Source organism: Nannobrachium achirus, assembly GCF_963921795.1.
Source record: "Nannobrachium achirus genome assembly, chromosome: 22".
Taxonomy (NCBI): domain Eukaryota; kingdom Metazoa; phylum Chordata; class Actinopteri; order Myctophiformes; family Myctophidae; genus Nannobrachium; species Nannobrachium achirus.
Window position 1 is genome coordinate 35,556,467 of NC_137829.1, and position 72,089 is coordinate 35,628,555.

Below are 72,089 nucleotides of genomic sequence, written 5' to 3' on the forward strand. Positions count from 1 at the left end.
GTACACAGAGTTACAAATGGATAAATGAACACTGAGGATTTTACTGTGTAAAACCATGACTTTTAAACAATGTCTGAATGTTGAATATTCTTCCACTGTCCAGGTGCCAACGGAACTATCACATATAATAAATATAAAAATAAACAAACAAATAAATAGATAGATATACATTAAATCAAATAGATATAAACTATCTATTTGATTTATTGCATAATCCATGGCTGCTCCACTGTTGTTCAATTACTGCTACATTATCATTTGAACACAATAATTAGTGTTGTCTTACTATGCTTTCAGCTCCCCATTTGTCTATGCTGTGTGTATAGGCCTACATACCGTACTTTTTATTTGTTGTGTAAGTCAGTTGTTGAGGTCTGCATTGTTGAAAGCATACAAGTATTCCATTCCACTACCTACTGCAATGGTTGCATTTGACAAATAGACTTGAACTTGGAACATAAAAATGTAGGCTACAGTCATGTATGCTGCTGAGCATGCATGCTGCTAGAGAATATAAATAGAGAGGAACCAAAAACATCTTCTTTTCTCTCAAATCCATTTACAAAAGGAAAAGGGAGTCATTTTGATAGACAATAAAGCCCACTGGACTGGATCTGGATTAAATCAAGGTCTGAATAGCCTGCCAGGAATATTGAGCAACAATGTAGCACTGCATCATCATGTAAACAACAAAGAACTGCGAAGCAGGGCTAAGATTTGGTGCCTCTTTACTCACAAGAATTCTAAACCCCATACCATCAATCTCAACATCGTAAGCCTCTTCTAAGCTATGTAGGTTACCTGTATATGCCATCATAATGTGAAGATTGAAGAGAAATATATCAGTGACCCAATGTTTGTTGTTACTTCTCACGGATGTAAGCCAAAGGACGCTCATGCACATAACTTGTAATTAGGGCTGATGAGTGATGATTCCCGTCTGTTGACATAGATGGACAAATGCAAGTCATCGGCATGTGTGCTTGTAAAATCTTTGTTCACTTCAAAGCCGGATTGTATGTGGGTGTGTACACAGCACACAGAGCCACACCTTTTGTTGGTGAATCCATGGTCAAGGACAGCTCATATTTATTGCTGAAAATAAATTGTTCACGTTTCATTTTGATGGCTGCTTTGTTGCTACTGTATGTCATCATGTCAGTTACAGTTTGGTTAATAATCAACTTTTAGCGAGCGCCATATATTTTTACAACATTGTTTATGTAGGCTATAGACCTACTTCTCAGAAACCTATAGTCAAAGGATGGAAAACAATGCCACAAATTAATACAACTACAACTACATAACTACATAAGATCACATAAATCTCCTCGCCACAACCACAGCAAGATAAACATCACTAACACTTGAATTGAACCGCTCCCATGTAGCAAAAGTCTATAATTTCAACGCCTTAAGTAAACACACATCTACAGGTAAATACAGCATTAGAGCAGAATATAAACTAGTAAGACGCCTCTGGGCGATTTAGGGCGAGGTCTGGCCAATTCTTGGCCATCTGGCCAGTGATGTATATCGGACCAGTTATCCATATATGGAGAGCCATGTACTGTATATAGTACAAACCATTTATGTCCATACATGTAGATTCCTGTCTGAACCAGCCGCACAGATATGGGCTGTCTTCCTTCATATATGAGTATTCACATGAAGTCCTGTTAGATAAGGGCTTAATATTGATGACATCAGGGATCTCCATATATGGGCATAAAAGGGATTCTGTTAGAGTGGTTCCCATGACATCACAACATACAATATATTTTATGGAGATCCCTATCTGAACCAGCCACACAGATATGGCCATCTGGCCAGTGATATATATCGATGACATCAGGGATCTTCATATACTGTATAGGCATAAAAGGGATTCTGGGGGAATACCCATAAATGGACATTTACATAGTGATGTCACCTGTGATATCACCTGTGATGTCAGTGATGGGTCAAGGGAACCAACCCGTAGACTGTAGAAATGTGTACACACACAGAGACAAGCTGTGACATTTCTCATGGTAAACTGGCAATAATGGATGCATAAGGGGAATCACATATCTTGTTGGGCCTAATGTTCCATCATTGTTATCATTATTCTATTTGACAAGCACGCTCATGTACAGTAATGTAAACACATGGGTTTGATAGCAGGCTTAGCGGCACTCTTCACAGCATAATCTAGTAGAGCCAACCTCCAAAGGAGAGATGACATGGGCCATTTCTCACAACCAAGAATGCAAAGAATGGACCTGTGAAGATTATTCTCATCGATTTAACTGTTCTCTCAAGTTCATGAGACCAGAGACTGCATCTTTCTTTTCTGAGACTAGTCTCGTGTTGCCAGACGATCAGAGATTTCCGCCACCGATACATATGTGGACTTCCAAAGAATCCTAGAACAGAGAAGGTCCGCTAAACTAGTGTTTCTCAAACTTTCAAATGTCAAGGTCTTCCCCTTAACTCTGACAGTGTACAAATGGAACCAAATGGACCCGAACGGGTCCATTTGGTTCCATTTGTACACTGTCAGAGTTACAGACTTGATATGGGTCAATTTAAACCCCCATAAAGGAACCCACAGAGTCCCTAGAATCCACTTTGAGAACCATTGCGCTAAACAAACCTACCCCCAGTGCGTTGGAAACCAGCGACATCACTGCCTCAGTATATGAAGGACCACCCTTAAGACTTTGGATTGGTTCTGCAATGCAGTTATCTTTTTTTTTTTAACTCTCCAATTGTTTCCTCACAGTTTTAGCAACAAAGGCAGGTAGATTGTCAGTGGTCTCTAGTTGAGCAAAGACTCAAAGATTCTAGTTTGCTGCTCTAAATCAGCCGTTTCAATCAAATTGTCAGCTTACGGTATAAATCAATTCATGAAATTAATGATAAACTGTCACTACTACTCCATCGGTCATGTCATTCCAGTTCTTTAGTTAACAGAAAATACATTCTCAGGATAACAATTCATCCAATCAGGAGAGAGTACTCATACAGGATGCAGGATAAACAAGATACATTGGAAGTGATTAAATAAAACAAAAACAGGCAGTATTGGAACGGGAATGCTATAAAATGTAAACTGATCTTGATTGGATGAAATTGGTATCCCATCTGAAAATGTATAGTATATAGCTTTTCTTTTGAGTTTTAATAAAAAAATTGCACTTTCGTAGTATTGGCTCATATTATAGTATATTAGAGTATATGACAGAAGTCTAGGCAAACATGTAAATAAATGTTTTAGTAACAAATCAAATGAAAACCAATGCAATCCAGCTGGTGGCCTTGATAGCCATGATGAATGCTCGTGAATGAATGGATGCAAGTGAATTGGGTCCTGTGTGTGTGTGTGTGTGTGTGTGTGTGTGTGTGTGTGTGTGTGTGTGTGTGTGTGTGTGTGTGTCAATGTTATATATCATTGATATAAACCCTCATTCTTTCCACATTAAGATGGTCAACGGCAAGAACCAGGCCTCCTATGGTGCACCCTAGCCCTAGAATCATTATTATTATTATTATTACCTTGGCCCTGACCCTCCAGGGAAAGAACCAGGCTCTCTACATAATGGTGCACTGCTCACAGGTGCACCCTGGTCCCACGAATCGCGGTGTAACATCAGCTACCAACGTGATTTCCCCTATGGTTCCCCCCGATGCGCACAGCGCACAAGCACACCCATAATGTCTGTAAACACAGAACCTGTCTATTAACTAAGTGTCTGAAAACAGTTGAATTATTGTCACTTTGAGGCTAAGATCCTCCCCTCCTTCCTTTACAAATAGATCCCATCCCATCCTTTCAGTCTATCAGTCTATGGTCCCATATACTGATTACTGATCCTCATTTTGATTGATTGATTGATTGATTGATTGATTGATTGATTGATTGATTGAATACTTTATTAGAAGTTTGAATAGGAAAAAGTACTGGACTGTACAGTTGATGATTCAAGGTCAACTGAAATTATTTAAACCACAAGAAAGCTTTTAGGCTTGTTTAAATTGAGGCAATTCTTTTCCTCAATTCATACAACATTAAAACACAGTACCTTTATGCAAAAAATATCATCATAAGACAGTCGGAATAAATAAATACAAATAAAATAGCTAAATGGTATCATCCCATCCATTCAGTCTGCTTGCACAGCCATCAGGGGTTCTTGCAGTGGTGGAAAGTAACTAAGTACATTTACTTAAGTACTTACAGTTCTGAGGTATTGGTACTTTACTTGAGTATTTCCGGTTTTCAGTACTTTTACTTCTACTCCACTACATCTCAGATCCAAATATTGTACTTTTACTGCACTACAATTTTTTTTTACTTTTAGTACTTTAAACAATTTCATGCCAATACCTTTGTACTTTTACAAGAGTACATTTTGAATTCTGGACTTCTACTTCTACAATGCAGTATTGATACTTTTACTTGAGTAGAAAATGTGAGTACTTTTTCCACCACTGGTTTCTTTCTTGTTTACAAACAGTGCACAGTGGGTGCGCGTGCGCAGCAAGGGGCGGGGCCTCCTCTGCTCCATGGTTATAACATGGGAGCTGGGTAAACAGACAGCATTGCAGCAGCGGTCCATCTGAGGAGGATAGGTTTCCCTTTTTATCGCCTATTTCTAGCCTTTTGGACACAAAAAAACAACATTTCTTTCCAACTTCAGCTACAGTGATAGCTAAGTTTGGAGGGGAGGAATAGGGTAGATCAGTCGTTGCCTAGCTTTGTAGATCATTAATCGCATCCATTAAGCATTAATAATAGCCTTCATAAAAGGAGGAGAGAAAAAAACAACAAGCCCAGTATTGACCTATATATTTCCGATTAAATTGCAATGGATAACGCGGGACCTAAGAAGAGTTGTTGTGGTAGGTCGTCGCCTTTCATTCATGGAATGTCACGTTTTTTAGATCGTGTTTTTTTTTTGCACTTGGTTTATTTGTGTGTCCTGCAAAAACATGGGATATTATGGCGCTGATGATCTACTATATCGACTGTCTGGGATAGTGTTTGATTTCCTCCTGCGTTTCCTTTACAGAGTCCACCAGAGACTTCTTCACATCAGCAAAGTTCCTTATTTACATGGGACATGCACTATCGACATGGGTAAGTGAAATAATAGAATTAGACCTATCACAGTATCAATCGCATCCTATTGAGTTATTACAGAAAACAGAAAATTGTAATCATTGTCCATAATGCAACATGTCTTTTTTTGCTACTAGGTGTGTAAAATAATAGGCTTACATACAGAACATAATAATGTAATAACAGGCTACATTGTCATGACAGTGTAATGCCCTATGCCATATTTAACATGTTTTCCAAAAGGTAATTAATGTCCATTTCCACAAATAGGTTGCAAATAGCTCTCCACAACAATGTTAGGCTACCCTAGACAGAATGGGAAACTATATCAGTTTTTCCCTTGCCTTGTGTAACAACAATCCTTGAAAGCAGATATATGGCCTTTATAATTTATTATACAGCAGTAATGCCCGTTATCTAAAACGTGTCCAGTCCACGCACAATGTGTGCTGAGGCAGATAAACATATCAAACTGGACTAATTGAAAACCATATCATAACAATATATATTGTATTGTGTATTTCCAGGGCGACAGAATGTGGAACTTTGCCGTAGCTGTGTTTCTTGTGGAACTTTATGGCAACAGTCTTTTACTCACGGCTGTGTACGGCCTGGTGGTGGCCGGTTCCGTGCTGCTGCTGGGGGCCATCATTGGGGATTGGGTGGACAAAAACGCCAGGCTCAAAGGTAAGGCTTCATTTATTGTAAAATACTAGTGAACAAAAGGGACACCCATTCACTTTGTCTACACATACAATGGCCAAAGTTATGCCATAAGCCTCATAGCTTTTTAAAGACAGTCTCTTGTGGAATGCTTATCCAGAGGAATTTGCCATGGGTAGTATTAGATTAAGGGAGCAGAAAAGTGGGTCCAGCCATGCTGTTGGAAAGGCTCTAATGCAGTGGTTCTCAACCTGTGGCGAGGGACCCCCAGGGGGGGTCCCCAAATTATTTTGGGGGGGTCCCCAGATGATTTGATTAATTTCAAACACTGTTTTCTCACTCAATAGTAAAAGAAAAAGAACATGCCGTATAAGTGTATAGAGGCTATCTGCACATTTATAAAGTGACAATTAAAGGACTTTTAAATAATACCTTTGTAACATGTAACATTGTCCAAATTGTCAAATAGGCCTCGCATTACAAGGCGTTGTGAGTATGTAGATCTGCTATTTTCACAATAGAACCGTGTTATACAAATGTAATGCCTCTCTTCTCTTGGTGCTCATCAGGGTAGGGGGTCCCCAGTTAAAATATGATTATTTTGGGGGTCGCGGCCTGAAAAGGTTGAGAAACACTGCTCTAATGAACTCCCATAACCACACAGATATCTATTGTTTTTGGCCGATATTCCCTAATTCCTCCTGTCCCCCTGTTTTCACAGTGGCCCGGACATCACTGATTGTACAGAACTCCTGTGTCATTTTATGCGGAATCCTTCTCATGGTCGTTTTCCAGTACAAAGAGCAGCTTGACGCCATGTACAATGGATGGCTTCTGGTAAGATCCCTTCAGCACACGCCGCTGTTCTGTAATACGGTGGAAATTTGCTGTGAAAGGCGTTTAACTACTTTCCAACACTATATGTGCAACCCCCTTGACCCCAGGATGAATCGTTATATTAACCACTGCTGATATGATAAGTCCCACGTGAACGACCTTTATGACTGTGGAAACAGTCATTAAAGTTCAATTACTTTAATGATCCCAACACTCCTTGTATTGTTACAAATTATTTACCACAAGTAATATTCAAAAATATATTACTTGCACATGTACATGTATTCATATTCAACAAAAAATGGATTGGTTGAGTTATTGATCACTTATATTGATATATTTGATTTGATTTGAGCAAACATGACATTTAGTGGGGTTATTATGCATTTTTCCATCATGTCACAGAGCAAAGCCATCATATTTAAAATATATATATATATATATATTTTGGGGTATTTTCTGCCTTTATTATATAGAGTATTAGTGAAGATGGACAAGAAACAGGGAGAGAGAGATGGAGAGAGAGATGCTGTCAAGATCGCCAGGGACTCGAACCTATGATGAACTGTCAGGCTACACTATAGCCTATAGGTGCCCGGACCGCAAGGCCAGTGTAGAATACATGTGTCTACCCTTTATCAGGGAATACAAAGTGTTACAGAGTTCTGTCCTTGGTATCTAAGGGCCCTTCATGCTTGTTAAACCATGCAGACTCTCAAATCAAGAATCAAGAAAGGACTTAATTGTCACTTACTCATACAGGTACAAGCAGCAACATGTTGGTGGGATATATGTTCCACAGAGACGTTGCTAACACAAATGTACCGGATATAAAAAATACAACAACATAACACTATGAGTTAACAAAACAACTAGATTAATGTTGTTTTGAGACAGCTGCTTTCCAAAGCGATACCTTGCGGGGTTATCTGTAACAGAGAAACAAACTGTGAGTTGTTGAACTTCAGCATGACCCAACTCTTCACTTGTTCTCAGCGTGGAGTGAAAGGGGGTTCTTTGGCTATGTGAGCGACGGGGAGAGGAGGCTGGTATTTGAGTGTTTGTGGAGGTGGTGGTGGTGGTGGTGGTGGTGGGGGGGGGGGGGGGGTGAAACAGGAGATTGAGTGTCTCTTCCGTGGCGGTGCAGTCAGCAGGTCCTTCTAGGCTGAGAGAGAGAGAGAGAGAGAGAGAGAGAGAGAGAGAGAGAGAAATGACCTGGCCTGTTGATCCAGTTCCATTTGCTCTCCTGGCCAAAGCAGCTGTTCCATAATGTACACACAGAACAACAAACACGACAAGTGAGCCAGTTTGTTAAAACAGTCATGTTGGCCCTGTGGTTGTACAACATTGTTGTGTTGGTTGTTTCTAGACAAAATATGCTAAGCTTTCTGGCCGTGCACTAGTAGGTCTTTATCACTGAGGTCACATGTTGTGTGTTACACGAAGCGGTCATGGTGGACCACATTATCAACAACTGTTTTTTTTTTCTTTTCTTTTTTTTTCTTGAGAATGACATTGATTTATTTTTTTCATGGAATATCATTGCTTTCTTTTGACGTAGAAGGACAGTGATATATTTCATGTTTCTTAATGTATATCTACTACTGTGTCTTTTATATTTTGCACGAGCAAATATCTTTGCAATATCTTTGTTGGTTTTGATAGCTTCAAATCTCTCTGGCAGCATCTCAACCCGGGCACACTCATCAAATTAAAATGGAAATGCTTCCTGTGTTTTTTTTTTTTCAGACGACCTGCTATGTTATGGTCATCACCATAGCCAACATCGCTAACTTGGCGAGCACGGCTATGTCCATCACCATCCAGAGGGACTGGGTGGTGGTGGTTGCGGGACAGGATAGTAGCAAGTTGGCAGGTCAGTCACACACACACACACACACACACACTTTAATCGCTCATAATCGATTTAGGCCTCATGTGATTACTAGTCGTTAGTTCTGCTCAGTGGAACAAAGTCTGATGGAAGTTGAATTCCTCTGTTTTTTATTATGTATAACCCTGAGCTAAGGTTTTACTCTAACTGTTTAAAACCAGACACAAGATGTCTCTTGACAGGGGTTGAAATGACATGACTTTTCTTCATTAAACCTGTACAAACTGCTGGGTGACAAAACGCTCAATATACAAATTATACACTTTGAATTTCCAATGACTTCTGATCCATTGCATGACCCTTTTCTGAAGAAGACCCTCCACCTCATTCCATCGTCAAACAGACAGCTGTAACCAAATTCAAAGTGTATTTTGTCACTGCTGTGCTATACAGAAGCCTAGTACTGTATCTCCCTTGTCCAAAGGGGGATTCTCCCTTTGGAGCAGCATTAGATGTTTGGTTTCCCATATATATGGGACAGAGACCAGGGTTTGAATGGAGGTGGTTACCTCTGCGTTGCCTTATTTTGACCGCTTGCCCTCCCTTCCTTTGCACCTTTCCCCTCAAAACAGACATGAACGCCACGGTCCGGATCATCGACCAGCTGACCAACATCCTGGCGCCCATGCTGGTGGGCCAGATCATGTCCTTCGGCTCCCACTTTGTGGGCTGTGGCTTCATCGCCGGGTGGAACCTAGCGTCCATGTGCCTGGAGTATGCACTGCTGTGGAACGTCTACCAGAAGACCCCAGCGCTGGCTGTCAAGGCCGGTCAGAAGGAGCACAGCCAGGAGCTCAAACAGCTCAGCGCACAGAAAGGTAAGCAGGAGAACTATATAGGTCAGGGGTCTTCAACATTGGGGTCCGGGACCCCTAGGGGGTCCTCAGAGTTACTACAGGGGGTCCTCCAAATCTTTGTGTGACAGAATCCTTTTTTCTCCTTTGTTATATTAACCACTTTGGTTTGGTGTAGAGGGGAAAAAGAGAAGATTAATTACAGAGTGAAAGGTCAAGTTGATCGACTATTGACAGTTCAAGTGGTTAAATATCTGGAAACACAAATTGACATGAATCCAACATACACTGATAATTGTGCTGTCAAACGATGAAACTATATGGAATGGAACCTATGGTTGTGGGGGGTTCCCTGCTTCATCTCTAACTCAACTAAGTGGTCCTTGGCATGAAAACATTGAAGACCCCTGATATACGACACTGGTTCCCAAACGGTGGGTCGGGACCCATTTGTGGGTTGCAGACACATTTTTATGGGTCCCTTTGTTTTTGGTTTCCTACATTTTGTTTTTAAATTATCATTAATGTCTATGAAATTCCATAAATTAGAGCAGGCAGGTCCCAGGCAAACGTCTAATCTCTTTTGGGCCACAAGCTAAAAAGTGTGGGAACCACTGGTATACGATACCACCTCGCTTTATTACTGGTTTTGTTGCAGGATACATCTTTCAGCATTTTCCTTGAGCGAACTGGGGAAAAGTTTTTTTTAAAATCTATTATTCATTGGAGTGACAGTAGACTTTACACTGACACTGTGGAACAACATTTTTGGACCATGTTTTGTTGGCAGGCAAGAATGGTGAAGGTCAAGTTTGAAAAGGAGACTATGTTTTCAGAATAACAATCACGTCAGGAATCCTGCCACATATTATAAGGGCCTGCGGGATTATAAAACTCGCTCTACCTGAAAAGGACAGTGCAAACAGTAATACTAAGTAAACAACAATTGTGTCTTAATTCAGAGTTTTTGTTTGATTGATTGAATACTTTATTAGTCAGAAATGTTAAACGTCACGTGGTACAGTCAAGGCTAAAGGGATAGCAGACAAAAGTCCTGGGGACTTGTTTCTATTGTGGTCCCTCTCTAAACAGCTAAAACACCGATGCTAGATCAAATATCAACTGAGAACTGAGAATTCACGGCCTGGAAATACGAATCTATGATTAGCTGATGATAGAAGTTCACATGATGACAACAAGCCAACTCTTATCTGAGTTCACTGAGCGATTGACATTGGACTGCTGCCTTGTACGACGGACCAGAAACAAAACCTCACTGACCCCATCTCTCTCTCTCCCCCCCCCTCCCTTTTTTTCCCGCCCACCCTTTTGTAGAGTTGGAGAACGGCCAGAGTCCCGAGGAGTCGTTCCAGCCTCTGATGAATGAGAGCTCTGCGGTGGCCAAGGCCGAGTCTCCCAAGGAGATGAGCTGCTGCTACCAGGTGTCTGAGCCTCTGCGGACTCTAAAGTCCGGCTGGGTGGCCTACTACAACCAGTCCATCTTCTTCGCCGGCATGTCCCTGGCCTTCCTCTACATGACGGTGCTGGGCTTCGACTGCATCACCACCGGCTACGCGTACACGCAGGGCCTCAACGGCTCCATGCTCAGCCTGCTCATGGGCGCCTCCGCCATCACGGGCATCTGCGGCACCGTGGCGTTCACCTGGGTGCGCAAGAGGTGCGGGCTGATTCGCACGGGCTTCATCTCCGGCGTCGCCCAGCTGGTCTGCCTCATGCTGTGCGTGGTGTCCGTCTTCTCCCCCGGGAGCCCCTTCGACCTCAGCGTCTTTGACTTCTCGCACCTGATCTCCAAGCCCCTGCCCGACGCCGAGCACATCCTGAATGTGATGACCAGCACCAACGCCACTGTCACGGAGGTGGACCCCACACCGATGCCACTACTGCAGTCCTACATGTCTGTCATTCTGCTGTTTGCTGGGGTCATTGCTGCTAGAGTTGGTGAGTAATGTTACCGCTTACGGACGGCAAAGGCGAGCGCCTATAGAAACTGTCACAAGGTTAGGTTCCACATTAACCCACAGAAATGTGGTGAGTTGCAAAGTAAAGCAAAACATGTAATCCCGATGATCAAGAATGATTACCATAACACATTTCAACAGCAATAATACAGTATAATGAAATACAAGTCATGTTGTAGTTTGGCATAGAAAATTCGAAACTATTTTGTGCAGTTGGCAGATGACAAGACAATGCCTCCTTTATTGGTGTACCGCAGCCTCTATCATAAGCTTGTAAAAGGTACATTTTCTGACGATGACTTCCTAAAAGTGACCCAAACTAGAAAAGGTAGTCCATAGGTTGAAGTTTTCCTCTAGTCAGCGGCGTTAACAGGAAGGTCTCTCCGGATCTGAATGTCAAAGCAATATTGGCAACCTTTGACGCCAATAACATTGGCTGATAATTATCGACTGATTGCTGTGATGCTCCGGTTACAGTTGTTTTTATGTGGCAGTAAAAATACCATTAAAACAGTTGACTGTTGAACCCTCTTAACAAACGTCGACGTCGCTCTCACTTTCCGCTCTCCAGGTCTGTGGTCCTTTGACCTGACTGTGACCCAGCTCATCCAAGAGAATGTGATCGAATCGGAGCGTGGGGTGATCAACGGCGTCCAGAACTCCATGAACTACCTCCTGGACCTCCTGCACTTCATCATGGTGATTCTGGCCCCCAAACCGGAGACCTTCGGCCTCCTGGTGATCATCTCTGTCTCCTTCGTGGCCATGGGCCACCTCATGTACTTTAGGTTTGCGTTCAAGACCCTGGGCAACCGCCTCTTCCTCTGCTGCTCGTCGGAGCAGAAGGAGGAGGCGGTGGACAGCCCCTCACTTCCCACTGCCGCTGTGTAGCCGCCATTAAAGAGACTGTCCCACGGTACATATATATATCTCAGAAGCCTTCCCTCACACTTGCTCCTGCTCTGTCCATCTCACTAACATGCTTGCTTGCTATCCAGTCAGAAAACTAACGCCGATAATGTAAGCCACGTCTAATGGTGGAAACCTGCGTGAGCTGTTGTTGTAAGCTGTTGATGCAGGAGTAACCATTAGCAGAGCGAGGTGAGTAGGTTGCTTACTCGCCGTCAGAGAAAACTAACCCATTCTAGAATAGGTCGCAGCTTGGATAAGCTCTCGCTCTCTTACCCTGGTGCACAGGATAAGAGAGTTCAAAACTCAGCACCCTTCCGCCGTAGGCCTGCAGGCTACGGCCGATTGGTGGACCTCAGCCACGGTTTAAGAAACCTGGGGAAAAGGCACTGTAAAATAGATAATCTCCCCGAGGCCTTGATCTGGCTGTATGGTCTTTACATGGTGCTTCAGTTTAAGAAAGGGCAAAATGGGGAGAAATAGCACAGATATTTTAAGCATGCTTTGTGGCTCGAGTACAGAGGAACTGCGGATCTCATAAAGCAGATCATTCCTCTGTTTAGTGTTTTGACATCTAACTCGTATCTGGTTCTCAGTCATTATGTTGGTGCTGTAGCCTTTCCTTCTAGTCGCCATTTCTCCTCTTATAGTCAAGTGTTGCTTTTGACAGCTTAAGCAAATGATTGTAGCGTTGGTGGCTTCCTTCAGGGGGGTTTAATGCTCTTGCTCATTTAACCAAACGCAAAGCTGGGATCAAGGCTCTTTAATACATGGTTAAAAGGGTTATGCAAACTATTTATTCAGGAAATGGTGGGCTGTTGTTGTTGTTGTCGTTGTTTTTTTCTTTTCTTTTTTTTTATAAATGTATCATCAGTATTGTCTCGGTTGTGCCATAACAGACAGAAATGGAAAATCCTATGCATCCACATCATCCATAACGCTCTCAGCTCTCTTAAGTACCAAAGTGGAAGTCCTTATATGGCATGAAAGGAAGTGAGGGAAGACCAATTTATCTATATAAAGCATTCCAAATACACTTTTTTTATGTCGACGACTTGTGTGAGTTCTCTAAAGCCTAAAACAGCGACACTTTGTGCAGTTAGGCTTACCACTTTCGTAAACCCCATAGTGCACCTAAATATTTTCAACATACTGTTGATATTGTACATTGTTTCTTTTTACTAGTAGTTTACAATGTGACTGTTGTGTCGCCAATAGAGTTGTGTGTGTTTGAGTTCTAATCATGATTGTTGTTACACAGGCACTTTAAGAGATTGACATCTATCCATGAACCCACTAGATCAGATCATCAGGTATATTGTTAACGTTTTCCCCCCCTTGTTTTGCACACGGCTGAAATCCTGACCTCCGCTCTTGCACAATCGTCTCCCCTCCCAGTTTTAGGTTACCTTGCAGTCTATTCCAGACAGTTTAAAAACAAGGCACATGGCAAAAATGTTGGACTCCATGCTCTCACATGGGGGAAAAACTACCTTTTCCTGTGGATAACCTTGAATAGCCCCCGCCTCGCTCCCTGTGGCGGCCTCAAATACCCCATCTCCAGTTATACCGCCCAGTCAGCAATCCTTAAGCTGTCTCAGTTTACCACTTCTGCCTGCCAACAAACCCTAGACCGGTGCTTTTTTGCTCATCTAGTATTATTGGTGTTTATGCTGTACGTATCTTCCAACTTCTGTTGAAAGTACACGTGAAGTAAGAAATTGGAATAATGCCTAATTTTCTCTCCGTAGAGCGACGAGCTAAACGTCGACAAGAGGCACCGTTGTGCGAGTGTCTTATACAGATTAAGTGTTCTATTTTGAGCAAAACAGTATCCCACAAAGGCATGCGAGCAATCAAGAGCTTTGGCAGAAATGTTCATATTTGTCAAGTAAATGTTTCAGTATGGCTCCTGCAATTAAATCCTTTATCGCCGAGTTGTGTGTATATAGGCTGTAAAGTCTTTATAAGGTGTTATTATAACAGCCGGACATCGGCGTGCAGACTTCCTTCGTGTCTGTAAATAACTAAATCAACGTGAAGTAAATGGAGGCGAATCCTAAATATTTACAAAAGTAGCAGCACAAACTGACCTATAAACACCATTGCAGTGGTTTCTTAAGCCTTATACTCCAAACTTGCCTTGACAGCTGTTTTGTATGCGCACACACACACACACACACACACACACACACACACACACACACACACACACACGCACAGAGGTTCAGGTTAGGCTCCAAGGTCTAGGTTATTAGTCCACCACCGCACTCTTGAAAGCCCTTAGCCAGTCTGACTTTGATGGCGGGGAGCAAAAATATTAGGGTTGGAAACAGAGGCAGCCCAGAACAGATGTGGAGCACAGTAGGACCATTCATCTTTGCCCAGGTTTTCTGTTCAGCCTGCTGGGAGGTGGTGGTTGAGTCAGAGGTGTGGTGGAGGTGTCCTGCACAATTATGGTGTTCCACGGCACAATCTAGACTCGGCTCTCGTCCTAGGGCAGTGTTTCTCAAACTTTCACGTTTCAAGGTCTCCCCTTAACTATGGCAGTGTACAACGGGTTCATTTGGTTCCATTTGTACACTGCCAGAGTTACAGACTTGTATGGGTCAATTTAGACCCCCCTAAAGGAACCCACAGAGTCCCTGGAATCCACTTTGAGAACCACTGTTCTAGGGCTATGGCCTGGACAAAGCCACACATCTGTCATTTGTCAGAATGCCGATTCAGGAATATATTTCTATGTACATGGCCATATACTGTATGTAATATTAGCTATTCTTCCACCATTCAAACAAACTGCCAGTCAGTATAAACAGTGAAATACAGGTTTTGAAAATAATAACAAATATATACACACATAAACAGTATACCGGTATATACATCTTTTGTGTGCTGTTGTCGGATTATACTTTTCTTGTCTGGAACAATGTTTTCTTTTCTTTTTTACATTTGTTTTTATATACCTAGTGTTAACATTTTGTTTTTAATTGAGGTTTTCTTATCGATTTCTTTGTGAAATTGTTTTCTCTGCCTCCTGTATACAAAGCAATCCTCTTTCAATAGGCTTGTAATTTTGAGCGCAAAGATGCATATGTATCATGCTTATATAGATATCGCCAGTGTTATTGTATAATTAATTAGTTAAGTAGACAAAAACATAAAATCAGCGAATAATCAAAGCTTGTAGTACTGAAAGTAAATTAATTTTGTAACAATCGCACTCCATTGAAGATGAGGATGTTTATTATGGCTTGTATTGCATGAGGTCAATTCAATAAAGAAAACCATATCAACAGTCTGCTTCCCAAGATGTCTGATTGTAAATACATATTTTTGTCTATAAAGTGCAATAGACTAAATGATCCATTGTTTGTTTAATACAGTGTTTCTCAATATTTTTGGGGCAAGTGCCCCCTATCCAATAGCCAGGTCCCTTATCACCCCAACACCCAATTAAAAGCTTAATTGGTTAGTCAGTATCATGCCAGTGTCATGCCCCCCTTTAATAAACACTGCTTCCAGTTCCCTCCAAACTTCCCTGTACGCCCCCCTGGGGAGTCTGTAGCCCCATTTCCACTGTAGGGCCAACCCAGAACTAGAACCAGAACTTTCCAGAACCATGAACCTTCAAGAACCAGTGAAGTTCCGGGACCAAGTTCTGCTTACGTTTCCATATAACCAGAACTAACTGGGAAGGTCCCAAGAAAAAACTATGGGATCTCCCATAGGTTCCCAGAACTAAAGTTTAGTTCTACCTCAGGAGCAGGACCTACAAACGGTTCCAGGAACCTTGTCTGGAACCGGGCCGTACGCAATGGAAACAAAACCAGAACCAAAAACATAGGTTCAGGTTCCTGAAAGTTCTGGTTCCACCTTGCAGTGGAAAAGGGGCTTGTGTCGCCCCCGTTCAGAAACAGTAGTTTAATTTGTAGTGCTCAGCAATGTCTGGATTGTTAATTTAACACTGAAAGTGAAAACCTTTATCTGTAAGGGGCAGTTTTTATACTTACAGAGTTAAAATGAACACTGGATTTCTGTCTCAACAAAATGACAGGTGAGTGAACGGTCCCCCTCATTTGGAAGAAGGAATGTAAAGTCTGCAGAGAGGCACTCTTTGGGAAAAGCCTGATCTGAGGGTTGTGTCGCCAGCGCCCGAGGCCTAGCCCAGGGGCGTCAATTGGGTATGGCAAGGGTATGCAGCTGCCATACCCTCGGTCGAGGGGGGAAAATAAAAGTTACTTTTAAATATAAATCTGTGAATGTCTCTTTGTCTATCTGCGCTGGTTGTCTTGGTTATTGTTGTTAAATTACAATAAAATAACTACAAATGCAAAATTTAACAAAATGGTCACTTTAACAAGGTATTATAATTATATTCTCCACACTTGTATTCTCCCCAGCTTGACAAAATGGTATATTCCCAGCTTCCCAGGTTCCGCAGGTCAGCTGCACAGGTGCAATGCATTATTGTTAATTGTGGCACGTTTACTAACATGCCAAGTTTAGCTGCACTTGAAAACCAATCCAGGCTGCCATATCCAGCAGTTTCTTTTTTTTTTCAGACATTGTGAAAATAGCAGATCTACATGCTCACAATGCCTCGCAGCGCAAGGCATTGTGAGCAGATCTGCTATTTTCACAATAGAACCGTGTTATCCAAAATGTAATGCCTATTTTCCATGAGGACTCCCATCTTTAGTCATACCCTAGCTTTTGCTGAACTGACGCCACTGGCCTAGCCGCCTGCAAAGGGTCACATTCCACCCAGAGGGTTAGCTGGTAATTTTCCCCGGAATCCCTTTTTTCAACCAGCCATGAGTTAAACAGACTGACTCTAAGCTGAGCTGGGTGACCTGAACTTAGCTTGGTGAAAAGCCAAGGGTTTCTCTTGACTCAGGTGACAGAGGATTGTTGTAGTGATCCACAGAACTTGGCTCAGCCTTGTGGCTGTGAGGCACCACCTGACCTTCCAGGGAGACTCCTGACTAGATTTAGGTTCTGCATGAGCAAGGGGGGGGGGGAGAAGTGGGACTGAGTACTAGGGCCCAAGGTGGAGGGTCCTTCATTGTTTTATACTTTAGCTATTGAAAAATAGCACTGCTATTTTTGAAAAGTCGTGAAAATGTGTGCACATCTTTAAACATATGTATTTTTTACATTTGTCACTCAAATTCTGCTTCTGGGTGGTCCCTGGAACATCATATTTTGAGATGGGGGTCCGTGGCCAAATACATATAATTGTGGGGGTCCTTCACATGAAAAGGTTTGAGCACCACTGACATAGAGGGGTGATAGTGCATGCACAAATCCACTCTAGCCCAGGTGCTGGACAAACGGCAATACAAGAGAAGGATAGAGTCCGCAACACTGGTAATACTCAGCTCTGCTTTATTGCTTCAACGTTTCGATCCGTTTGGATCTTCTTCACCACTGACATAGAAACATAGGTTTTTCAAAAAACCTAAAGGGATTTGAAATATTCAAAGACTTGAAATTTACGTGACTTTTCAAAAATAGCAGATCTACAAGCTCGCAGCGTGGCACTCGGTGCCACGCTGTGAGCTTGTATATCTGCTATTTTTCAATAGTTAAAGCACAAAATAATACGTTTCCAGTTTAAATGGGTTAAACCCCCTCCCCCTATGAAGAACATTCATGGGGGAATCCTTGTACCCAAGGCCCAAAATTTGGTGCGACACCCCTGTGCATAAGCTTGGTGCTACTGTGCTCCTTCCTAACTTGTGAAAGGATTTAAACATTGACGATGCAGGGAGTGTCAGTGCAGTTCCCGTTGTGTGTCTACTCTGTACTCCTCAAAGATGGGACAGGATGGTCTGTAGAAGGTTTTCTGCAGAAGGTTTACCTCGTCAAGTGATGTACTGTATAACAATACACTCTGGGAATCAAAGATCAAGTTATTTTTTGTCGCTCACTCAGGTACAAGTTGCTAAATGTTTGTGTGGTATGTTCTGCAAGACTGTGTTAACAGCAATACAATATAACTACAAGATAATAATACTGGACTGTAATGAAATGCAACCTGGGAATAAGTTCACAGCCGTTACACAAGCCTCTCATACATGTACAGTAAAAAAAAAAGAAGAAAAGAAAGGACCCTTAGTCAGAGGAGTCCAATGTCTACATAAAGGAACTAGGACTCAAGATAAGTGTGCACACTGGAGATAAGATCCTATTCATGCACATGATTTCAAACACTTTTGAAACACTGAACGCTCATTTGGAAATGGACTTTTCTCTAAAGCTGAATTCAGCACGCTTTATAGCAGTTACTGTGCTGAGTCTTTAAGGCCTTTACAATCAATAAAATGATAATCGATTCGTAGAAGCTGCACTTTCCAGGAACACTTGGCTTCATTATTGAACGATCGGTCTTACTGTTTGCATACTGTATGATCAATATTAAAGAGATAGTTCACCCAAAAAATAACTTTTTTTCTATTGATTACTGACCCCATAATCGTGGATATTTTTTGTTTTTGTACTCCTAAGCCAATAATTTGATGACCGACAGCGGTTCCCTGTGGAGACACAAAGGAGGCTTTTTGTGTCTCTATAGGAAACCAGAGCTGGTCATTAAATTATATTTTTTGTATTATTTTCATATATGTTTTTGGGGGATTCTTTGCATTTACTGACAGATTACAGGAGACTGACAGGAAACGGGGAGAGAGAGAAGGGTCAGTGACACACAGCAAAGGTCTGCGGGAGCGGGAGTCGATGGGTGCCCGGACCGTTACCCTGGCCGAATTGGCTTATGAAAATGTCAAAAACAAAACAATATCCATGAATTCTCCATGGGGTGACTGATCGATAGGAAAAAAAAAACATTTTGGGGGTGAACTATCCCTTTAACCACTGCTCCATACAGCTGCTATGGGCCAAATATGAATCCTGAACACAGAAATAGAGAACATTTTAAACATTTTGCACCAATAACTGCATTATTACGCATGGTTCTACCAGAGGATAGCCATCAGAGAGGGTCAGTCTCAAATTATAATTTTTTTATTATTTGGGGCTATTTTGCCTTTATTTGGTATTATTTGGGGCTTTTTTTGCCTTTGTGTGTGCGCCCGGAGCTACTTTCACAAACTGCTGGACCAATCAACACCAGATAAGTTGAGCGCATTACCAGTAGGTCAAAGAAGTATCTCCACTGATTTGTCTGTAATAATTTTTGAATTGCAATGAAAGTCAGTGGGTTTGGATCAGGTTGAAACCTTGCCCTTTGACATATAGTCATGTCTGAGAACGACATATTATTTGCTCTTATGTTGGCCGAGACCCTCTCCATTAAATGCTTGACTGCCTTGCAAAGACCAAATTGCAGGATGTTTAATTGCCAAAGGATTGTTCTATATGTGTTCCATCCACCAAGGATTTATGGTGTGCGACACACCAATATAGACAAGAAAATAAAATAAACTGTTGACGCGATCAGTTACTTTTGAGTGAGACGCAGTATACATTCCACTGTCAGTTTTTTAAGGTCACAGATTTGGTACCTTCATTTTTGTCACATGACAGTTTGACTACAGTGCTGCCAGCCCACTGCATTAGATCTCAATCAGTGAGCACTTGACACAAACAGGAAGTGAAAAATGCTGAAAGGTTATAACTTGTTCAAAAGGGAAGCCTAGTATAGATTTCAAAGTTCCAACGGCTGTATACGTACAGTATATTATTTCTCCCACCATATGCTCTTTTCTCCAATCTGTTTCAAGCAGAAATTCATCATCAGGTCATTTGAGACAATTTACATGGGTCATCACAGTTCACAATCTCATTTGATAGTTCTCATTACAGCGGCAGGCAACAGTTGCACAAGTCATAGTTAACTGGTTTATACGCCCCCAAGACATGTCTATTATTATACAGGCATACCATTTTAACTTGCATTTCTGTAGGCCTACTTGTGCTTTTATACTCGTTCCCCAATATGAAATATATGATCGCTACAGTTAAGAGGCTTTTTCCTGCCATTACGACCAGATCATTCAATAAAGATGCACAAACATCAAATAATGGTATAGTGTCTAGACTCTAGACCAGGATTCATTTGAAATGAGAGCTCTCCGTTTATAGGAGAAAAATAATTATCAGACAGCTTTAATCAAAACAGATCCATTTATTACAACATAACTTCTAGAAAAGCATATGGGATTGTACATAATTATGTGTGTAGTATACTGTATGTCTATGTCATAGGGCTGCACAATTATGGCGAGAATTATAATCCTGATTTTGCTCTCAACATTGCAATTAATAGCGATTATTCTTATAGATTTCTGAGAAAATATGATTATTATTTTCTCAATGCCTTTGTTGTTCACTAGAACCATATCCATGGTCAAATAGTATGTAATGGCCTCTGATTTTATTGCGTCTCTGTGTGCCTGACAGATGGGGAGAGGGGTTGTACAATGTTCTGGTTATTAAACCTTGTGTAACCATGGCGAGGGCAAGGTGCTACGGCAGACAAAATAAGATTAATCGCTAAGCTTCACGACTACGTCATTGTGAAACACAAAATCGGATAAGATGAATGAAACTAATGGGTACACATTATTGTGTATCATTATTTTATGCTTTAAGTATTGAAAAATAGCAGATATACAAGCTCACAGCGCGGCACCGAGTGCCGCGCTGCGAGCTTGTAGATCTGCTATTTTAGAAAAATTGTGAAAATTAGAATTTTGACCCGATTCTATAAGTGTCTTTTGATTCCTTCTAAGACTTTTTGAAAAACCTATGTTTCTATGTCAGCAATCTGGCTAGCCATCGTCAAAGAAAGGGTCCTTTTCACATAACTGGAGCTCAGTTAGTCTGTCCTTGAGAGAGACTACTATGTCAGTGGTTCTCAAACCTTTTCATGTGAAGGACCCCCAAACTGATATGTATTTGGCCACGGACCCCCCATCTCAAAATATCTAGTTCCAGGGACCCCCCAGAGGCAAAATCTAAGTTACAAACGTTCGCTAAGATTTGCACACATTTTCACAACTTTTTCAAAAATAGCAGATCTACAAGCTCGCAGCCCGGCACTCGGTGCAGCGCTGTGAGCTTGTATGTCAGCTATTTTTCAATAGCTAAAGCATTCAATAATTCTAGGCCTAAATGGGTTAATCCCCCCGCAAATCATTGTGCAGCCCTACTATAAATGTCTGTGGTTGTGCACGGCCGTGCACGTTACGAGTCCAGGATGTTGCTGAACCAGCTGTGATCCAGCTTCTTGACTTTCCTCAGTTCCTTCTCCTGGGCTCTGGTGAGGGCGGGGGGCCCAAGCGACGTGGTCACCTGCTCCGGCCTTTTGGCGGTCGGCTCCATTTCCCCCTCGGAGTCCTCTTCCTCTTTCTCGCTCTCCATTTCCTCATCTCTGGGTTCATTTTCCTCTCTGAGACCAAGCGAAGAAAAAGAAAACAGCACGAGTCACAGGGAGTTTGGCATGATTCAGCACATTTTCCAAAAGATAAACAGGAAACTACTGATTGTTCCCACATTCGAAGCCTCCTTTTTTTTGTAACCCTTCCAGATTTGCTGAATCACCTTGACATTTAGTTGCATTGTGTCTGCTCATGATACCAAAGGCCTCGTCGGGGTTGTCACACTTTGAGAGAACTTTCCAGGACATACGACCCACAACTATACTGATAGTCATTATCATATATTCATATTCGATAATATGGTATTAATAAGATAAGCTAATCTTTATTGTCCACAATATAGAAATGTGCCTCTGCCTTCACAGGTTAACAACTTATTTAGGGTGCACAACCAGTAACTTTGTGAGGCACCACAATACAATTTCCCATTGTAAATGCATATACCTCGCCTGAAAAGTCCTACTTTGTGAAAACCACTACAACATATTTTTCAGGAACACAGGATTATTATTATTATTTGGTCACTTTTCATATCTTTTCCATGACCTTCGTCGTCTTGCGCTACTCTCCCTCTCCTAACCTGGGAAGAGCAACGGACTGAGCTCGTGCTTCCTTCAATGCACGAGGAGTCCAATCTGCTTCTTTTCACCTGACGGGGAAGTTTTCCCAGTAGGACGTAGCGCATGGAAGGAACACGTTATTCCAACCAGTTCCTTTCCCCTCATCAGAAGTTCCCTATGTGATCGAAGCATTGCTCAATATATAATAAGACCATATAAAGTGGCCTTAATTTCTCACACACACACACACACACACACACACACACACACACACACACACACACACACACACACACACACACACACACACACACACACACACACACACACACACACACACACACACACACACACACACACACACACACACGGTACTTGTTGTTTGTCATATCTTGTTTGAATTCCATGTTTAAAAGTTATACCATGTAACTTTTTTTTATAAAACAAATCTTAAAATTGTCCTAACTGTTAAATCGCTAAAGTTTTAGAACACCCACTCCGTTATTTTCAGCTTCTAAAGCCTTCTCTTTATATGTTTTCTATGAGCCGTGAGGGGGGGAGAATTTCGCGGCAAAATTACGTCATCTGCATCATCTGTATACGTTGTGTATACGTTGGCCAATCACATCGCGGATCATACATACATGATACACTACTGGCCAATCACAGCGTATCTGCCGTCTCTTCAGGAAGTAGCCTCCCTCAGCTAGTGTTTACCATGGTGAAGGATTCTTAACCTCTTAATCCCCAAATCCTGGCCAGAAAATAACGTTCTACCCCTCCACGGATTCGTATCGGTCGCGGTGGTTTGCGGCGCCGCTCCGCTGGTCCGCGACGACTCCGGGCGAAAAACGGACGAAAAAAGCAATACCGCTACTGACCACTAGTTTAGCAACTTACAAGTATAAGCCCTATATGGGTTTCCTTTCTCCGCTGCACTTATTTCAATGCGTTTTACATGTGCCAGCAGAGTGCGCAAGTACTGCGTTTGGCGATACAATACATGGACAATATTGGTTCATTCATGGCGATACGATACGATTCAATCATTTAAAATCGATATAGCCGTAGTAACTATTTAGCAAAGAAATTAAATGTGTGAAACGTGTCAATAGTACAGGTTTTTAAGGGAAAAGCTATTATTATGGATGAAAATAAGTAAATACCGGTACTGTGATTCTCTAGCAAATACATGGACATTATATTTCGACACATATGGACAAACCTGCACCTTGACATGAACACAGAGATTACACAAAGTTATCGATAGAACAAGAGTAGCTATATGGAATTGAACATTTTATTTTCCCTCTTAAAATTGCTAAATACAAGGCAAAATACTTAAGTTTCCATTTAATCGATTATCTGCTGGTGCATACTTGTGCAAGGAGCAAGTTGGCACCTCGACAGAGTGCAGTTCTAGTTTAATAATGTTAACCTTGTACTGTTTATTGTGTAAACAAATAAATCAAAAATCAATAAAGCAGAGAACATTGTGTGCAGGCGTACGGATGTTTGTGTGAATATTTCATCTAAGGGGATTTACCGGCACCACAAACCTTTATCGAGAGTGTGCATGTGATCTCTCCTTGCACACCAGACAAAGGACAAGGACCTTCAAGCTGGAGACTGGTTTGTAGTGACAATTCTTTTCACATCATTGTTCAACACACACTGCCAGGTTTCATAGCCCTTGATTATTGAATGCTTTAACTATTGAAAAATAGCAGATATACAAGCTCACAGCGCGGCACTCGGTGCCGCGCTGCGAGCTTGTATATCTGCTATTTTTGAAAAATCGTGAACATTAGAATTTTGACCCGATTCTATAAGTGTCTTTTGAATCCTTCTAAGATTTTTTGGAAAAACCCTATGTTTCTATGTCAGCAATCTGGCCAGCCATTGTCAAAGAAAAGGTCCTTTTCACTTAACTGGAGCTCAGTTAGTCTGTTCTTGAGAGACTACCATGTCAGTGGTTCTCAATCATGTGAAGGACCCCCAAGATGATATGTATTTGGCCACGGACCCCCATCTCAAAATATTTAGTTCCAGGGACCCCCCAGAAGCAAAATTTGAGTTACAAATGTTCGCTTTGAAAATCCATATATTCAAAGATTTGCACACATTTTCACGACTTTTTCAAAAATAGCAGATCTACAAGCTCGCAGCGCGGCACTCGGTGCCGCGCTGTGAGCTTGTATATCTGCTATTTTTCACTGGTTAAAGCATTCAATAATTCTAGGCCTAAACGGGTTAAGGCTTCCTGTACACTGAAAGCTCTGTAATAATAAAGACTTCTTCTCTCAAATGATTGCAGTCGGGCAGAAACTTTGTATCCCCATTAAAAGTTTCATTTATCAATGAAAAGTATTAACAAGAGCTCGTGACAAAACATTAACTACATTGGATCCATTTGAACCGATTCTTTCTTCCATTTATTAAAAATGTATGGTTTCGGAAACTCAAGGTTTCAGCCTGACACCGACAATAATGCTTTCATTGACTTACCTGGCGTCTGTGGCTGACATGAGGAGAGAACGAGTGAACATGGAACAGAGGACGGATGTGGAGGGGAGCACATGGGCCGGACTGTGGAGGAACTGCCACAAAAAAAAAAAAAAAGGATGACAAAGATACAGTATATCACTGACACTGAAGCCAGAACGTGTCTGTTCTGAGGTAGTCCAAAATGTTTGTTTAAATCAGGGGTCTTCAACGTTTTCAGGCCAAGGACCCCGTAGCTGAGAGAGAGAGAGATGAAGCAGGGACCCCCAGATTCCATATAGTTTCATCGTTTGACAGCACAATCATCAGTGTATTTTGGATTCATGTCAAGTGGTGTTATCAGATATTTAACCACTTGAACCGTCAATACTTAATAAACTTTACCTTTCACTCTGTACTTAGTGTGCACCAAACCTCTTTGCCGAAAATAGCCGACTCTGAGGACCCCTCGGGGTCCCGGACCCCCTGTTGAAGACCCCTGGTTTAAATAGAATCTTCAATGCTTATTTTGATCTTTTTAGTCAGTAGACAAAACATAAATGAGACGGCAGACATGATTGTGGAGGACACGGGTTGTGTTGTAGGAACCCAGAACATTGTGATTATGTGACTATGCACAAACACTGTTGTTACTTGTGCACTCAAATGCTTATTTCCTTCACAAAAACATATTTTCATTTTAAATCCGGGGATTAACGATTGTAACATTTTAAATAAAACAATTCACAGGAGGAGTGATCACCCCATGTGCACAGTGCGCGCGCGCACACACAACACACACACACAACACACACACACACACACACACACACACACACACACACACACACACACACACACACACACACACACACACTTTTTTCCAAGTCAAGGAGACCTGAGTTCAATAATATCTTTTTTCCTCTTTTTTTTGGTCACATTCCAAAGACAATAATTTGATTACAATAGATTCCGAATGGAATGCATTTGGGTCCCCATCCGGAATCAATGGGCGTAAATTTTACTAGAATCAACTTTTTGTCTTAGGAATGCAACAATTACAAAAAAAGGATTATTGAATTCAAGTCTCCATGGCGTGAATAATCAACAGAAAAAGTAATTTTGGGGGTGAACTACTGACTCCTTTAACCACTTTCAGCGTGTCACATCATGACGCGTTGATCTACCGCTTTTTGCTATTTTTAAAAACAGGGCAGTGAGTGACAGAGAGGTTGTAATGTAATGTATTTCTGTAGCACTGTAATGCTCACCTCCTTGACAGCCGCGGAGGCCTGTGGGAGCTGCGTTCTCTCCGCAGACAAACTGCTCAGTGGCTCTGGTTTGTCCTGCTGTTGCTGGTGGTTGTGTTTGCCCAGCAACAGGTAGAACGGCGTCGCCGCAACGCTGTCCTCAATCACCAGCTTGAAACAGGGGAGGAAAACCCACCAGCCATGTCAGAATGGACGAGCACTGCAACCAAAGCAGTCAAAGAGCCTGCCTGGACCCCGGAACTGGTCACTGACCAACATTTACGTTTTATAATATGCTCGCAGGGGTGTCACACCAAATTCTGGGCCCTGGGTGCAAGGATTCACTGCGGGCCCGCCATACCATGAATGTTCTTCATAAAGGGGAGGGGGTTTAACCCATTTAGACTGGGAATGCATAATTACGCATTATGTTGTGCTTTAACTATTGAAAAATAGCAGATCTACAAGCTCACAGCGTGGCACTCGGTGCCGCGCTGTGAGCTTGTAGATCTGCTATTTTTGAAAAATTATGATGTGTGCAAGTCTTTGAATATTTCAAATCCTCTTAAGGTTTTCTATGTCAGTGGTGCTCAAACCTTTTCATGTGAAGGACCCCCTTGGCCATGGACCCCCATCTCAAATTATTTAGTTCCAGGGACCCCCCAGAAGCAAGATTTGAGTTACAAATGTTCGCTTAAAAAATGCATATACTACTACTAACACTTGCACACATTTTCACGAATTCTCAAAAATAGCAGATCTAAAAGCTCGAAACCTCGGCACAGAGCTTGTATGTCTGCTATTTTTCAAAAGCTAAAGTACTGTATAAAATAATTACGGCCCCTCCACCTTGGGCCCTAGTAACTCAGTCCCCCCCCCCCTTGTGACGCCCCTGTATGCTCGTATGTAGGTCAGATGGGGGCATGGGAGGATCTTATATAGCTGTACACTGTTAAACTGTATGGTATTGTCGTTGTTGGGACTTGTCTTATGTGGCCTGCATGGTATGTGTGTCCACACTCTTGTCGGTCACTGTGACCAGGTCTTTGTGTAATAAGGCTGAGAGTGCTCCTGGCACAAGCATTTCATTGTATCTGTACCTGTATGGATATGTGTGACAATAAAACTGAACCTGAGCCTCTATACAGACAGACGGGAGTTTAATAGTCCTTGACTGAGATAGGAATCTACCTGTTTGATAGAAGCCATCAGGCGTTCTTCTTCAACTTTGGTAAGGAACGTCATCAGATCCTGGAAAGGAGAGCCCATATCAGCTAAACACACACGCACAAAGTTCTAATGCAAGTTACCCTCGTATCGTTACTCAGCACATTTTAATAACATTTAACATGACACCGTGTTCACACCAAAAGTTCAAGGAAATGATCAACAACTAAACAAACCAGCAGGGCACGTTTTACAAAGTTGGCGCAATTGACAAGACTGTAAATGTAAGCCTTGCAGATGCATTTTCTCTCTGGACTCTCTTGACGTTGACAATTACATTTCTGTTTGGCTTTTAGACTTTGAAGTTGCACATGGCCATTATGACACATAACTTAAATATAAAAAGAAATTACTGACATATTTGACAACTTTATACTTAAAATAGAACATTGATAGTAGTGGAAATAGCCGATCTACCAGCTCATCGTGACGCGTTGTGTGCTTGTAGATCTGCCATTTCCACTATTGATTGCGACCGAAGGTCGCATATACTCTGAAGAACCGTGTCGCTTGAGTGACCTTCCTTCCGTATCCTCGTGACCTTCCTTCCGTATCCTCTGTGATGTCAGTGTGATGTCAGCGAGTTGTGACATCACTTCCTGTACAGGGCGGCTACACAAAATGTGGATAACACTATATATGGAGATAGTCCAGTCCATCATGTCATATGGGACTACCGTCATAGACAGTAGCCATTGTTAGGCCGGAGTCAATGGCTGTCTGTCTGACTGTCTGTACAGGAAGTGATGTCACATGACATACTTTTTATATATATATGTAAATATGGGGGCGTCTGTGTTAAGAACGTTTCGTTGTTAAGCTCAACGTTGGGCATTTGGACCTATACATGGAGAAATGGAGCGAAATTTGTTTGGCCTAAACATGGAGATGTGGAGAACACTATATATGGAGAAAGTCCATTCCATCATGGCATATGGGACTACCGTCATAGACAGTAGCCATTGTTAGGCCAACTCAATGGACTGAGTCAAGCTCAACGTTGGGCATTTGGACCTATACATGGAGAAATGGAGGGAATCTGTTTGGCCTAAACATGGAGATGTCATATGGAACTACCGTCATAGACAGTAGCCATTGTTAGGTCGGAGTCAATGGCTGTCTGTCTGACTGTCTGTACAGGAAGTGATGTCACATGACATACTTTTTATGCCCATATATGAGTCCTTCTGTACCACATCTCCATGTTTAGGCAAACTCCACACAGAAAGGCCCTATCGCCAACCCAACCTAGGGTGTGAGCGATAGGGCCTTTCTGTGTGGAGTTTGCATGTTCTTCCCGTGTCTCCTAGGGTTGATACCCTCACAAAAACATGAACAAACTCCCCCCAGAATGACAACAACTAGAATCGTCAGAGAAACGCTGTGGTTGGCCAGATGGTCAAGAATTGGCGCGACCTCGCCCTTTAGGGCGAGGTTGCATGTCACCCTGAGGTCGCATTCCACCCTCAGGTGTCTTACTAGTATAATATATATATGAACATTTTTCAACATGGAAACGATTATGACGATTAGGGTGCCACAATACGGAACCGAACGGCCCTGTACCGAACCGAACAGCCCATACCGAATTAACCGAATTTCTTTCTCTGTTTGGGTGTGGTCACATAAAACATAATTTTAACTCATTCTGTACACTTTTTTTGGAGAAAATCTTCCTCCAAGTATAATCATAATAACTGATTATCAAGTTTTAGGGGGGAAACAAATGATTGCACCCCATCTTTAAAATTAACTGAACATTTTGGATTCTTGATTTTTTCATTTTAAGTTTTTACTGTACCGAAACCGTACCGAAACCGTGAGCCCAAAACCGAGATACGAACTGAACCGCGGGCTGACTGAACCGTGGCACCCCTAATGACGATTATGACACATAATCGTGATTGCGATTAGGTGATTATGTAATAACTGTGACAGCCCCTAGGTGGCGTACCATGTACTGAGTGAAGAAGTAGAGCTGGGAGCGGTTGAGCCACTGCAGGCTCTCCTCGCAGCTCTCCAGCATGTCGTCGCGCTTGGCGAACACGGCGTGCGTCACCTTCCCCGAGCACAGGGCCTTGTGGGAGTACAGAGGCCGGGGCTCGCTGGGCTTGAACACAAACACTAAGACGACAGAGGAGGAGGAGGGAGACAGTGGAAAACACAGGAATGAGGAAACATTTCGTTTATGGTTACATTTAAGGAACTGGCAGGTACTCGTGTTGTTCCAAAGAAAATCTCTCCCGTGACTGACTGGTGGGTTAAAATGGGATTTATACTTGGTTGTACGACGGCATCGCACGCCAAAAGTAGGAGATTTACAAGCTCACAGCGCATCGTGCTGTGACGCATTGTGAGATTTTAGATCGCCTATTCGGTATAAATCAGGCTTCAATCTCTGGAACAACATGTGCCCCCCCGCCCCCCCCCGAGTCCTAACCAAGCCAAAAAGGGAAGTTAACTATATCTATTCAAGTTCATAACCTTGTGTACTACAGTCTACACTCCAGATCGGAATATTAAACCAGATGGCCCGTGAGGGGGCCTAGTCCATCACTTGAATTCACATTCAGTATTTCCACCATCTGTCTTATGTAGACTGACATCAGTGGAATATGGGAGGTGTGGATGCTGACAAGAGACTTACGGTCAGTGCTGCCGTCCTGACTGCAGAAGGCAGCCATGTTGTCAGACGCTGAGTCGGCTAGGAGCAGGCTCACGTCCATAGAGGTACTCCACTCCACTGCCGGGATGGACATGCCACGTAGAGAGAGCCAAAGAGAGAGGGAGAGTTTTATACCAAGAGAACATTGAAAAATGACTGCCATTTGCTTCTAAAGTTCATCCAAAGCTAACCCCTCCTAACAGTACATGGACTATTTCTGATAGCAAATGCATACGTCTTATGGTTTTGTAAGATAGAAGTTACAATGTAACACACCTCTGTTTACACATTTATTTATTCCCCTTTAATTGTACATGCATTATTTTTTGTTTGATTGCATTGTTTAAATGTATGACACACATACACATACTATACTTGTGAGGACATAAAAAATTAAGGACAGCTATTTTACCGTTTAACCCTAAGCCATTAAGTAGATAAAGCTTATCTAGATAAAGTAGATAAAGTTATTTTTTGGTGGATCGGCATGCATCAAAGTACAAATCTGGAATCAACCTCAATATCAGTGTTTCTCAAACTTTCAAATTTCAAGGTCTCCCCTTAACTCTGACAGTGTACAAATGGAACCAAATGGACCCTAACGGGTCCATTTGGTTCCATTTGTACACTGTCAGAGTTACAGACTTGTATGGGTCAATTTAGACCCCCCTAAAGGAACCCACAGAGTCCCTGGAATCCACTTTGAGAACCACTCTCTATATTATGCCTAATTCCAAACCACAACCAGAATCTTTTCGTAATTGTAAGCCTAAAAACCTAATAAAAAACAATCTTGTGACGTGGAAAAGGTTCATCACAATGTCTATCCATCTATAATTCCAGAAATCCTGTCTGTCTTTACGCCACTAGAAGTGAGCAGCCCAAGGTAAGGATCCCTTAGGGACGGGTGAGGATAAGGGTAAGGATCTAGTTTCTCAAATTCTGTTTGGCCTCACATGTGTATTCACACACACAATTACAGGAGCAGGTGAGAAGGTTCCACACACACACACACACACACACACACACACACACACACACACACACACACACACACACACACACACACACACACACACACACACACACACACACACACACACACACACGGTCTCTTACAGGAGCAGGTGAGAAGGTTCCAGCAGCAGAGGAGGTGTTTGCTGGTGGTTCCCAGCAGATACTTGGAGCAGCTCAGGCGGCCGAAACAAAGATCCCTGTTGGAGCACAAGAGATGATGCGTTTCTCTACTGGTACTTCAGACTGTCACTGCATTGACCATTTTTTCAATGCCTCTTATTTTTGCACACTACATGCACCTCTATTTGGCCAGAATAACTTTTCAACGCCTCATAAAAAAACAATCAACACAGATGTATTCAAAATAGTAATGCAAAATGTACACAACATGCTCACTCAACCCACTACAACACCCCAGCTATGTTCTGTTCACACTGCTGCTGCGACCATGGCCAGGGAAGTGATACCGGAGTTTCATTCGTTTTTATCTACAGCAGCAGCAGACAGGGCTTAGCGCTTGTTCAGTAGAGCCATGTAGCCTGCTTTATACCTGATGCTCATTTATTTATCTATGAAGTTTAACCCACATAATGCTGATTTTATAACCTGCAGCTATTTGTATGCAGGTTGTGTTTCTTCCTCTATATTTTATTCTCACTTCCCCATTTACACTTATGCAATATTAAGTGCATAAAACAACAACATTTAACTCACTTTTACCGTTTTAACTGTGGTGTGACAATAACGTTTGTTTGATATATTGAATTGATCCAGAATGCCGCAGCTCTTTAACCTGCCAAATGTTCATATCTCATCCCTTCTGTATTGCCTTCACTGGTGGTGATGAGCAACAAGGCAATCATGGGCATGGCCAAACCCTACCTCCAGGCTATGATCCGCTCCTACAATCTCGCACACTAAAATCAGCTAACACAGGATTGTTTGTCCCTCCCTTCCCCATGACACCCTAGCCAACAAAGCACTCGAGATAGGGCTGCACAACTAATTAAAAGTTGGGCTGCAGCCTGCACAATTAATCAAAAGTAATCAGACATGCTATGTTTCACAATGTAATCGTGAAACGTAGTAATTCATTCTAAGGTATTATTTGGTCAGCTGTTGCATCTTGCCCTCGTCTCCTCACCATTAGACAAGGATTCATAATAAATTATTATTCCTACCAATTAAAATACCCTGCAGAGATTTTTGTATTTGTTCGGTGGGCAACAGTGACATTTCAGCAGTCTAAAGCCTTATTTATAGTACATTACACACCATTGTTGTGTGAAGAGAATAGATTAAAGACCCAATGAAATGACTATTTTGGGTATTTTATTTTTAAGTTTCAGTTTGAAAAGGAAGCCTGTGCGTTTCTGAACCAATCCGAGGGGACCAGCCCTTCAGGCGATGGGATTTAAAATCTGAGTAATGGGAGTAATGGGAGCCAGCAATGGGAAACAAACAGGTGAATGTAATCAAAGGTTTATTTATATGCAAGCGGACCTGTCTATGTCATCACTTTTTGAATTTCTGTTCACAGGAAGTAATTATGAATGGCCTATTTAGGGACCTTTGATATAAAAATACACAAAAAAATATATATTTTCTATTTTTTTGGCATCTAGTGTTAGGAATGCCCATATGATTACCATGGATAAGCTCTAAAAGTGTGAAAAACGTATTTTTCATTTCACTGGGTCTTTAACTACAAGCTCACAATGCAACGCATTGTGACATGTTGTGAGCTTGTAGATATTCTTTTTGCAGCACGTGACACTGCCGCGCATCATACTGTAATATAAATTAAGCCTAACATGAGGCACAAGGTTTTCCAAAATACTAGATGTTACACTCATCATACAATAGGGCATTCACCAAATATTCGAATATTCAAATATCAAAGTCACTATTCGACGTTGTTCACCGAAGTCGAATATTCACTTATTTTTTTATTGTTTTCTCTTTAAAAAATATATATAGTTTATAAAGCTTGGCTAGATAGGACGTCATAAGAATGAGTTGTCAATGCCCCTGGTGGATGCATTTGTTAATGCTCTATACCAGCACTTCTCAAACCTTTTTAGGCCGGGATCCCCAAAATAAACATATTTGAACTGGGGACCCCCACCCTGACAAGCACTTGGAATTGTAGGTATTAATGTGACTCGGTTCCACAGATACTAAATATTGTGAAAATAGCAGATCTACATGCTCACAACGCCTCGCAACGCGAGGCGTTGTGAGCATGTAGATCGGCTATTTTTGAAAAAGTTGTGAAAATGTGTGCAAATCTTATGTATTTTTAAAGCAAACGTTTGTAACTATTTGACAGTTTGGCCAGTCCTGTCGAATATTGCATTATTCGAATACTTTGAGGTCGAATAATTCGAATACTAAAAATCACTATTCGTGAATGCCCCATCATACAATACATCAGTTGTCTCTGCCTGGGTAGGTCGCTCGACTCAACTCCTTGCATGTAAATGTAAATCCTAGTGGCTAGTCCACACGGAGCCTTCCAACAACCCCCTACCAACCACCTCTTAGCACCACACATATTTCATAGGATTAGCTCAGTGGAGACCTCCATTTCTGGGTGCTCTAAAACGGGAACATGCAAGTCATGTGAAGTTAGTTTCGACTGAATACTCTCACATATGAACCAACTGTACAGAGCTACAGGGAGGCGATTATGCAAGGTGTGGAGGGCAGCTGTCAAAACATCTGATTCTTAAACCCATTTAGGCCTAGGATCATTGACTGCTTTAACTATTGAAAAATAGAAGATATACAAGCTCACAGCGCTGCACCGAGTGCCGCGCTGCAAGCTTGTAGATCTGCTATTTTTGAAAAAGTTGTGAAAATGTGTGCAAATCTTAAGTATTTTTAAAGCGAACGTTTGTAACTCAAATTTTGCTTCTGGGTGGTCCCTGGAACGAAATACTTTGAGATGGGGGTCCGTGGCCAAATACATATCATTTTGGGGGTCCTTCACATGAAAAGGTTTGAGAACCACTGACATTGTGGTCTCTCAAGAACAGACTAGCTGAGCTCCAGTTAAGTGAAAAGGACATTTTCTTTGATGATGGCTGGCCAGATTGCTGACATAGAAACATAGGTTTTTCAAAAAAAACCTTAGAAGGATTCAAAAGACACTTATAGAATCGGGTCAAAATTCAAATTTTCACAATTTTTCAAAAATAGCAGATCTACAAGAGTGCCGCGCTGTGACGTTGTATATCTGCTATTTTTTAATAGTTAAAGCATAAAATAATGATACACCATAATGTGTACCCGTTCTGAATGGGTTAATGTCTGGTTTCACCAGGCCGTTACTCCTGGATTCCACTTATGCTTCCAAGTGACACAGAAAAAGTGTTCATCTGACACTTTTACCCCACAGATGTCTGACCAACACCAACTCTCCCATGCTGGCGATGGGCATTTCTTCGCCGCGCATTTTGAACACTTGGGTGTCATGAGCATTTCAGGTTTTATATTTGGGACAACTTTGAGCCATACGCTTGGAAAGGTTTTTCCAAGTTTACTGGGCTATCATTAGTACGCGTACCGATACAGAAATACTATTTAAACCTTTGCATAACTTCAATAATTATATTGCAAAGCCCTTTTCGTGAATTAGAAATGTTGTCCAGATTGTGCACCGACACCCGGCATCCAGTCACTAAAAACACTAGTGTCCATGCAAACAATTTCAGGTCCTTTTGTATTTAAATGTGAATACAGGGTTCCCACACATTTTTACCAATTAATTTCCAAAACTTTTCCAAAACTTTTTCAGAATATTTAACCCGAATTCCAGGACTATATAACAATAATTCAGCTCAATAACAGGTCGCTTACTCCTACACGCAATGCCCAAAGACAGGTAGTGTTTTTGCCAGTGGTTCTCAACCTTTTCAGGCCGTGACCCCCGAAATAATCATATTTTAACTGGGGACCCGGCACCCTGACGAGCACTAAGAGTTGAGGAATTTTGTATAACACGGTTCTATTGTGAAAATAGCAGATCTACATGCTCACAACGCCTCGCGTGCATGTAGATCGGCTATTTTCACAATTAATATTTGACAATTTGGCCAATGTTTAATTTGTCATTTCAGAGGCATTAACAAAATCAATAACCAAAGACAATGCATAGCTATTTCTTCCAGGACCTTCCAGGACCCTTGATCAATTCCAAAACTTTTCCAGTACTGGAAAAATATTTGTTCTAATTTCAAAATATTTCCAGGAATGTCATGACCTTGGGAGCCCTGTGAATATAATCAATAAAAAAACTGAGCGGTGGTTTACCCAACCAAAGTTAAAAAAAAAAAAAAAAAAAAAAAAATGAAAAAAAAAAAAAAAAAAAAGTTTTGAAAAAAGAAAAAGTTTTTAAGTTTTTTTGAAAAAAAAAGGTTTTTTGAAAAAAAAGTTTTTTGGAAAAAAAAGTTTTTGAAAATAACTCTCGGGCGTGCTCAAACAACAGTAATAACTGCGTATTAGCTTACTGTACTTTACTGTACTGTATACTGTACCTAACTGTACTGTACATATTCTGTGTTCTATATCTATGAATTCTATGTGTTCTGAATTGTGTGTGTGTGTGTGTGTGTGTGTGGGGGGGGGGGTGCCTGTGTGTGTGTGTGTGTGTGTGTGTGTGTGTGTGTGTGTGTGTGTGTGTGTGTGTGTGTGTGTGTGTGTGTGTGTGTGTGTATTGCAGTTGATGCTCAGGGCAGGCTAGACTCAACAGCACCTCTCTGGTCACCCAGGGTACTCAGGCTACACCAGAGGCTACATACAGACAGACACACACAGAGGCTACAGACAGACACACACAGAGGCTACATACAGACAGACACACATACACACACGGCCACGCTATGGAGACGGTGTGACCACCGCTCAAAAAAGTTTCCGGAAAGCAAAATGGGGTGAAAAACGAGAGAGAGCATTTTCCCATCCTCCATGAACCGGAGAGCCCCCCTAGATCAAAAGACCTGGCGGTTTGCCAAGGTTTCCAGACGTCCATTTAGATTACAAAACCTACAGTTTGGCCCCAATTTGAGCAGGAGGACACCCAGCATGGGTTGACTTTTCTGTCCAGACTCTTGCATTCCCCATCTGCCGAGAGGGGGGACACTCTTGATTTCCTACCAGTAAGGTCAGAAGTCGTTAACTCCTCTAAGACACTGAGGAGTCTTTTCAGGCCACAGAACTTCAAACAGTTGGTTGCTATGTGCATGTGTGTGACTGTGTGTATGCGTTGTATACTAAGCACTTTCAATCTGGCGTTGCCATTTTGAGTGTGTCATTATAGGCGCCTTTAATGTTTCAAAGATAACCTATCTACAAGCTCAACGATAGTATGTCACTATGCACACAACGACAGTATAAAGAGCAGGGGTCTTCAACGTTTTCAGTCCAGGGACCCCCAAACTGATGGGGAGATGGAGCAATTGGAGCATGGACCCCCTTTCTCGTAGGGTGGGGCTACAACATATATTGTATATTTATGAATTAAATAGTTTCATGTGTATAAACATTCAATACTATGCTATTAAAATGATAGATTAATATATTCATGCTTTTATTTTAAACATGCATGTACAAGTGGCCGTACCACTGCCATTTATAAACATACCTTATTAACTGAGAACCAAATGTCAATGCTATCAATCTATCACTAACAATCTGACCATTGCACAATAATCATGTATACAAGCTATTCAAAAGAGACAGAATCATGGTTTTATTGTTGAAGACCCCTGATATAGAGGTTACCTACTGTGGATCACTAGAGGAGGAGCCTATTCCCCGTTTGTATAGTAGGAGGCAGGTAGATTTATGAGCACACTCCATGAATAGAACCGTATCCACTGCATGGCAACAAGTGGCAGTTACATTTGCTTTTTGATTGTGTCTTTGTGTTACACTGTAAAATAAAATGATCTTCATTCCACTCTGAGAGGGCACGAATGGAACCAAATGGGCCTGTGGTTCCATTTGTGCCCCCCTGCTCAAACCGGGGCCCAAACTGTAGGTCTTGTTATCTTAATGGACCTCTTGAAATCTTGGCTGTTCGCCAGGACTTCTTCAAGGGGGGGTTTTCAGGTCATGTAAAACAAGGCACCCACTAGTTTTTGGAGCTGTGTGAAACACAGGCTCCCTATACGTGGCTGTGTGGGTCTGTGTGTCTGTGTGTGTGTCTGTCTGTGTGTCTGTGTGTATGTAGCCTGACTTCGGCGCGTAACTAGTGCCGCACCATTTACACCACTCGCGCAATATATACATCAAAATGTGCGGCTCGGCCGGGAATGGTGTTCTATTACCTTTCGTTCCGATCCGCCTTACCATGCCGACGTAATCGGCAAAAAACGACGCTTAATTGTCCCCATTGACTTATAATGGGACAATGCAAGAAATCACTTTCAAGTATTTTTCTCTCGTAAACCATAGGAGCTACAGTTTCAAACCTCGGAGAGGAGATTCATAATGATTTTAAGAATGAATCGAAAAATAATTACATCACTCGGCCTCATGGTGGCGCTATAACGGCCCACTTTACGTTTTGCCCCGTAACTCTAAAATTCTTTTTTCCCTGGATTCCTTGGGTCAAGACGCATCTCCCCATATAGGCCACGCCCATTTGCGCCAGGATAGATTTTCCGCCATCTTGAATTTACTCCAAAACACACTTTTTGCTCCTTTTCCTACATATTTTCTTCAAATGTCACAAAAATCGGTACACATGATCTACACACACACACACACACACACACACACACACACACACACACACACACACACACACACACACACACACACACACACACACACACACACACACACACACACACACACACACACACACACACACACACACACGGGTGTGATTTTTCCACTCATTTTGATTTCCCTGGAATATTAGCCCTGAGCTCTCGAGATGGGCCCTTACTAGAAATGATGTGTGCATTAGGGCAGTGTTTCTCAACCCTTTTCAGGTCCCCCACCCTGATGAGCACTAAGAGTTGAGGCATTGCATTTTTTCTAACACGGTTCTATTGTGAAAATAGCAGATCTACACGCTCACAACGCCTCGCTATTTTCACAACTTCTGCCTCCAATATTTGACAATTTGGCCAATGTTTAATTAATCATTTTAGAAGTATTAAAAGGTCCTTACAAATTCACTTAAGAAATGTGCAGATGCCCTCTATACACTTAAACTCTCTGGTGGTTTGTTTACTGTTGAGTGAGAAAACAATGTTGCACTTTCATCTGGGGACCCCCCCCCCCCCCAAAATAATTCGAGGACCCCCCTGGGGGTCCCGACCCACAGGTTGAGAACCATCGCATTAGGGTTAGGGTTACCGCATTGTGTGTGTGTGGTGTGACAGTATGTGTTGGATCGTCACCTGATGGCACCCGGTGGCTGTGACAGCGTTGTCAGGAGCTCCCAGGAGGCGGGGCTCCAGACGGTCACCACCTCCTGAAAGCTGACGGCCAATAGGGAGCCGTCGGCCGAGAAGCAGCAGCGCTCTGGGAGCAAGCCGTGATAGGCACCCACGAAATCACACGACCAAGAGGGCCCTTCGTCTGCGCGGCCCACATGAAGAGAAAGACAGGATTGAGAGAGACGGGGGGAGGGGGCATGAAAGAATGAGAGAGAGAGAGAGAGAGAGAGAGAGAGAGATAGAGAGAGAGAGAGAGAGAGAGAGAGAGAGAGAGAGAGAACGAGATTGAGAGAAGGAGAATAAAAAAGTATTCAATTGGTGGGAAAGGCTGTCTCATGTCTAATGAAAACTGTCAGAACAGAAGCAGTCTTTATGTGGTACAACAGAATGTATGTCAGGGTTAAGTACTTAATCCCCCCTGGGGCTATACAGACAAAATAATGCATTCATATAAACATAGCACATGTACGTTATGTTCTGTACATGTGTGTATAGTGTATATAAGGTGCATTGGATAAGGCATAAAAAAATTATGTAGCAGCACTCTTACGACAACCAGAGTTTCAGACTCATCCTGTGATGATACCAAATATGTTGACATCCCAATTAACACATTTCTACCCTCTCAGAGTTAAACAATGAGATATTGTACTGTATACCATCAACAGTAACAAAAACAAAAATAGTTCAAAATGCAGCAACTAGAGTACTAACTAGGAAAAGGAAATTCGATCACATCACACAAACATTCACAGCACTACACTGGCTGCCGATACAGGCCAGAGACGACTAAAAGATACTGCTCCTGCCCTATATAAAGCCTTAAATGGACTCGCTCCATCCTACATGTCCAGTTTAATAGAAACGTACATCCCTGGACGGACGACCACTGCCCTCCCAGGATGCTTGGTCAACAAAATATAATAAAATAACAGTTGGGGGGCAGAGCATTCACAGTTCACACTAGTGGTGGGAAAAGCGTGGTTCATTTCAGTGAACAAATGATTTTGTTCACGGCAATGATCAGTTCAAATGATTCGTTCACCGTTCGGTGGTACTTCCCTGCCGCGCCTCGCGCTAAGACCACTTCAGCCCTATACAGTACATTTCGACCATTTGAAAATGGCAGATGATCTACAAGCTCAAAATGCATAGCGACGCATTGTGAGCTTGTAGATCGGCTATTTTCAACAAAAAAGAAAAAAATATATATACCGGTATACACTTGAATACTTGTGTTTCTACATTACAGTATTGATACTTTTACTAAGTAAAGCATTTGAGCACTTTTTCCACCACTGGACTCAGGGGGAGGAGGGGTGAGCGAAAGCATGTACCTTACATTTTTAAGGAAATGAACGAATCTTTCATGGATCTTTCTTGTGATTCGTTCATAAGAACGAATCACTCGTGAATGACACATCACTAATTCACACATTGTACCCTCTACCTCTGGAATGCTCTCCCTCTAGCTGTCAGAGATGCCGACACTCTGGACATTTTTTAATCTAGGTTAAAACCCATATTTTTTCCCCCCCTGCATTACAGTTCTCCTAGCTGTACTCAACGTTGTTATGACCACCTTTTTCTTTCTTTTCTCTCTTTTTCCCCCCTCTTCTTTTTATATTAATTTTATTGATCTGTACAGTTTTGCAGCTGTGCTCTGCCGCATGGTAATTGGTTGATCAATGACCATACTGTACATGCTGGCACATTTTACTGTCTTTGTTTTTTGACTTGCAGAAGAGGGTGATGATTTCACTATAAATAAAAAATCAAACCTCGGTTCTAAGTGAAACGGTGAATTTTTATTCTATGTGTTCTAGAGCTATGAAATATGTATTCTAGATCTATACATTCTGTGTTCTAGATCTACTTTCTATGTGCTCTAGTTCTATATTTTTATGAATTCCGAATGAATGAATGATTTTGTCTGGAGGGCCAAATTGTCATGTGAAGCTTGACCAATCCTCAATTCTGCATGCACGGGACATGTACGGGACAGACAAAGCCACTCCTTGGAAGCGGCTTTCACCGCTTCAAAAATAAACTGAAAACTATATGAGCACAAGCAAACCAGACCCAGACCCAATGACTCAAACCCCATCTAGAGGCCAACAGCTGAAGGATGGAGTGGGGCTAGACGGCCTACCCTCTGAGTCTGCAGGCTGGGCCAGCTGCCAGGCTTTGAAGTGTCCGTCCCGGCTGGTGGTGACCAGCGTGGTGGAGGTCTGGGTGTCCGTGGTACAGCAGAAGCACATGGCTGTAATCCTGTCTTCATGGGGGGCTGTGATGGTGGTGTTCAGCGCAAAACTGCAGGCGAAACAAGATTATGGGAGTTAGGGACTTTTGGAGTGTGGCATCCCATTAAGCCAGGGGTCTTCAACGTTTTCAGGCCAAGGAGCCTTGAGAGAGAGAGATGAAGCAGAGACCCCCACAACCTGTTCATAGATTCCATATAGCTACATTGTTTGACAGCACAATCATCAAAGTATTTTGGATTCATGTCAATTTGTGTTTTCAGATATTTAACCACTTGAACCTTCAATACTTAGGTCTGCTCTTTTGCCCCTCTACACCAAATCTCTTTGCCAAAAATAGCAGATCTACAAGCTCACAACGCCTCACGCTGCGAGGTGTTGTGAGCTTGAAGATCGGCTATTTTTGGCTAAAGTTCTCAGAATAAGGACACTAGGGTTCAACTGATTAATATTAAAAAAGTTACGAAAAATGTTTCTACCACACAAAGATTTGGAGGACCCCCTATATTAACTCTGAGGACCGTCTAGGGGTCCCGGACCCCCTGTTGAAGACCCCTGCATTAAGCCCTTGTATTTGCAGACATTATTGAATTGCAATTAGGTTCCGATTACCATTCAAGCCTTTCCCCTCTGAAAGGTTACAGGTCACAGCCAGCGATGGGAGGACTAGTAAAATGTTTTTTTTTTGTTTATTTCAAAATGGTCTTCTTTCCACCTATAGCTGGTTGGTTCACCAAACCAGAAAGGCTCCCGTGCTGCTGCAGCTAACAATTAAAACTCAATGTTAAGTCCCCCGTTCTCAATGACCAGCAGGAACGTCGAGACATCTTACTAGAACTGCAACTGTACCTCTGGGTTTGCTCGTCGTAAGACCACAGTTTCAGACTCATCTCCAGCTCAGAGTCTTTCTGCGTCCTCTCCTCCAACGTTGCCAACCAGTCGCCACGGGCATCGAACGCTGCCTTCACCACCTCAAACTGCCGAAGACCAGACTGGTGGATGTACTCCTGCTGCACGATGTCCAACTATAGATGAACACAGCACAACAGTCAGACTTCTACAAAAGGACTAGCATTTTAGTTTTTTTTTGTTCTTCATTAGATTTATTGCCTAGCCCTAACTGAATAAAAAGCAATTGAATTCTCGTAAAACTGAATTTATGCTTTTTTATGACTTGTCTGAATCAACAGAACGGGTGCCCTCACAAAGTTCACTCGAGGATATTTCAAGTAATTGAGCAGCAATTAAGAGTCTTAAGATTAAGACAGGAAGTGCATATGGGAAGTCAGGGCACGTTACATGACCAATAAAACGCGGTCTTGAGTATACGTTGAACTTTCAGCCCTACATAACACGTCACAACACCTGACTGACATTTCCAGGTAGTGAAATCTCAGCACACTTGTAAAACCTGCACGTGATATCAATAAAGGCTTCCACCCATAAGCTACCTAGTTGACAAGTTGTAAAGTGTGCATATAGAATGACGAAAGTCTAGTCACTTTCTAGCTTACTCCACATGTTGCTCTGAAGCACAGCGGGACATTCACCTTCCACATACTCATTGCATGACCAGCCACATGATCTCAGTTATGTACGTACGTAGTCTGATCTGCCATTATGTGACTTTTTTTCATGCCATGGTAGCTGCAATCATGAAGCTGATTTTTAACCACTTTCAACCCGACGTCCCCATTTTCATGTCATTTGAATAGGTTTTAAAGTGGTTAAATAAGATTAAGATCTTTACAAAAATGTTACTTGTGTTTATTTATTTTATTTGTTTGCTTAAAATGTTCACGTTTTTCATGTAGATTTCGAGATTTGGCACTTTAATTGTTTTCTTTTTTCCTTTATTTTATATTAGGTATATAGGTCTGTAGTTGGTGGCCTAGGGTATCCGTTAGAGATCTAATGTAGATGCCTACTGCACAATATAGAGATTCGTTATATAGCTATACTGCTTACATTGTACAGCTGCTTGTCTCTCTGGAGGGAGTAGAACTGCAAGTGGCCTGGTTTGCCGTTGAGCACCAGGGCTTTGCTCCGTGGGTCCATTATCAGCTCCGTCCTGACACACTCACCTGGAAAAGCAAGGGTTGGGGGTTGTTTTTGTGGTCTTACTGTAAACATGTCATACTGCCGGCACACCATATTGCCCAGGATATTAAAGATCTGGAATGATTTCCCTCCATAATCACATCCGCTACCACGGATTACATTTGGCACCAATGGACGGATGACAGTACAAACATGCAGCACTTTCAAACAGCAAACGGCTTGACTATCCTGAGAAGCTAAATATCGTCGTTGTCGGGTGGAAACCTTGTATGTCCAAAACGGTTCGTTTTGCCTTTATCGTTTTAAAAATGATCTAAACTAGTGAAAATAGCCGATCTAGAAGCACACAACGCCTTGCGGTGCGAGGCGTTGTGTGCTTGCAGATCAACTATTTTCACTAGTTTTGTGCAATAGTCTTGTGTGATGAATCAGGGCTTTACTTTACGGGGAAAAAAAACATACAAATTTCAAACATGGGAGATACAAGGTTTCTGCCCGACAGTGACGACATAGTAGTATGGTAGATCTCCAGGAATTGTAGAGATCATTATTATTTATGTTTCCATGCAGACAATTATGTTTTGTATGTACAGCTGTTGAACGTTGAGTCGATTCTCACCTTTGACCAGGCCTTGAATGACAGCAGACACTTTGATAGCGTTCTGAATGATGGTAATTTCTGGAAGGAGGAAAAGAGAAGAGGAAGGTTAGATCAATGCACAGTGGATTCAAGGATGCACTTTGTTCCCTTTGACAACTAATTTGGGCATGTCATTATAGGTGAAGGTTTTCCCAAATCTTTCAAAAATATTTTCAAACATTTAAAAATATACTGTGGATAATTTTTGTAAGATGTTCTGAAACGGTTAAAATAGCAGAGCAGTGTTGATTTCGTCGACTAAAACTATGACGAAAAATGTTTGTCGACTGCGTTTTTTTCACTGACAAAAACGAAATAAAAACGAAATAAAAACTAAGCTGTGATGACAAAAACTAAGACTAAATATATTGACAATTTCGTCAACAAAATAAAAACTAGACTAAAACGTTAGGGAGGGACTAGTGGAGAAGAGTCTCATTTTATGTTTAGTTGCTCTCAGGCGTTGCATGCTGAAAATAGCAGATCTACAAGCTCACAACGCACTGCGACGCGTTGTGAGCTTGTAGATCTGCTATTTTCAGCACACAATCAAGTGTAAAATCAGTCATTATGATGCCATCAAGGCCTGCCAAAATACATTTCAGTTGAATAAATCAATTGTAGATTTAGTCGCCTAAAATCTTATGATATTTAGTTGACTACAATTAGACTAAAACGAATAGTTTTCAGGTGACTATGACTAAAACTAAATGACATTTTATTCAAAAGACTATGACTAAAACTAAATCAAAATTTGCTGTCAAAAACAACACTGTAGCAGAGGAGATCTACAAGCATAACACATTGCAATGTGACACAGCTTATACGGCCTGTTTTTGTCATATGGCAGAGCATATAGGCCAGGGATTAATGAGCACCTTACACCAGTTTTAGATTGGTGTAACACTTCCTGCAAGGTGACTTAGAGGTGAGCAGTGGCCTCTGGTGGACACACAACCACATTACAATAGTTTTGCAGCTCAACTAAAACTACATTCAAGGAGAAGTCGTCACCAAACGAATTCTCCCACTCGCATTGGCTGCACTTGTTTGAGGACTGGTGCACTTGGAATAATGCAGGGGTCTTCAATGTTTTCAGGCCAGGGACCCCTTAGCTGAGAGATAGATGAAGCAGGGACCCCCTCTACATATTGTATAAATGTGTGATGCAGATTTTCATCGATTTCACAGACAGATTAATACTTAATAGACTTGTTTGACAGCACTGTCATCAGTCTAAGTTGGATTTGTGTTTTTAGTTAACTTGACCTTTCACTCTGTACTTGGTCTGCTCTTTTTTACCTCTACACCAAACCTATTTGCCAAAAATAGCCAATCTACAAGCTCGCAGCGCGAAGCGTTGAGAGCTTGTAGATCTGCTATTTTTGGCTACAGTTTTCCTCAGAATAGGGATGCGAGGGTTCAAGTTGTTAATTTAAAAGAATGATCCTATCACAAAGATTTGGTGGCCCCACTGTAGTAACTCTGAGGACCCCCCAGGGGTCCCGGACCCCCTGTTGGAAGACTCCTGGAATAACGCATTAACTTTGTAAACTAGGGGTGGGCGATATGGAAAAATGCAATATCACGATATTTTCCCAAGCTGTATCACGATACACGATTACTTGACGAAAACTAGACTCTCTGGGTTCCTTTTGGGAGGTCTAAATTGAACTTTACAAGTATGTAACTCTGACAGTATACAAATTAAATCATTTGGTTTCATTTGTATACTGTCAGAGTTAAGTGGAGACCTTGACATTTTAAAGTTGAGAACTACTGATTTAGACCGAAATGCAGGTTTAAATTGAATTCTGCAATGAATCTCTGTATTAACGATTAAACAGGATTTTTTTACAAGGCTCCCTCAATTGTATCACGATATATACGATACCTCTGAAAAGGCATATCGTGGAGACATTGTATCGTCTCCATGATAATTATCACCATATCGCCCACCCCTATTGTAAACCGTTTCCGACTGTGTGCAGAACAGAAATCTCTGGCTCCTTACTGTTGTCTTCGTGAGAGGTGCAGAAGAGCGATCCATCTGGTGAGACGGCGATGTGTATGATGGTGGCGCCCAGGCGGGGCAGGAAGTCCTTCTGGTTGTCCTGGCCGTAGCGCCACTGCACCAGCACCGACTCCGTGCCTCCGCTCAGCAGGTTAGTACCTGGAAGACCACGGTGGCAAGAAATACAACAGATGACCACGGTAGGAAAACAATTCTGCCACAGTGGCTGGTTGATTTTAACATTGATGATCTTGACTTTGGCGAGATCATTTCACGAGCTCCCTCGTTTAATCTCACCCATACAAATAAACTTGCTTTTAGTTTTTTAGTTTTTTTTGGTATAATACCAATAATACCATGCGTCTAGTTAGAACACCAAATTCACACCAGCAGCTTCAAGCAAATGTTCATAGTGCAGACATTTGCAAATTGCAATACAATGGGCGGGTCCATCGTATGAGTGAGCCTCTCGTAAAGGGAGTTGTGCTCCAGCTGAGAGCTGGGCAGCTCCAGGAGGATCTAAGCGAGTAGCCGTGTCTGGCAGCATAGCTCACAGACAGGGAGAAGTTTGTACGTTTATTCGCAAAGTAAAGCCCTGCTTCATCATACAAGGCTGTCGCACAACAGTAGTGAAAACAGCCGATCTACAAGCACACAACGCTTGTGTGAGTTTACTTGTAGAGAACATTTCAACAGGAAAGCAATTCAAACGTGCTTTACAACATTAAGCCATTAATATATCAAGACGTCCTCACAGTAGTCAGTTTCTGTGGTGCAGAGTGTATGCAGATAGTCCACACCTACTGTACTATAGAGCACAGAGGGCTTGTGGTTGGCTGCTATTTGCTAGCTTCGCCTCCTGCTACGGTGGGGAAAGTAGCGGCTAACTTAACTAAGTAACTTCTCCCCATATAGACAATGCATTTAACTCTCAAATACCTGGAACGCGCCTGAGTCACATTAGATTTGAACCACTTTAACCATTATTTTATGCTTTAACTTTAGAAAAATAGCAGATATACAAGCTCACAGCGCGGCACCGAGTGCCGCGCTGCGAGCTTGTAGATCTGCTATTTTTGAAAAAAAAAGGAAAATGTGTGCAAGTCTTTGAATATCTTTGACCCGATCTTTGACCCGACTTCTAAATCCTTCCTCTAAATCAGTGGTTCTCAAACTTTTTCATGTCAAGGACCCCCAAAATTACAGGTATTTGGCCGTGGACCCCAATCTCAAAATATGTTGTTCCAGGGACCCCCCAGAAGCAGAGATTTGAGTTACAAAAGTTTGCTTTGAAAAATATATATTGAAAAATATGCACACATTTTCACGATTTTTCAAAAATAGCAGATCTACAAGCTCGCAGCGCGGCACTCGGTGCCGCGCTGTGAGATTGTATATCTGCTATTTTTCAATAGTTAAAGCAGTCAATAATCGTAGGCCTAAATGGGTTAACTAAGTAACTTCTCCCCATATAGACAATGCATTTAACCGTACCGCAGTCTCAGAACATGGCAGCGAAATACAAGCTGCTGGTGTGAATTCAGCATAAGGCAGAGAGAGTGAGGCAGTGTAAGTGGTTGTCACGTGTACCTTCTGGACTGAAGCGTAGTGCTTTGACAGCATTGTGGTGCCAATGGAGGGTAGAGTATGTGTACTCTTTGCGATGGTTAAAGTTTCTCCTGGAGGAGTGTACAAGGAGATACATTGAAATCACACATACAGCGCTAGATATGCCTACTATAGGAAAGGATAAGGTTACAAATAAAAAGACAATTCATAAAATGCTTTAATCCATTTAGGACAGGGACCCATTTTGGGGTTTTTACCTTTCAATACAGTCGTTGACATGTACAGGTTAACAATAAACGCTGTAAAATCTCTTTTGGAACGGGGTCATGCCTATGTTCCCTCAACCCTATGTTCCCTCACTGAGGTTAGGGTTAGGCATAGTGGTTAACATTGAGGGAACATAGGGCTGAGGGAACTTGAGCATGGACCCTTTTGGAACAATACGTTTTCCAATTCGACTCACCACAGGCGGATCTTGCCATCCTCATGTCCAGTAGCAATGCAGTCATCTTTAGGATGACAAGAGACACATGTAAATGTGTTCTTGGCTCCCTTCTTGGAATTTGCACTTAGGGGAAACCTATTGGCGAGAAAAGACATAATGGCACGCTACATTTGAATCATGTGATCCAATCTCAATGTGCTGAGGAAGAAATGATATGACTGCAAAATGTATAACCTTTATACCAATGATAAAACTTATACAATACATTATGATATTTGGTAGTTTGTAAGAGTCTAAGGGCTGTATTGTGATTGTCTTAAGTACCAGCTCTTACAGTATGCCTTAACTTAAAGGCCTATCTATACTGTCTCCGACCACCAAACCTTCCGTTGAAGAGTTCAGACTTTTCGACGTGCAGCTTTCCGAAATCTAAATCGGGCTAATGCTTTTCAGAAGATGCGAGTGACATCATTTTGTAGTTGAACCGGACCTGACAAAAGGTTTGGTGGTCGGAGACAGCATGGACAGGCCTTTAAGTTAAGGCATAAGAGCTGGTACTTAACTCTCCTACTGCCAGATCATTTATTTATTTATTGGGTCTGGCGCCATCAAAAAGCGGCTTACCTTTGCGACGTTATAGTAGATAGACAGACAGACATTTATTTATTTATTTTTATTTTTTTTGGTTGTGCAATAGTGCACTTTGGTCTGCCAGGCAGCAGAGGGCGGCGTCATGCGAGAATGAATGTGAATTTGCCTGTTATGTGTTGAAGAAGAAGAAGACCAGTCACTGGCCCCAGAGCCTTACAGCCAGAGGAAATCAACAAGGAAGTGAATTGTTCTCCGTTGATCTAACGCATAATGGATTTTTTACACCATCACCGCGGAAAATGTGTTTACAGTAGACGGCCGCGCGACGCCTCATCAGCTTACAGTCATCAGACGAACGAACCGAACGAGCGCCGTATTGGCGGTAAGGTCTTGCGAAATCGGGCGAACGTGAACGTTCAAAGCGTGGGAAGAGTTAAGACAATCAAAATGGAGCCCTAAATGTCTCCACCAGGCCTGATAGCTATTGTTTTGGTAAAGCCTATCTTGTTATGGTTCAGCTTGTCCTTGAAGCAGCGACAGTATAACTGATCTCTGACTTGTGCCTCCTGGCAGAACTACCGTAACACTGACATGAGTGTTATTGTACTTCATGTACATAAAGCATAACCATCACCACCTAGAATATTGTCTAGTCTCCTAAATGCCTCATCGATTAATGACTGATCCAGAATTCCACGACAGTGCCCATCTATAAGCAATCTACAGTAATCTCGACAGAACAGGCATTACTGGGTGAGGTGTGGTAATGTAATTGTTTCCCCGCGTAATTGAATGATTTGATTTAGCTACAGTGAGGATCAACATCGTTTTGTTATTATTACAGGCAGTGTCCCTGAAAGAGTACTATTCAGTAGCCAAAGTCAGTAATTAGATACACATCGCACACGTCTTCACGGATGGACACATCGTGAATACGTGCAAACCAGCTCCTACTGTAAACTCACCCCCAAATGTTATGGACTGGTTTAGTATTCACTGGTCTTTACAGACATACCCTCTTCTAGACATCTCGCCTCTTACAGAGCCAGGCCATAAACATTTTCATATAGTCATAGTTGATCATCAAAATTTAAAACACAACAAGATTTTGATAGTAACTGAAATGTGTCTAGCTGAGAGTTAATTCATTTCAAATGAGGGGACCATTACTCACCTAAAATTCTTCTGCTTCTTGAATAAGTACACCTGCAGCTGCAAGCCTTTAGCTGAAGCAATATATTCACCCTGCAAGGATGACAGGTTTGTAAACCACCGACTTAATGTAGTGTACTTTTAAAATGTCCCTCTTCATCCATCACATTTAAAGATGAAGTAATTCTTGTTATTTCAGAGCAGTCAGTGGTGTACACACCCCTCTGCCAATGGCGGTGGCTCCCGGGTCAGAGCTGACATCACTGAGCACTGCAGACATCTCTTTGGCGTCCACTACCTGCTCCCCGCTCTGAGGCAGATTCGTGGCCACCAGCTGGAACATCTCTGCAAGGAATGATCGGATTTGATGTTTGGGAAACTGTTCACGGTAAGGTGGTGTTTGTAGTCGCAGGGAGAGACGAGTGCATGACCACTTAAGCCCAATATGCTTTTCTTTGTAGGATAACATTTATAATAGTGCAAATAACCAATCTACAAGATCACAACTTGTCACCTTGAGATGCACTGTGAGCTCGTAGATCTGCTATTTGCCATTTCTTTATATACTATAATGACATGACAAAGACTCCATTTCTGTGTGTTCTTAATACAAGTATTCAATGTAACTGAGGGTCAAACTTACCAACTCTTTTGTCATTTGCCATTGGAATAACAAGGAAAACAACCCCAGCATGCTTTGCAGAGGCATAGACGGAGTAGACGGGGAATCCAATGACAAATGTCTGAAATATATCAACATAACTGTCACACAGACTGTCCAGGGAGACATTAAAATTAAAATGTAATTGCCACTGGGGAGTCATTTGAGAGATAATGAATACATACCTTGATAAGGATACCATCTGTGAAGTCCCACAGCCTGATAGTGCCATCTACTGACGAAGAGTATGCCTGCAAAAAGAGCAGTAGTGATAACTTCTTTTTTAAATGCAGTACGAGAGTATGTGTGCATAGTTGGGTGCATCCCCCCATTCCGACATGCTGCCATTCCGACATCCCCCCATTCCGACGCTAACCCTATACCCTAATCTCTGCTGCCACTCAGACAATTAGAAGTCAATGTCGGAATAGCAGCATGTCGGAATGGAGAGCGCCCCCCGGCGGCCGCCGCATAGTTGCATACTGCATATCCCAAGAAATAAATTACAACATTACTACAGATGTAGGATACATTCAAGAAAACACAGAAAGATTATGTGTGCACACAGTTTTACTTGCTCCCAAGGTGTCACCGGATATTCTTCTCTCTTTCCTAAATTCAACTGTTTACCATGCAGGGTGACATTGGGACATACTGTATATCAACCCCATAGCTTGTAGGATATCTATGCTTAATTACAGGTCATTGCACCCTTAAAACTAAACTAAAATAATGCTGTAACTACACTTGAACTATATGCTCTATCATTAAATTTGTACACTATCTCACACATTATGTATAGATTCTGTTTCGTTTATTACTGGCCTTCTGGTTCTATCTCTTGTAAAACAAACCTATGTTTAATCTCATATCAACATAAGAGGGTAGTTTGCTCCATTGCTCCACAAATGGTTTGGACCGCCAGATAATCACAGACAGAGTTGAACGGTTATGTGAAACCAATCCTCCTGCCATGAGGATTTGACAAGGGAGTCCCTTTTTTGCAGGTCTTTCAGTCCGAGTGTATAAAAAAAAGCACCTCGGCTAAGGTGGAGACGACGGAGGCGACCTTGAGCCACGTGAGACACCGCCGAGCGAGCGGTAGCGAGTGAGTCGCCGTGTCGAGCGTTGCGAAGGTCGCATGGGCCGACTCGGCACCATTAGAAGTTGTAAACCAGGGGGCCAGCCGCCAGAATAGTAAATCTTCATCCTGCCGACTTTCGCCACCTCCGCGCAGCCATTCACAAGCTTCCGCTGGTGGGTCTTGCCTTAACTGAGGCACCCTGTTGACAATAGCGCTTGAAGTGTGTGACGGAAGTGCTGCGGTTAACGGAAGTTACGTCATGCGATGCGGGTCTGTTTACATTCCCCAGCGAAAAAAATAAAATAGATTGTAGCTCTTAACTCACTCTGAATAGGTGTAACATTGCTTGAATCAATGTTTTTGTTTGTATATTGTTTATTGCGAGCGTAACCGACGGAGCAGGAGACGTAGACCAGCTTTTTTCGTGCAGGGAATACGTTTGCAGGAACACCGCACTGTGACAAAAATACAGCTTCCGGGAAAATTCAGCCCCCCCCTCTTCACGTCTTCTGCCTTCTATTGTCACCAGGCTTTTCTCTTCGCAGATGAGTAAGCCTGGCTACGCGAGGCTATAACTGAGGTGCTTTTTTGATACACTCGGACTGAAAGACCTGCAAAAAAGGGAGTCCCGATTTGACAAACCTGAAGGTGGTTGGAAGGGTTGAGGACAACACCCGTCACCATGTCTCTGTGGCCCTGCAGATCATGGATGGACTCTTCTGTCTGTGTGCTGAACACCTTCACACACTCCCCCGAGGGGACCAGTAGGAACCTAGACACAAAATTAGCAAAAATAATACATAGTAATCACATATACAGATTCTTCTCGAAAAATTAGAATATTGTGTAAAAGTATATTGTCTTGAAACTTTCAGATATTTCTTGAAACTTTCATATATTCCAGATACATTGGACATTCAGTGAATTATTCCAAAACTATTTTTTGTTAAAACGTTGACATTTTATGGCATACAGCTCATGAATATCAGAAGTCCATATTTCAAAATATTACAATATTCCACAAGACCACTCAAAATAAGGATTTATAATAGAAATGTCAACCTTCTGAAGTCAAACTTGCTTGAAGTCCAGTGGGAAGTTTCCAACGTCAGTTATGATTTGGGGTGCTATGCCATCTGCAATGCTTTTGTACACAATATTCTAATTTTTCTAGAAGGATCTGTATAGATTTCATTATGGTTTATTAATGAATCTTGTTAAACTTGATGGATAGTGTAGGTACTAACTACACAGCAAGTTAGTACGGTTCTAGTGTCGTCACCATCTCAGGGATCCTTCCTTGATATGGGTCCAGTGGGTCCCCAGCAAAACAATTAGTTTAATTTCACTATTATTACACCGGCTAGAACTAAACCCAATGACAGAATATGTTTAATTCTCTCCACTGTTATCTCTCCAGTCCCACCTACAGTATACAGTCAGACAGTGGTAGAATTATGCCCCGACTCCCTGCTGGCACACAGCTATTCTATTTCACAGCTATTCTATTTGTCTGTCATTTGTCTGTCTGTCATTCAATGTTATATGAGATACTTCAATTGTTTCCAGTGGAAATAAGCTTAGTCTTTTCATGGATCTCCTTTTAGTAGACCTTGTACCAGTGAACTGTACCGTCATGAAACTGTACCTTTTCCTATGCAAACTTCTAATAAAGTCTTCAATCAATCAATCAGACACAACGCATTTTCAAATGGGCTTGGGGCGACATAATAGTAAAATACGTATCAACATAGGGGTCCCTGACATGAATATATTTGAGAATCATTGTAGTTAACCAGTGATTCTCAAAGTGGGGTCCTTTAGGGAGTTCCAGGGGGTCCCCAGCTAAATGATAGTTAGGAAAATGATGGACCCTTATGGGTCTGCAACTCACGAGTGTACACATGGAACCAAATTCGGGTCTCAGAGTAGAGATGGTAATGCCATTAAATGGGGGTTCGTACTAGCCCAGTGCATGTCAAACTGGGGGTCCTTGAAATTAAAATGGCTGCGAATCACTACTAGAGCCAAACAAAATCTTCTCTTATGGGTGTATTGTTGTATCTTTTCAAGTGGGGGTCCGCGGGCTAAATTTGTCAATGTGGGGGGTCCTTGACATGGAAAAGTTTGAGAACCACTGTAGTAAACAACATTCACACACACCAGCCGGGGTAGCGGCTAGCTGCTAGCATTAGCTTGAGCACACATAATAAGCTCGTATAACTTTGAAACCGCCATTCAAGACCGTTTCTGCGTCGTAGGCACAGTTCTTCTCAACACGACACACACATACCTGGAGTCATTGGTGATGACAGGCTCCCTATAGTTGATTTTGCTGCCACCTCGGTGAACCACGCGGATCTCGCCGTGTTCCACCATGTTTTCACTCAATCTCAACTACAACCCTTCACCCCTGACCTCAGCTCTGTTGTTGTTGCTGCTGCTGCTGCTGCAATCTGTGTGATGTGATGTGATGATGTCGCCCTCTGGTGGTTTTCTTTTAGTTGCGTGCCGTGACTATATTATTAGAGGCGCTTCCCCTGTAACAGTATAGCCTAGTACTCGGCTAGTAGTACACACTACAAATTGTAAATCCATTGCTTAAATCCATATAAAGGGAATCCATCCATATAAATTGGATTGTAATCTACAATCCAATGAATGGATTCCCTTTATATGGATTTAAGCAATGGATTTAACTTTATATCATGTTAAAAGGATCCCAATTGAAACAAAAGCCATAGGCTTTTTTGGGTTTATCCTTTTAGTTGCCCTTGTAGTGAACTGCAGCCTACTGTCATGAAACTGTACCTTTTCCCATGCAAACTTCTAATAAATACTTCAATCAACAATCAACCAACCGACCGATCGATCAATCAATCAATCAATCAATCAATCAATCAATCAATCAACGACCGTCGACGGTCGTATCTCAAGGGCTATAACAGTGAGTGTAATATTCGAGCTTAGATCTTCATTGTCCAGCTCATCTGAATGGTGTCAGGCATAATCGCCTATAACATTTTCGCCAGGTCTTTTCGCGGGGCACTTTTGCCGTGGAGGAGAGTGTTTTTACCTAACCTGTCTGGCCGTTTCACCGCCGTTGAAGAGCCATTTCGCCCACGCTGTCCATGGTTCCATATTACCCCTTTGTCATTTACATATTATATTGACTGTGACAGTGGTGTCCAGTGGCGTCAGTTCAGAAAAAGCTAAGTTATGGCAACATGTTGCCATACCTTATCAACAGGCATGATTCATTTATTTTGAGAAGTACATTTTCTTTTTTTCCCCCGTTTCTACGGTTTCTTGGGCTGGATATGGCAGCCTGGAACAGTTGTTCAAGTGCAGCTAAACTTGGCATGTTAGTAATGTTAGAGCTATTGGAATCAGGTGCCTCTCTCTCTCTCTCTTTCTCTCTCTCTCTCTCTCTCTCTCTCTCTCTCTCCCCCCCCTCTCTCTCTCCCCCCCCCCTCTCTCTCTCTGCGTCTTCTGTGTGAGGGATGCATTTATTTTACCAAGCGCATGTCATCTCTGGTCGAATCCCCGCACCAATTGACAAATATTAGGCAGAAATTGTGAAAATAGCTGATCTACACGCTCACCCAGTTAAAATATGCACGCTCACCCCAGTTAAAATATGCACTGCACCTGCATAGGGCATATAACCATGCAACCATGCGCTTCACACTGCATATTTATGGCTAATACATTAAATAGCCGATCTACATGCTCACATTGCAAGGTGTTGTGAGCATGTAGATCTGCTATTTTCACAATAGAACCATGTTATACAAAATGTATGCCTCACCCTTAGTGCTTGTCAGGGTGGGGGGGGGGGGGGGGGGGGGGGGTCCCCAGTTAAAATATGCATTGCACTTGCATAGGCATAACTGTGAGATAAGAGCCATGCAAATGCTTCACATTCTTCCGTATGAAATGCATATGATTCCCATATGGTAGGTTATGTATCAATTAATTAAGTATTTGGACGCACCTGATTCCAATAACTATCTGTATTGATGTGATTACTATGGAGTGCATCATAGCCGTGTTATGGTCACCGTTTGACAGGTAACACCTGTCACAATCAATATAATATTTAAATGACAAAGGGATAATATGCAAACATGGACAGTCTGACAGCAGAATTTAGCGTAGACATACAGATTAGAGCTTTGGAATCATCAGGTGCGTCCAAATAATAATTAATTAATTGATACGTGCACTGCGCAAATAGGTCATGAGTCATGATGTCCCGATATAGACCTACATCATAGCATTTGATTTTGAATATTATCATAGGCCTACTGCTGTTATGCTTTGTGGTGAAGAAGGTTTGTAAAATATAGATAGGATATGCAGCAAAATTGTTCTGGAGGGAGGCGCGCAACCCTGCAAGCATAAACTTTCTGTGTCTGGTTCTGGTCAATCTGGTGCGCTCTCCTCTGCTCTGAGCCAAATTATGTATGTATGTATGTCTGTCTGTCTGTCTGTCTGTCTGTCTGTCTGTCTGTCTGTCTGTCTACCTTTCTGTCTGTCTTTGTGGCCAGTGCGCTGCATCGCGTGTCATCATTGCCTCGTTAAAGACACTCCACTTAACATTTTAAACCAGGCAAAATGGATTTTGGATTGATGTAGGTTTAAGCGAAGAAGCGCCGACACTAAATAAACCGTGACTGACAGGGACAGTAGGACTACAGGTGGGTAAAACGGCATTCATTAGCTTTTATCAAACTGCGAGCCCAGCATGTGTTCTGTCTTTGCTGCCTGTATCAACGCGAGTGAATGCGCTCTGCAGAGGCGTCAATTGGGTATGGCAAGCTATGGCAGCTGCCATACCTTGGCTACAGGGGGACATAATAAAATGTACTTTTCATTGTGCCTGTTGCTAAGGTATGGCAACATGACTGATACCAGTCATGTTGCCATACCTTAGCTTTTTCTGAACTGACGCCACTGGCGCTCTGAGCTGCCCAGTCTGTGCTCTGCATGCACCTCAAAGAGAGGACGCATCAGAGAGAAATAACATCGTGCTTTAGGAGGACCGGACTGTGGACTTTTTGCCCTGTGCAAAGCCCTAAATGATTCCAATAGTTTTAACTTCTAATCTGTATTAATGTGATTTCTATGGAGTGGCATTGCATAGGATAGCCGTCACCGTTGTTTGACAGGTAACACCACTGGCAAGCAAACATGGACAGTCTGAGGGTAGGCAAAATGGCTCTTCAACAGGGTGAATCGACCAGACAGGCCTGGTGAAAAGGCTCTCCTCCACGGTGAAAAAGCCACGCGAAAAGACCAAATGCGTGTAGGCGAATATGTTATAGGCGAAAGTGCTGGTGACCATCTGAATACACACATTGCATTATTATAATAGTCTCTCAAGAACAGGCTGAGCTCCAGTAAGGACCCCTTTTTTTTGACATGGCGTATAGCCATGAATTTTTTGTGTCTTTTTTTTTTAAAGAAAAGGGTAGGCTATAGCCTAAAATAAATTAGTTGTGTTGTGTCACAAACTCACAATCAAAAACGAATTAATACATAAATACATGATAATAACATAGGCCGCCTACTACTGATAATAATCATTATTAATTCTATTCACGTTTGTCACCCCAGGGCCTCTGTTGGCTAGATGAGGGTGCTTTAGGAAGGACCGCCTATAGACAAGGATAAACGAGACACTTCGGCTGCATCATTCTTAAAACGAAAGTTAAACGGGGAAACACAAGCGCACATGGTTCATGATCCATTGTGATCAGCTTCTCCTCCGGACAGGCAGCAGTACGCGGTGCAACAACGTTGCCAGGTGCGTATTTGACATGAAATATAATGTGTATGGTAGACTATATTGTTGTAGCTAATTTGGACGAATCACGTCACATCACCCTAACCCTAACCCTAACCCTATAACCCTATTATTACAATTATTGTAACGATTTCTAATTCACACAAAATATAGGGTCGTTTATCATAACCATTTCATCCTTAAACCCACGACTTTGTTAATCTTTGTTATCCTTATCCATGTAACTCTCAGTGGTAAAAATGTATTGTAGGCTTAGGCTACACAGTTATAACTCTGTGGAGATGTAGGTATTAAAATGTCATTAACGTTATGGATCATTGATTGATTATTGAAGCATCATGAGCCAGTGGAAAGCGATACAACAGCTAGAGATCAGGCTACTGGAGTTTGTCGACTACCTTTACGATGACAACTTCCCCATGGAAATCCGACAGGCACTCGCCAACTGGATTGAGTCCCAAGACTGGTGAGTATTGCTTGTCTCCCCCTCATACGCGCGCGCACGCACGCACCCACACACACACACACACACACACACACACACACACACACACACACACACACACACACACACACACACACACACCCACACACACACACACACACAGAGAGAGAGAGAGAGAGAGAGAGAGAGAGAGAGAGGAGAGAGAGAGAGAGAGAGAGAGAGAGAGAGAGAGAAATAGAAATAGCGTAGCCTATTAGTAAAAGTTGGGAAAAACTTTTGAAACAAATGGCAAACAAATTTTCTCTCTCTCTCTCTCTCTCTCTCTCTCTCTCTCTCTCTCTCTCTCTCTCTCTCCATTCTATTCAATTAAGGTGTTTTATTAGCATGTGAAGCATACATTTATTGGTTCATGTGTGGAAGTCGAACCTTTAATATGCCTGGAAGAATTCTTACAAGTGCTGCCTGCATTATTCAAATTTGAGTAATGTAGTGCAACAGTGTCAACATATACCTACCGGTATATGTTGACAAAAATGTTCAGATACATTCTTTAATCTAATGTCTATTGAATATGGACACAATGTAAACGGGAACAATGGTCAAGTGACCTTGGTTCATTAACCCTTTCACGGCCAGGCTCAGAGTGGGTATAGCCAGACCCCCCCAGGGCTCATTGAGTGGGTTCAAAGGCGACCCTATAGCAAAATGAGGGAGAGTTTAAACATGAAAGCCCTATTTTATTCTATTTTACAGCTCTCACAATTCATCATAATGCCACACGTTGTGTCTGTGAGCATTTTTGTAGTATTATCATTGATGGTACATGTAAATATAAAGTGTGCATGGGAGAAAAAAAAGATGAAATCACAAACTCAAGCCCAACAAATAACAGATGGGCATATTGATTTACTAACGTTAACATTGCATACGTAGTGATTATTAACACAAATCAGTGTGTTCAAATTTACACTTCAACACTATTCATCCCAAAGTTCAGCTTCAAAGCCCTGCCATGTGGTTCTCTCGACAGGACAAAAGTAATTTACTGTCGATGTGAATTTTAGTTACCCCCGGATTCCAGTCTAAAACCAGTAAGACTCCCTAATCGGGAGATAAGCGACCGTCAGGTCGCAGCGTGATTTTAGGCCAAAATGTGTAGGAGCAGTGTCCAAAAATGTGTTTGAAAAAATCGGCCTGATGGTGGCGCTATATGGGACAGATCCATGTTGATGAGATGAGTGTAGACAATCATACTGTGTACCGATTTGCATGATTTTAGGGCAAAATCTGTAGGAGCAGTGTCCAAAAATGTGTTTGAAAAAATCGGCCTGATGGTGGCGCTATATGGGACAGATCCATGTTGATGACTTGAGTGTAGACTGTGTACCGATTTGCGTGATTCTAGGGCAAAATCTGTTGGAGTAGTGTCAAAAAATGTGTTTTAAAAAATCTGCCTGAATGTGGCGCTAAATGGGACAGATCCATTGCGTGATTTTAGGGCAAAAATTCTAGGAGCAGTGTCCAAAAATTTGTAACACTTGTCGGCTAAGCACACAGCCGATGCATAATAGTTTGTCGAGGAGACAGCTGGACAACTCTACAAGCTGCAAACAGAGATATGCACTTCTCCACTAAGAGGTGGTTTATAGTTAAAAAATGAGTCAGTGTGGTTTTACACCTTGCTCAGAGACCCTAAGCACGAGGAACTTTAGAGGTGACCTTGTATACACGATTACGCGTACACATTGTGGTCAGGTTTCAGAAGCTGCTTGCAGTACCTAGAAAAATTGTAATAGAAAATGTACGCAATGACCACCATTTGAACTTCCTCATCTCCTCGCTTTTTTAATTATTATACCAAGAATTCTGAGTTTAGAGTATGAAAATGTGTCCGTCTTCAATAAACCACAGCACTTTGTGGCTGAGCTGACGGGATCTTGTGAGCTTCAGAGACCCTCTTCAACAGAAAGTCAGTGCTCTCAGCAGGACAAAGTAATACAACTGATGATCTGTGGGCCACTTCTGAATGGCGGAACCCACAGAAAATACTGAAGTACTCAATTTACTTTAAAGGGTTTAATTCAGGTGCAAACAAACATTATCGCGTGATTAACGTTTTCGATGCAGTGCGTCTTCTTCAAAGTCAAAATGATGACTCATTTGACAAAATATGAACCTGTCGACCTCTCTTCTCCTCTGTGCTATAACTCTATTCAGCTATTTGCTGTGAATTTGAGCATGCACCGTAAGCAGACCCGGTGGCAGGACTCAATGGCTTAGGGGGCCTCCGTGAGCTTAAGGTTGCGACCATTATGCAAATGTGTGTTTCAAGCGAGTCGCCTTTGTTTTCGAGTATTTGCAACTCGGCGGGGGAGGGGCCAGGTGGTCCACGCGAGGGGATCCGGCCGCCATTTGCCCCTCGTGCCGCCGGGCCTGACCGTAAGCATGATGAGAAAAGTAAATTGTTTGTGTGTGTGTGTGTGTGTGTGTGTGTGTGTGTGTGTGTGTGTGTGTGTGTGTGTGTGTGTGTGTGTGTGTGTGTGTGTGTGTGCTGCTGTGTCTTTAGGGACACAGCAGCTGACCATGAGTCCATGGCTGCAGTGTTGTTCACCAACCTCCTGTCACAGCTGGAGAGGCAGTGCACTGAGGAGCATAACTTCTTACAGAGACACAACCTCAAGATCATCAACCAGCAGCTTCAGGTACCCAGTACTCCTACCTCACTGCTTCATATCACCACCATCACCCAGTGGCACGCACCGTGACACACGCACGCACACGCACGCACACTGATCTTCTTGGAACACACCTTCACTTCTCAGTAATGGCCTGATAAGGAAAGTTGGCTGATGTGTATCAGCAAAACACACGCGCGCACGCACACACACACACACACACACACACACACACACACACACACACACACACACACACACACACACACACACACACACACACACACACACACACACACACACACACACACACACACACACACAGCTGAATTAGAATAATTTTATTATTTTCTGAATACTACATTGTTATGTATGGTGTAGTTGCACTGAAGAATGTTTCCACTGTTACTAATATGGAGTATCTGCTGTAAATATAGCAATGAACTGTAGTCTATGTTGTCAACACTGTTATTGTTTGTCATACCTCCATTGAGTACTTCCTCAATAGATAGAGGTGCGGCATGGCCTGTGATGTGTCTATTGGAGCTGACAGGGAAGTGACAAGCCTTTGTTTTTGTTGCCAGCGAGGGATTAGCTGGAAGTATCAATTTGAAATTTACTGCTGTTTTATTGTCTGCTACACCTGAATTGCCCTCCAGGGATTGATATATTTTTATGTCATAGCACTACGGTTACCTGCTGCGACACATGGAAAACTAGAAAGTTGCAATTCTGGGAAATTGCACGTGTGGTTGCACCATAGACTGTAAAAAACATGGACGGTGGGAACCCATAGGTTTCTATGCTGCGAAAATGAAGCTTTTTTTTGCCCTTGTATGGGTGTCGCCATCATTGTTTTAATGAGTACCATTAAATGCTATTGGCTGCCAACGGTCGTGTGCAACCGCAGGGATACTTGGGTAAATATGTTGAGCCTGCGGAAAAAAAAGCACACAAAGAAGAATAATCACAAGCCTATGATCACAAGCCCCTCCTACAGCATACCTAGCTTTAACATCAATTATAACATAAATTGGACCATATTGTCACAAAACGCATATCATGGTGATTGAAACGAGGCTTTAAATTAGCGACAGGAACCATAAAGTATTTATGACCATGTTTATTAAGGTAAGAAAATCAAATGTAAAAGTTTGGGGGAAATGAATGGAATCCTATGGAGAACATGTTGCTTCTGGTACCAGAACAGCGCAACTAGCGGCCAATAGGAACTTTTAGTTCTGTGTATGCTTCAGTTTAAATCCGGACAACGGGCCCCCTGGGTTGCACTGATGCGAGTCGCAAGGAATCCACTGGGAAATTAATTATGTCTTACCATTTATATTAGATATTGTGATGCCAAGTGAAGCATGGCCAGTCCTGTCTGATTGGACATTATATTGTCCAAGATATCTGGCCTTACAACCAGGATAACTTCAGTCAAAAGGTTAACTAATAGCAACCACACTAATTAAGAGAGATATTCTAGCTTGCGGGCTGCAAAAGGAACTTTTGTTTGCACCTCCAACACACTCACAAGTCATCGATTCCTTTCCCCTATTTGCACGTGGTATAGGGTGTGACGTCACTTATGACTCGCCCAGAATAGGGACGCTATAGGGTTCATGTGGTTAAGGACTATACATTTGAGTTGAGTTAAATTAAAATTCATGGATCATGCCCCTACAGGCCTTCTCATGCGATGTAATGTGAATGCTCCTGCAGAGGTATAGCGGTGACACCCAAAACATGAACAGGAAATGTTTGGTTGAGGTGTTGTTGATGCCGTGAGCCTCAACATGTGTTGCTGAATTGGAAGAGTAGAGACGTATACCTTTGCAGAACAGAACCCTGAGCTGTTGTTTCCTGTGTGTGTGTGTGTGTGTGTGTGTGTGTGTGTGTGTGTGTGTGTGTGTGTGTGTGTGTGTGTGTGTGTGTGTGTTTGTGCGTGTGTTATGTGTGTCCGATGTTTGTGGGTGTTCTCAAAGTCAGTGTTTCACAAAGGAAGCAGTAACTCATGTATGGTGAGATGGTATAGGTGATGTTTCTGTGTGTGTGTTGCTGAAAGTGAAAGCGCTTTTGGAGGTGAACTTTATAGATGGTTGTGGTTGATTAGATGTTGTGTTCATGATATACATACTGTATGCCATTTTTGCAAGAAATAGGCCCCTATAAAAAGTTTTATACCGAAGTTTTATACCGAAGCTCGCACCGTGATACGTTGTGAGCTATTTACTGCCATTTTACAGGCATGTCACTACAGTACGTTCCCTACTGTACATCAGGGGTGTAACCTTTTTGGCTCAGGGCACCCCTACATTTTTCTCACCCGAGGCTTCCCTACATTATATTCATATTTTTTACTCCCAGCACCTTATATTTATGGCATATTGTACTACTACCTCCAGCATAACAGTATGATCTAACACTTTTTTTAATCAAAAATATTAAACTTTTTGTAATTATCATAAGATGATGACAACATCTGAATGAATTTGTGTTTTATTTAGTAAATCACATTACTTGGCGCCAGCACTGCATTTGATAACTTCTCCGGGCACCAGAGTCCTGGTTCGGGGCTTTTAGCATAAATTCCAAATATTATCACATCGCGGCACCCCTGCTGGACTGCTGTCACAGCACCCCAGAGTGCCTGGGCACCCACTTTGAAAACCCCTGCCCTACATTACTGTTATGTTCCTGGCCTAGGGGTTACATGGAACACAACAAAAACTGGGGGAGACGCAGTCAAAACAAAGTTTAAACCATTTATTTAAATAAGCAAAATTAAAGAAACATACCAAAATGAAGAGTGAGGTGTGGAAGTCAGTCAAGTCAGTGGTGAAGTGCATGTATGGATGAGTGAGAGATGTAGTGGGTGAGTGTTGCATGTATTAACAGAAATAACAAATAAGGGGAATGGTGGGAGAGGAGCTGGAGTGAGGAGAGCTGGGAGAGGACTGGGGAAGCAGGCTTTTATAGGTGTGGACCGGGCCCAGGTGCACACCAATCAGTCTTAACGATGCTGCTCCCCAGTCCTATGGGAAGGAGAACAGAACAAATGAATACAAAGCAAATAACTATAACCAAAGAGTGATACATAACCATAAACCCTATATGGCCTATAGGCTTACAATATATCCTCCTAATGAGGGAACCGTCACACCCCCCCCCATAAAGACGGGGTCCCCAAAGGGATCACCGGACAGTCGGACACCCTGTTACTTTGAATATTGTACTTTAAATGTTGTATTACATACTACCTGTACCACTCATCCCCTATATCTACCTCAACTCCACCCCGCCACACCATCCTGCCTATCACCTCAGCAACCTTGTACATTGGAGCACTTTTAAGAGATGACAAACCTGATGGCCTAAAATGGAGAAAACCCAGGAGACATTTTAGGGTAAGAGAACACAAGTCATGCACACATTTTTGAGTCTCCAAACTCTAGAATTAGAGGTGCTATACAACTTAACTTTAACATGACACATGATGGTCAGTAGTAATAATAAAGTATAAAAACAGAATCCCAATTAAACACCAGCACTGCATTACCCAAACCCAACCACTGCTCCTCCAATGGCTAACCCCCCCTGCAGGCCATCACCCTGGCAACTGATGTCAATGAAGAACTTAAGGGATGATGACAGGACAAAAGAAGGACCAACTGAGCCTAAATGGAGAATCTGGACAGCGGAAAATCATCGGGTTTAGTGACAATATTTTTTAAGCAAATTTACATGGCATAGTTGGGTGGAATTCTGACGATTGGGTGTTGAGATCATGTAACTTTGCTCTGAGACCTTTTTCACCACCTTGTGTGGACCAGAGAACTTTGAAATTCTATGAAATGGTGATATAACCATTGGAAGTAAAGCCAGGACCTGGTCTCCTGGACTAAACACCCGGCACTCAGCTTTAACGCCACCCACCGGTTTTATCTTATCCTGAACTAATGTCAACTTTTCTTTAGGCTTGTCAGTTTTGATACTTTGAAACTTCTCAGATACTTTGACCTTTGGAGCGTCACAGTCACTTTTATTAGCTTCCCCCGTCACCAGGGGAATGGACGTCACCATTGCCGGCGGTGGACCCTCTGCCCACACCCGAGCACCAACCAGGTCGTTACCCAGGATGACCGTCACCCCTGGAATCGGCAGTGCTGGGCGCACAGCAAGCTTTGCTTCTCCCTGGAACAATTCACATTTAAGCATCACTTTATGCAAGGGAACCAACAGTATGTTCATGTCTATGCCCCGGATATGGACTTTGTTACCCGTGTCAGAATCATTGGTTAAAGGAAGAACACCAGCCTGAATAAATGAGTCAAAAGCCCCTGTGTCTCTCAAAATAGTTACAGGTACTTCTTCCCCACCTTGCACCAAAGAGACAGAACCCTTCATGATAAATGGACGGTAAGAATCTACTGCTGCAACTACTGCATCTTTATTTCGACCGAAATGTGGTGTAACACAAGTGGACACCGGATGAACTGGAGCGGACATGCCAGCCCCTTTTGGTTGCCGATCACCTGCGTTAAAATTGTCAGTCTTTGGGTAACCGTTCAACTTAAAACAATCTGATCTCCAGTGGCCCCGCCTATGACAATGACTGCAGACCTTTTCCGACTCACGCACATTACCACTGCTGTTACTTTTAGCTTCGACAGGATGAGGTTTCTCATATCGGCCATGTGACTCATTGGCAGCATGATTGCCACCTCCCGCATTGAACTCTTCACGGTGCGTCAAGACAAAATCATCAGCGAGCGCTGCCGCGTCTGCAGCAGTGCGCGCTTTCTGCTCATTAATATACGTCGCCACTCGAGCAGGAACAGAATTTTTAAACTGCTCCAAAATCATCAAGTCACACAATTCTTCAAACTCTGTTACCTCCGAGGCGTTGCACCAGCGGTTAAAAGACGTAGTTAAATCACGTGCAAATTCCAAATGACACTGCTTGTCATGTTTCTTAGAAAACCTGAACCGCTGGCGGTATGCCTCGGGGACGAGCTCGTACGCTTTAAGCACCGTTGCTTTAACACAGGAATATTTTTGACTGTCAGCCACACTCATTGCCGAAAAAACCTCTTGCGCCCTGCCGGTTAAGACACACTGTAACAGCAATGTGCGCGCCGAATCAGGCCATTTACGCAGGTTAGCCACCCGCTCAAACATAACAAAAAATGTCTCTGGATCACGTTCTGAAAACTTGGGCACCAGACGGAGATTTCCATTTACGTCAAACGACCCCTCGGACTGATCTGCAGGTCTAGGAGATACTTGTGCAGCAGGTTCCATCTTACCATCCCTTATCAAATCTAACTTGTTCTGCTCAACCTGTATTTTAGCTTGTTCAGTATCATGTTTCATTTTTTCAATTGCATACTGAGTTTCTAGTCTCACTCTTTCCTGCTCTAGTCTCACTTTCTCTTGAGCACTCTGTGTGTCTAGCCTCACCTTTTCCTGATCTGCTTGTAATTTAGCTTGCAACAAAATTAACTCTTTTTGTTGTTCAAATGTCAACCCTGCCGACACTACAGGCATCACAAACGGCGGCGCCACCGCTGTGACATCTGACTTTGTTGGAGTAGACATTGCCCCTTGTCCCTTATGAACAGGAACATCTTTTTCAAATAAATTCTCTCTCAACACTTGAAATAAAGTCTCCTTTAATCTCTTGTCAACTGGCCCAATTTCAATGTTATAGTTTTCTGCTATTTTAAGTAATTGGTCTTTGGTGCACTGACTTAACAGTTCCTCAGAAGGAGAATCTACAAATTCATCTACTGTAACCATCCTGGCTCACGTGCGCTTTAACAATCCCCCAGCTGGCAAACCAAAACAAAATACAAGTGCCCCACTATTTAAACCACCCCGCTAACTCCACCCGACTGGATGTGCTGGTTAACGGTGGGTATTTATGCACATGAAGGCCACCGCAAAGGCCTAGCTTAACCCAGGGGTAGGAAAGGCAACCACTAGCTGGCGACCTGCGTACACCACCTGGCTGCGCTCCCGAGACGGGGTACGCACACACCGGCACGCACCCGCAATCTCCAGCCGCCCCGTGCACCTAAACCACCCGGGCCTAAACGACTTGCATTATTTTAACCCCAGTAGCTGAAAAATAAAAAACGCACCTCACAGGGACACTTGTATGAAAAATGAATTAAAACCAGCCAGGAAACACTTTAATTTTCACTTTAGCAGCACAATAAACCAGGAAAAACCTCCCCACCAAACTTAACCAAATACTAATGCAACTTAAGCAAAACTCATGTTAAATTCAACCCAAAAAGTTAACTGCATCTCCCAAACTTAAAGTCCAGACCAAAAAGCATAGCAGCGCTTTCTGTACTCACCGGACTGTAGATCAAACAGGACAAAGGAACCCCCGGAATGATTCCCCAAATGAAGACACTGCATTCACAAAACCACAGCGCCAACGAGCCATTAACCGACGCCCAAATTAGCCAATTGACTCTACTATTGCAGAATTTTGCCAATTGACTCTACTATTGCAGCGCAGCACTAGCAAACAAATGCAGAAGGGAGACTCACTTGATTCTCCAAACTCACTGCATAAAAAGTCAAAATTTACCGGCGCGAGCCCCCACTTGTTATGTTCCTGGCCTAGGGGTTACATGGAACACAACAAAAACTGGGGGAGACGCAGTCAAAACAAAGTTTAAACCATTTATTTAAATAAGCAAAATTAAAGAAACATACCAAAATGAAGAGTGAGGTGTGGAAGTCAGTCAAGTCAGTGGTGAAGTGCATGTATGGATGAGTGAGAGATGTAGTGGGTGAGTGTTGCATGTATTAACAGAAATAACAAATAAGGGGAATGGTGGGAGAGGAGCTGGAGTGAGGAGAGCTGGGAGAGGACTGGGGAAGCAGGCTTTTATAGGTGTGGACCGGGCCCAGGTGCACACCAATCAGTCTTAACGATGCTGCTCCCCAGTCCTATGGGAAGGAGAACAGAACAAATGAATACAAAGCAAATAACTATAACCAAAGAGTGATACATAACCATAAACCCTATATGGCCTATAGGCTTACAATATATCCTCCTAATGAGGGAACCGTCACAATTACCGATTCCCAAAGTTGATGCTGAACAGATACTGTTCCAGTAAGTAAGTTACTTACTGTATGTTAAACATGTGGGTGTTGCCTCGTCATTCAGGCTTTGACGCTGGCACAGTAAAAGTCTTAGTCACAAATGTAGGCGAATGAAAACGTTCCCACTCCCAGTGGAACAGCGCAAACTTTCCCTAATGTCTGAGTAGGCAGAACAGGGGATGGCTTTTGACAAAAACATCACCCAAAACCAGACTGGCATTATAACTGTAGATAATAACAAAAAATACAATAGCAATTTAGTGCAGTTCTTTTTTTAAATTTTTGTTAAGATATTCTTTTGGGCTTCTCTTAAGTTCAGTTCAACTTTATTGTCATGTGTGTTATTATAATACAATGAAATACTTGAACCTTAACACAACACAACACAACACAACACAACACAACACAACACAGGAGCTTAGCTCACCGTCTCAATCCCACATAAAAACACCTGCATACTGTAGACATAGGCAGTGCACTCATATGAGTATAACATTATGATATAAAGTACACACGATAACGTTACATATTATACAACAACAATGGGTGCGTTCTGCAGCAGCCTTGTACTGCCTGTGTAAAGAAGACGCGTGGTGTGTGATTTGATGCTTTGGTGACGTCTTTTAGATGGAAGGAAGGAGCGAGAACAGAACATGAGCGGGGTAGCTGATGTCCTTTTCTGGATTTGCCTTTCACAGCAAGTCGTGTAAATTAGGGGTACAGGGATTATGCTATCGATTACTTTTTGGATTGAACAAGTGTTTGAGAAGTGTGTTTTTTGTTTATTGTTTTATATCAATAGACAATATATATATATATATATATATATATATATATATATTTTATAATCGACTAAAGCATCTCTGTTTAACCACATAAGATTTGTAGATTTCTACTTTATTGTACAAGAGTGTCACACAAAAATAGTGAAAATAGCTGAGCTTGTAGATCTACTATTTTCGCTATTGTATATGATTTCTTTGTCTTTTCGACATTTTTGAAAATTAAAAAGAAATTACCCCCCCCCCCCCCCCCCCAAATTAGAATTGTATTAGAATTAGCACAGTATACAGGTAAATGCTATGTACCGGTAGTTATGCTATTATATTATGTCATTTAACTCTGGATTATACAGTGTACCCACAAATAAACTGCCATTCTCTTTTTGAAAACAAGGAGTGTTGTACCACATTCCTTTATTAGTGGGCTGGTACAGTTGCGTTATGAGTTATGACGACCATTTCCAGTAAGCGAGGCCTGCCTGAATGACACACCTCCATTTAGCCAACTACTTCCTCCCCTCTTTGAATAGTTTTTCCCGGTATGCCTGTATATCACTCAGGCATTATGTAACACGTCACCTTTGTGCATGTGTGTTTGTGTCTCTGCGTGTCTGTGCCTGTGTGTGTGTGTGTGTGTGTGTGTGTGTGTGTGTGTGTGTGTGTGTGTGTGTGTGTGTGTGTGTGTGTGTGTGTGTGTGTGTGTGTGTGTGTGCGGGCGGGCGTGGGTGCATGTGCGTGCGTGTGTGTGTGTGTGTGTGTGCCGCAGGTAAAATACAAAGACAATCCTACTCTGATGGCCAGGACTATCTCTACTCGTCTCCAGGAGGAGAGGCGTATTCTGGGCAGTGTGCAGCAGGAACAGGTCTGTCACTTAGCCATCTCTGAGGGGAAGTCCCCCTATCAAATACCACTACACTGTTTAAAGCCGCAGTAAAATAAACAGACATACAACAAGACTATCAACTTCCACTTCTAGGAAGCATAAAGGCACAGTGGGCAAAGTTCAGAAGACAAACAGTGAAAGCATAATGAGTTTATTTTGTATTCATACAACTTATTTGTGTTGTTGTTTGTAAATAGAAATGAAATGTTTGACACTGGGAAATTGCCAGCAGTAATGTAATGTAGGCTACTGTATAATGTACATGAATAATGTGACTTTTATTTAACATGCAATAACAATGATATAGTCCTTGAAATATTAGGTTAAAGGTTCTTGGTTATAATGTTCAAATTATTTTGTCCATGGGAAACTCTGGGTAAATAACAACTAAAGAAAGCCATCTGATGAGAGCATTTCTATTACCAGGGGCCATTGGAGAAGTCCATACAGAATTCTGTGACCTTCGAGAAACAGAAGAATATGGACAACAGAGTCGCGATCATCAGGAGCAGTGTACAGGTACAGTATAGGTGTAACAATATAGCAAGTACCAAAACTAACACGGCACGTAAGCTAAAGTTAAGTGTGATTTATACTTGTGCTGGTGGAAGCGATATAGCACACAAACAAGCATAAATCAGTCACTCCATATTGTGAAGGTATCGAAAATATGTCATCTTCAGTAAGCAACACCATCGTACTATGGATGGAGAATAAATTAGGATGAATTGTATGGCAGAACACACAGTATGTAATCAGACAGTACATTTGTACCTTAAATCAACAGTTCTCAACCTTTTACCTATAGGAGCTCTCCTTTATACATTTTGACAAAGCAGAGACCCCTACAAGTACATGCATGCACACGCTTGTGTTTTTCAGACATGTTAACTAACCACTTTGGGGGAAAACCACCCATTTTCAATATTGAACTATGTTATTAATATACCATAGAGGAGTTGTGTGGGGTTTGTATTGATGATGTCATCACGGTGTACTTCGCAATACGTTTGTATTGTGAAGTACACTTCTAGGCAACAGTTCTAGGCAACACAGAAGGGGGGGGGACTTTTTTTAATTTCCACACAACTCCTCTAAGGTATATTAATGACACAGTTCAATATTGAAAATGGGTGGTTTTCCCCTTTAAGCTGTATAGTTCTTGTACGATGAATATCTGAAATTCCTGATCTACATCAACACTTTGGGCTGATATCACATTGAGAACAATGTGATATCACACACACAGGCAGACAGTGGATGAATGCAATTTATTAACTTTGAACTACCTTCAAACATACTGTAGGCCTGCATGCCCGAAATCCCAGTCTCATGGTGACATCTTGTATCGTGTGACCACAAGATCTTCCATTCAGTCAGTTACTCACAGAACATCGTATGATCCTGATCTTGTGGCTTCAATATACAAGACATGCAGACTAGTAGTTTATTGGAACCGTGCTATATCAGCAGGTAGCATAGGATGGGAATGGGATGCTAGTGTTGTACAGTATACTATGTGCCCTGATGAATGAACACAAAATAAACCATGTCTAGATGATGGACCAGGCTGTGAAACACATCGAGGACCTCCAAGATGATTTTGATTTCTGCTACAAGACACTCCAGTCCCGAGGTGAGCTGCATTACAAAGTGTGCACAAAGAATTTAACCCATTTAGAACGGGTACACATTATTGTGTATCATTATTTTATGCTTTAACTATTGAAAAATCGTGAAAATTTGAATTTTGACCCGATTCTATAAGTGTCTTTTGAATCCTTCTAAGATTTTTTTGAAAAACCTATGTTTCTATGTCAGCAATCTGGCCAGCCATCGTCAAAGAAAAGGTCCTTTTCACTTAACTGGAGCTCAGTTAGTCTGTTCTTGAGAGACTACCATGTCAGTGGTTCTCAAACCTTTTCATGTGAAGGAACCCCAAAATGATATTTATTTGGCCACGGACCCCCATCTCAAAATATTTAGTTCCAGGGACCACCCAGAAGCAAAATTTGAGTTAAAAACGTTTGCTTTGAAAATACATATATTCAAAGATTTGCACACATTTTCACGACTTTTTCAAAAATAGCAGATCTATACAAGCTCGCAGCGCGGCACTCGGTGCCGCGCTGTGAGCTTGTATATCTGTTATTTTTCATTGGTTAAAGCATTCAATAATTCTAGGCCTAAAGAATTCTCTGAATTGTCTGGAAAATAAATGTGTCATCATATCCCGCATGTTCATGTGTGCAATGCATGTTTGTGTGTTTATGTGCTTCAGATCAGACTGAAAGGAACACAGAGAAGATGAAACAGGAAGTTACAAGACTACAGGAAATGCTCAACAGGCTTGACTTTAAAAGAAAGGTGTGTATGTGTGAACACTCTGCACAACATGTTACGACTTCAAATAATTAATAGAATCTGGATGTTATTAATTATCTGAACAATCAGAACTCGTCTGTAGGATTTTGGAAATCACAGTCGTCGGTGAACATAGTCAGATCTAATTTATTTAGCACATCAGTTGCAGGTATAAAGATAAAACATGCGTTTGCTGTAGCGTCGCTGGCACCCAAGCCTTGACATTGCTGGCCAGTGCTGGTCTTTGGTTTCATTGATTAACCCATTTGCTCTTTGGATTGTTCAGTGATTTGGAACAATCTTGGAACAAACTTAAAAGACACGTACGATAACTCAAAGGAACAGGGAAAGGGGTTATGTACAACCTGATTTTCACCCGTAGCTCGTAGATCAGCTATTTTAACTCTTATTGTGCCAATAATTTGGACCGTCCTGGGTGCCTATCCCGAACTAGTTCGGCTTAAAAAAAAAAAAAAGAAAATGTAATTTATTTTTTATTTTTTTCGAGCCGGGCCGCCGGCCGTCATCTGTTTACACGGCCAGCAAGAGCGTTGCGCCGCCGATATTTACCATCCACTCCAATGCAATCCAGGATCTTTAGAGCTCATTTTCTCTGTTCCATGCATATCCATGAGGTGTGCAACTTAAGGTCTAATCATGGCTAAATCGCCGACAATAGGGCTTCTAAAATGCTTGGTAGCCAATAGCTAACTTCAAGCTAACTTCATCCTGTCCCTGTTCATGCACAAAGGAAAGTGTTCAGACGCGTCATGGCTGCGCACGGCTTGTGCATATACAACGCTTGTCTATGGTGGATTCTATGGCCATCGGGCGCCCTCTAGTGGTGAAAAGGTGGCACTGAAAGGGTTAACATTTTAAAAAGTGATTATAATGGAAATGTCAACGAGAAAAACCATTACAGAACTTCATGGTTTTTCTGGAAGGTTCCAGGACACGGAAGGTTCTGAGCCATAAGTTGTCCTGTGTTGCATTCTTGAGACTGATGCTGTTCTTGATGGCTCTCCCAGGAGATCCTCACCAAGATGGATGATGTGATCAAGGAGATTGACGACCTGCTGACCAGTCAGCTGAACCCTGAGCTGTTGGACTGGAAGCGCAGACAGCAGATTGCCTCCATCGGAGGTCCACTCCTCACCGGCGTAGACCAGCTGCAAAACTGGTGAGGAAACGCAAAAACTAAGTAATAGTCAGAAGAGCGTGATTATGGATCCCACTGGGAAAGATGGATAACCACGCCCGGAC

At 42.2% G+C, this 72,089-nt stretch overlaps 3 protein-coding genes across 4 annotated transcripts in view; 2 read left to right on the forward strand and 1 right to left on the reverse strand.

Moving 5' to 3' along the window:
* The first annotated feature begins 4,598 nt into the window (after positions 1-4,598).
* On the forward strand, positions 4,599-15,465 carry slc40a1 (solute carrier family 40 member 1). 2 transcript variants are annotated; one of them, XR_013963265.1, is made up of 9 exons: positions 4,599-4,887; positions 5,058-5,125; positions 5,635-5,794; positions 6,492-6,607; positions 8,357-8,483; positions 9,074-9,319; positions 10,631-11,254; positions 11,846-14,712; positions 14,776-15,465. XR_013963265.1 is itself a non-coding variant. In XM_080753633.1 (8 exons), the coding sequence occupies exons 1-8, from the start codon at positions 4,854-4,856 to the stop codon at positions 12,163-12,165; spliced, it is 1,695 nt and encodes a 564-aa protein (XP_080609759.1). In that variant the 5' UTR covers positions 4,599-4,853; the 3' UTR covers positions 12,166-15,465. The 2 variants fall into 2 exon arrangements, 1 of the variants encoding a protein (XP_080609759.1); XM_080753633.1 differs by having other exon boundaries at positions 11,846-15,465.
* A 4,907-nt stretch (positions 15,466-20,372) lies between these two features.
* wdr75 (WD repeat domain 75) lies at positions 20,373-53,135 on the reverse strand. Its single transcript, XM_080752475.1, has 21 exons — positions 53,025-53,135; positions 51,374-51,503; positions 49,833-49,898; positions 49,630-49,729; positions 49,207-49,331; positions 49,009-49,079; positions 47,262-47,378; positions 46,820-46,908; positions 45,230-45,388; positions 43,195-43,254; positions 42,483-42,598; positions 41,364-41,539; positions 40,406-40,566; positions 38,215-38,395; positions 30,896-30,990; positions 29,759-29,854; positions 29,066-29,235; positions 27,076-27,135; positions 25,906-26,055; positions 24,659-24,750; positions 20,373-21,601 (listed from the first exon to the last, which is right to left on the reverse strand). Exons 1-21 carry the CDS (start codon positions 53,108-53,110, stop codon positions 21,397-21,399), a joined length of 2,505 nt encoding a protein of 834 aa, XP_080608601.1. The 5' UTR covers positions 53,111-53,135; the 3' UTR covers positions 20,373-21,396.
* A 3,323-nt stretch (positions 53,136-56,458) lies between these two features.
* Positions 56,459-72,089, forward strand: part of stat4 (signal transducer and activator of transcription 4) — a 31,227-nt gene continuing 15,596 nt past the window's right edge. The window contains 8 exon segments of the mRNA XM_080753265.1: positions 56,459-56,543; positions 56,878-57,009; positions 59,555-59,690; positions 68,346-68,441; positions 68,889-68,981; positions 70,020-70,098; positions 70,744-70,829; positions 71,855-72,006. Of these exon segments, the coding sequence (XP_080609391.1) occupies positions 56,479-56,543; positions 56,878-57,009; positions 59,555-59,690; positions 68,346-68,441; positions 68,889-68,981; positions 70,020-70,098; positions 70,744-70,829; positions 71,855-72,006 (839 nt within the window). The 5' untranslated portion in view covers positions 56,459-56,478.

Excerpts from the sequence above, each read along its gene's own strand:
- slc40a1 (XM_080753633.1), top strand. The coding sequence starts at position 4,854 with ATGGATAACGCGGGACCTAAGAAGAGTTGTTGTG. Across the intron at positions 6,608-8,356 it reads TGTACAATGGATGGCTTCTG|ACGACCTGCTATGTTATGGT; the intron begins GTAAGATCCCTT and ends TTTTTTTTTCAG. Across the intron at positions 8,484-9,073 it reads GGATAGTAGCAAGTTGGCAG|ACATGAACGCCACGGTCCGG; the intron begins GTCAGTCACACA and ends CCCTCAAAACAG.
- wdr75 (XM_080752475.1), bottom strand. The coding sequence starts at position 53,110 with ATGGTGGAACACGGCGAGATCCGCGTGGTTCACCGAGGTGGCAGCAAA. Across the intron at positions 40,567-41,363 it reads TACGACGAGCAAACCCAGAG|TTTTGCGCTGAACACCACCA; the intron begins GTACAGTTGCAG and ends TTTCGCCTGCAG. Across the intron at positions 26,056-27,075 it reads TGATGGCTTCTATCAAACAG|CTGGTGATTGAGGACAGCGT; the intron begins GTAGATTCCTAT and ends CCCTGTTTCAAG.